The sequence below is a fragment of the Chenopodium album genome, chromosome 24 (genome assembly GCF_948465745.1).
Source record: "Chenopodium album chromosome 24, dcCheAlbu1.1, whole genome shotgun sequence".
Taxonomy (NCBI): Eukaryota; Viridiplantae; Streptophyta; class Magnoliopsida; order Caryophyllales; family Amaranthaceae; genus Chenopodium; species Chenopodium album.
The window spans coordinates 25,330,143-25,402,231 of record NC_137857.1 but is presented as its reverse complement, the minus strand read 5'-3'; the positions used below and the strand labels follow the sequence as shown (position 1 = coordinate 25,402,231).

At 33.1% G+C, this 72,089-nt stretch overlaps 2 protein-coding genes across 2 annotated transcripts; both read right to left on the bottom strand.

Annotated features, from left to right (window-relative positions):
* Positions 1–43,493: 43,493 nt before the first annotated feature.
* LOC145611937 (uncharacterized) lies at positions 43,494–53,241 on the bottom strand. Its single transcript, XM_081667320.1, has 5 exons — positions 52,013–53,241; positions 51,685–51,856; positions 50,197–51,262; positions 43,889–44,043; positions 43,494–43,801 (listed from the first exon to the last, which is right to left on the bottom strand). The coding sequence occupies exons 2-5, from the start codon at positions 51,843–51,845 to the stop codon at positions 43,708–43,710; spliced, it is 1,476 nt and encodes a 491-aa protein (XP_081523446.1). The 5' UTR covers positions 51,846–51,856; positions 52,013–53,241; the 3' UTR covers positions 43,494–43,707.
* A 7,413-nt stretch (positions 53,242–60,654) lies between these two features.
* Positions 60,655–61,482, bottom strand: LOC145610694 (uncharacterized). The gene has a single exon (XM_081665993.1). The coding sequence runs from the start codon at positions 61,480–61,482 to the stop codon at positions 60,655–60,657; it is 828 nt and encodes a 275-aa protein (XP_081522119.1).
* Positions 61,483–72,089: the final 10,607 nt, after the last annotated feature.

The window sequence follows — 72,089 nt, the reverse complement described above, 5'->3', positions numbered from 1 at the left end:
ACGATGGATGTAGGTCATGTTCACTAAATCACGATAGATATAGTGATATTATTACTTTTTGTTTCTCTTAGTATATATTGTTCATATCAATAATATATACTAAAAGACACACCGGCAATGACACGTGTCATCTCCTGGTGTGTCCTTAGATTTTTTTTTTTTTGAATAAAATGTTATTACTAAGGAAACAAATCTTATACAAAAATATTTTCGTAATCTTATACAATATAATTACTTAAAGTAACATATTTTGACATATCTTCAATACAAATATATATATCTAAAAAAAAAAGTTCATTCCACTACAAGAATATATCATATTTATTGTTTTTTCTAAAAATGGTTTATATAGTTATTTATTAGAATTCATAATTCTACTACAAGGTATTCATATAAAATCAATATTTATAGAAAATTAACAACGTATATTTTATTATCCCTTCGATAACTAATTGTCATAATAATAATAATAATAATAATAATAATAATAATAATAATATTCTGTCAATAATCTACTGTACATATACTAAAATAGAGGAACCTTAACTAAAATATCACACACATCACTATTCATTACAAATCTCCTACAACCAATAAAATTTATTTCTCATACATTTCAATCTTTATATATTATTTCATATATTTACAACATATTATTTTATATCTAATACACTTTTTCGTCTTGATCAAAATTTGTCAACTATATTTTCAGATATTTTTTGGTTTATAAAAAACCTAATTAAAATGATACGAAGTATTACAATTATAAGTTAATAATGGTTAGTGAAAATTACCGTGTATGGCACGGGAACTAACCTAGTTGTATTATATTACTATCTATCTGGCGAGCTTAGTTCAAATTAACATATTATTGCAACTATATTAATCATTGGTTTACAATTACATAAAAAATAAATAAATAAATAATAAAATAAAAAGCAAAATTCATCATATGATCCTACAATCCAATTCTAATAATCCTATCCTGTTTTTCTCATCGATCCAATGTAGCACCCCAATTTTAACAACCTTGACACACCTTTTAAGTCTGTCATCTCTTAAGACTAAGACCTTACTTAGGGCCTGTTCATATTTACTGAACTGAACTGAACTGAACTGATTGGAGCTGAACTGAACTGAACTGAACTGATTGAAACTGAACTGAACTGAACTGAATTGAGCTGAAATGAATATTTTATGTGAGAGGGAAATTAAGAGCTGAACTGAACTGGACTGAACTAAACTGAACTGATTGGAACTGAACTGAACTGAACTGAACTGATTGGAGCTGAACTGAAATTAAGTAAATGTGAACAGGCCCTTATTAGATTTACAAAAATTGTACACCATATTAGATAAACAAACAAACAAACTGTATGAAATCGTTAATATATAGATTTTTTTTGAGAGAAAAAATCGTTAATATATATAATTCAGAAATCAACACTAATATTAATTGTACTCGCAGAAGGTAATTAAGAGATGAGAGGCGTGTGAGCTGTGAAAGGGATGCGGTAGTGGAGCCAGTTTGAGGCCTCATACTGCCGCCATCTTCTCATTCATTTATGCTTTAAATAACTTTTATAACACATGTTCTTAATTACAAATTATACAAGGTGTCCCAATCATCTATTAGGAGTACAGTACTAATTAATTATGCCATTTGTCAGTTGTTTAAAAATTTCCATCAATTCTATTAATTATTACTAAAACAGAAGTTGATGACGTCATTATTACACATGTGTCACACTCTCAATAAAAATTTTCCTGCAATGATGATGTCATCTTTTTTTTTCCTAACATATTTTACATTTCTGAAATTTAAATATTGGAAGCTTCTACATTACAACTAAAACCTATCAGTTTATCGTTGGAAATTTAAACAATTTTGAATAGCACACTAATGTATGACCTCCTACACTGAACTATGAGTTAGACAACGTTGATCACTATAGCATAATTTTGATGAAATTAAAAAAAAAATTTAATTACAAAATGTATGTAATTCTTATTTATATTCATGTACAATAGTGATTTATTTTTAAAATGTACAAATTAAAAATAGGTTTTATATAAACCGTGCATTGCAGGGGTTCTAACCTAGTTTCCCAACTAATTTTCAAAAAATTATTAATAATTTATTTAATAACATAACGTTTTCATAAACAATTTTTTAAAAAAAAGTTTGCGGACAATAGGACTATTTTTTTTGTAAATATTCTATCAAAAAATCCTTTCAAATTAAATGAAAATCCAAAAAAATGGATTTTTTTTTTATTAGATAAGGTACACACAAGTAAGAAAATATTCTCTCAGAATTGATACCTTAGCTTAACACCAAAAAAAAATTGATACCTTAGCTTATAAATAGGTATAAAAAGAATTAATTTTACTGAAGTGAAATTATTTTTGTTGTACAAAATTTATTTTTATTGAATCTCTGTTATATTTTTTCCTTACATTACTAATTTTTACAAAACTAAACTTATTTTTGCTTAATTAACTGAACTTATTTTTACTGAACTGAATTTATTTTTACTAAACTGAAATTTCTTTTACTGAATATTATTTTATTTAGGGTGAAGTGAACATAACCTAAATTATTTAAACTTGCTTCCTAGTTTTTTGCTAGGGTTTTCCCTCCAGGTTTCTCATTGGGAAGGTGTTTTTCCTTCGATCTTCTCCCTTTTTCCTCTTTCATCCTTCTGTCCTTGATCTCCATTGTGATTATTGATAGGGCGGGGCTACCATTGGTTCCGTAAGCCCCAAAATCCGTCCCTTTTCAATTGAAATTTTTTTTGTGGAGGCGGATGCACCATGCTTGGTGCATCCGGTGTTCTTTAAAAAAAGGCGGAATAAACATTTAGCTATTCAGTAAAGAACATATAGTTGTTTTGTAAAGAACATACAGCTATTTTATAAAGAACATCCAGTTTTATATGTTTTTTGTAAATCTAAAGAGCATTTGTAAATATTAGTAAAGAACGTGATAATATTAAAGAACATTATTCATATAGTAAATGTACATTTGGTATAAATGATCATGTATGTATATGAAAATGTACATTTTACTGTATTATAATGTACATTGTATTATATTCTAATGAACATATATGTTATAATGTTGATTGCATGTTTTATGTACATTGTATTATTTGCATCATGTAAGTATATGAAAAAGAACATTTTACTGTATTTTTAAGTACATTGTATTATTTGGATCTACAACTTTTTCTAAATTTGTCTATTTGCTTGCTTTCTTCTTCCAAAATATATTAATCGGTTGATCTTCTTCAAGAATTTCATTTTATTTCTCATTGCAACAACAAAATTATTATATCCAAATTGCAATTAATTCCCAATAAAATCAAATATTACAATTTTCAATCAAATTTATAAAAAAACAAACGCTCAAACTCAAAATAAACAAGTATAAATGTCAAATAAATAAGTATAAATGTCGAACTCGGTCTTACCTTTCGTTTTTATTTGTCATCTTGAACAATTTTGGGCTCAAAATTTCGAGGTTTGAGGAATTTAAATGGGTTTGAAGTTTTGTTTGGAGAGAGAAAGTGAACTTTTGGTAAAAAAAAATTGAAATGATTTGTAATTAATGTATGGTAAACAAAAATAATTATAGTACTATTTATCTATTTCATTATACAAAATTTCTTTTAAAAAAATATATATACAAAATTGTTGCATAAAAAACTGATGTACATTATAAATGAACACTATGTTCTTTTATGTATATGTCCATGTACATTATAAATGACTATTATGTTCTTTTATATGACCATGTTCATTAGTATATACCTAAATGTTCATTCCGCCTTTTTGTATTTTGGAGCGGATGCACCATGCGGATCGTGCATCCGCCTCCACGAACCAAGCTTTACTTTTCAATCGCTTATAATAATAGATCCCATCCTTACGATGGTCTTGATCGGTGTAGATGATTTCGCTTTTGTCATCAGAAGTTCTAATTTTTTGATGGTGGTTCGTGCGGCGGTGAATCAGTTGTCAGATCAACGACTACAATTAATTGAATCAGGTTTTGTTCAATTTAAAACTATTGAAAATCACAAGGCCCCCTTGTAGAAAAAGGATGCCGAGGACAGCAGATTCAAGAGACAAGGGTATTTCAATGTCAAATCTCACTCGCGATTGTAGTTCTACAGAATTATAATTGTTATTTGATTCAATTTTCATTGTATTTATCATTTTTGATCTTTTTGTAGATGTCGTATGGCTTCTTATTATTGAATTTATCTTTCCAAAAAAGAAAAAAGTATAAGAAATTATTACCAACGAATTAATTAATGTCAGGGTGTATAAACATATATTGATTCAAAGTTCAAATTTCATGATTAAAGCAGATTTTATTAACTTATTATTCTAAAATTACTTAGCTTATCAATACTAATATATTAAAAGGCGTTTATGAAAACGTTATTGTGCCACGTAGACTCCTCCAAATTATGGCATGCTACTTCACAAACATTTCATGATGCTATGTCACTTCACAACACCTTCATGACGCCATGCCACCTACCCAACATCTCATCATGCCACATCACATAAAAAATTTGAAGATAAGAAGATGTAAACCGCGAACCACTTATAACAAAATTGAATTGATTTTTCAACCATCTAAGCCAATTATCAAGCATGTTAAAAATATGAAAAAGAAATACTTTAATTACAAAACACACATTCATTCAAGGAAAAAAAACACGTTCATTCAAGGGAAAAAAAAGACAGGTAGACATTGTCCGTATTAATTATTTAAGGCGGGTACTGAATTACCTTGACAGCTTGTTGACTCTTTATTCCCTATTACAAAGAAAAATAAAAAATGTTTGCCTACATAGACAATTGCAAAATACAAAATCCAAAAAAAAAAAAAAAATAAAATAAAATAAAATAAAATACTTCCATTGTACAATTACAAAAATAGCAATTAAGGGCAATGCCCAGGCTACTCACTAGTAGTTACCTTAAAAGTATTCAAAGTTACCCTTACATCTATAACTAATACTAAAGTAACAACCGTTGATGTCATCTTTTTTCAAAGTTGTATACATGGTGTTATCTCATGAAAAGATTTCCCGCTCAAATGCTTTTAGCTTTTTTTTTTTTTTTTGAAATAAAATACTAATTAATTTTAAATAGGTAATAATTATTTTTTAGGTAATTAATTAAAAATAGGTACCTAATATTTTGGTAATTTATGTTGATATTAAGTTGTTGGAGTCTTTTTAGGAGTTATTAGCATAATATAGTAGTTTTTTTATTTTTATTTTTTTCAACTGCAAAATTGACATTGATTAAAAAGCGTTATTAGCGTAATTGAGGTCAGTTGAAGTGAACTAATGAACATTATTAATTTTAAACTCAAAAAAATGTAAAAACAAAAATCCAAAGATAAATTACTGTGAAACCCGTGCATCGCACGGGTTCTAACCTAGTATACTATAAAAGTTTGCCTTTTTAAATATAAACTTTATCCTTATAAAACACTTGTAATGTATTAGATTAAATATTCAACTCGTCTTGTGTGCAACTGGCCATACCGTGTGGCCGCTTGTAAAGTAACAAAGTATCCTTTAACACTGATCGAGTAACCCACGAATTAGACCCTATAACACTAACAAAGTAACCCCTAAAATACTAACAAAGTAACCCCCATGATGGGTGATCATTCAAAAATACATACTGAAATACAAAGAAACTCATTACAATTTAAAAGTAACTTTAAATGGTTGAAAGTACCATAATATTTGTTAAACTTATCCTGGCCTCATATTGACTGACTTTCAATACAAAATTTTAACAAAAGTACGCCTTACACAAGACTTGTTGGTCAATGTTTAATTAAATATGCTCCACAAAGGAACTTTTTTTATTTTTATATATTTTTTTTACCATCACGAAGCTTAAAGTACTAATAAGGATATGTTTCAAAAAAAAAAAGTACTAATCTAATATATATAAATAAAGTAGGCATTTTTAGAGAGCATTCGGCGCGCCATATAAGACAACGTATTATTTCGACCAATGAAAAATTAGATAAATAATTTATTTAGAATTAAAAAATTCACTCGCCACCTAAGAAAAAGTGACAAATTGAATAACATTTAAGAATTTTGCCGCATACGTAAAAACAATGAATAGTGAATAATTAAAATTTAAACTATTTAAAAAACTAATAATTATCTTTTTCATATATATAGATGCAAATCTTTGATAGCAAATATTTTTAATCTCTCCCTAACAAAAATTATAAAAATTAGATATTCATAATGTACGTAATAATCGAGATGAATAAAACTAAATCTCATGACTATGTTTTTCCTTATATATATATATATATATATGTAGAAATTCATTTTTAATATCTTTGATATGTTTGTCCTAATTTTTAATAATTAAAAGATTTTAAATGAGACTAACATTTTAAAACAAAACGAGTATAAAAGGACTTATTTTAACCAATAAAAAAAGATTTGTCATTTATTTTTGAATGAAAAATTGAAATTGTCACCTAAACAAAATTAATGAATAAGGTTTGGGATTTTAAATTCAAGTGCCACATAAAATAAATAAAATAACGAATTATAACTTTAGTGTTAAAATTTTTTTTTAAAAATTATCTTATTGAACGATTTTAATAAATATAAAAAATCTTATATTAAGTAAAATAATTTACTAGAACTGTGCATCGCACGAGCTTACATCTAGTAATGATATAAGCAAAGGGTTGGTCTGCTCCATCTTATTATTTTAAATTATTACATTATCTCATTTCAAGATAAATAAAATTAGATAATTGTAGGAAAAATAAGATAAGCATAGCTAAAGTAATATAACATAAGTTTAAATAAGATAAAAATAAGCTAAGACAAAATAAGATCAGAAGTATAAAAATAAAAAAATTAAGACAAAATAAAATGAAATAACTTCAATTAAATTCAAATAATATTGAATAATTAAAATTCAGATAAGTTAAGAGAATATTAATAAAAAACTATTTTTAAAAAAATTAAATCAAATGAACCCGATAGAGCCTAAAAGAAGAACTATTACAAAGTATTTCCTATGTTTCTTTTAGTTTTTACTTGACATGTTACATTATTTATCACATTTGCCAATGCTTAATTTTAATCATCTATGCATTTATATCTTAACAAGTAAAAATTATAAAAATTAGATATGATTATACTATTTGTTGAGATGTAATATAATTTCACATCTGTGTCAATATAAATATATATATATATATATATATATATATATATATATATATATATATATATATATAATTTCACATGATTTTTTTTTTTACATATAAATCACAAAAAATGGCCAAAAGAGATGACACTAATAGTGTAAAGTAAAATTAGGTCAAGTTTTTTTAAAAAAAAAAATAAAAAAAACAAAAAAACAAAACAAAAAAAAAACATAGGAAGTATAGTTTTTTTTTTTTTTTTTTTTTTTTTTTTTTTTGAGGGCATAAGAATTAGAGTTTTAATTAAGCTTTTACGATGTAGTTCTTTTTTTTAAAAAAAAAAAAAATTTATGTATCCCTCCGTTCGTTTTCTTTTCTCCTTCCTATACTCCCATTAATTAAGATATTTCAATAAAAAAATTTTATTAATAATCTTTACGCTATTATCATATTTTTTGACAATAATAATAATGTATTTTTCTAATGTTTAATACTTTCTCCATGTTTTAATAAGTGTTATAATTACCAAATGCGGCCGTGTTTTAATAAATGTTACACTTCCTTTTTTTGGCAAAAACCTACTCTCTCCTCTTACGGTCTCCGCCCAAACCCATATTTTAATATTATATCTTTCTCCTCTCATGGTCTCCGCCCAAACCCACTACTACTTCTTTATTATTTATTTTTCTTTTCACATTCATAATTTTTCAATAAATTAATTATTAACCCCTCTATCTTTCTTTTACAATTTTTTAATACTCCAACTACCCCACTTAGTACTTATTTTATTAAGTCAATTAAATTGCCTAAAACTATGTGGCGGTCAAAGTGTAACACTTATTAAAGCACGAAAGGATTGTCATTAGGTGTTTTTAGAGGGAAAATTAATGTCAATTTAAAAATAGTGAGTACTCCGTATATATCAATCTTTATATTCCATAATTCCCTCCGTTTTTTTTAGTTGACACGTATTCCTGTTTATTAGTTGACACGTTCTCTTGTGGGATAAGTTTTTTACTTTGCATTTACTACCTACCCACTTACTTTATAATTCTCTCTCACTCTCTATCCTCTTCTTAATATGTATGCCTAAATTGAACGTATCAACTAAATAGAAACGGAGGAAGTATTACTAAAGGCGAAACTTAGAGGGACATTTGGCAACTTTATATTAAAATTTTTATCTCCAATAATAATTGCTTTTAAAAAAAAAAAAATTACTCTTACTATAAAAGATATTATATCTAAATTATGATATTTGCTTTACATAGAATCTAAGATTAATTTTCTAAATTATGATATTGCACAGGGTTTAAACTAGCATGGTAATAATAGTGGCTTTATTTATTTGTGTAGTTGAGCGTGATTTTTTTGTTACATGTATTACTTATGTCTTTAAATTTAAACACCAAAGTGAACTCACTTTCACTAAGGTCCTGTTCACTTGAACTTATTTTTGCTAAACTGAAATTAATATTACTGAAATTAAACTATTTTTATTGAATTTAAATTATTTTTTGCTGAACTTAAGTTTTTTTACTGAACTGAAATTATTTTTATTGAACTGAAATTAATTTTACTAAACTGAAATTATTTTTGCTGAAGTGAAAATATTTTTTTTTATTGATTTTCTATTATACTTATTCTGTAAAATCACTGATTTTTAATATTTTGATTTTTTTTTTTTGAATGGAATAGGGAGGGGTGATTTCATTAAATAATAATAGTCATTCGGCACTTACAATCATCCCTTAAAAGATCTAAATTCTCAATACAAGAATTAAATACCCCTAAACTAATGGCATCGCTTCTGAACTGCTCCTGGATAAATTTTAGATGTCTTTGCATCATTCTTGACGGAGCTCCGTTGATGTATAGTCGCAAAAGATATAACTTGATTGATCATCAAGATCTGCAAATTTGTCAGACGAATCTTCTAAATCTGCACCCCTATACCAACAGACGTGCAATTCCACAAATTTACAAGACGAATCTTCTAAATTTGTATCCCTGCACACACTAAAACCAAACAACCAAACAATACTAAACCCTACATGGAGGGACTGACTATAATCACCATACTGATGGTGATCTTTATTGGCCAAAATCATTAAATTAAAGAAGAATTTGGGGCTTACCATCGATAAAAATCGATGGCAGCCCCTAGGTTTTAATATAGTGGCTAGGTTTGAAGAGAGAGAACAGAGAAAATTTTAGGGTTTTTAAGAGATGCATATGATTATTAACAATTTATTGAAAATATTTTTATTGAACTGAACTTATTTTTACGAACTGAAATTATTTTGTCTGGACATAAATTATTTTTACTGACTATTATTTGTCTAAGGTGAAGTGAACAACACCTAACTTTCAATTATCCTGAATTTCAGTGTATTACATATATTTAGATTTAGATTCGGAAATATCTATACTAATTAACAAACTAATAACTTATTTTAATGAATAACTTTTTAAAAATTTACAATCATTATTCAGAATGTATTTTAAAAATTCTATGGTTAAAAATGACTACTAGTATGCTAATTTGATATCGTTTGTTTTTATTTATTTATTTATTTATTTTTTCGTCAAAACTAATTAGAAATGTTTGGTTATACTTAAAATTTATCTTTTTTTAATTATATTTTCACAATTAATTTATGATTTTTTAATTTTAGTAATAAAAAATTTAATTTTGTAAATTAATTAGAAAAATTATTTTAAAAAATCAAAAGTTATTCAAAATTAATAATTTTTTTTTATAAAACTAGATAAATAATTTTAAATTAATTTTAACATTGAAAAATAAACCAAAATTAGCCTATAAAAAATTAGTATAAAGGTAATCATTTTAAGGATGACTACCATAGAACATCCTAAAATTTAACTTTATTAATTTTTCCTTGACATTCAAAATAATTTTAATTATATATTCCATACCTAACACCGTACCACACCTACAACTTACAATAATATTATAATTATGTATATGAAATTTTAAACAAGCGAGAATATACTGAATATGAATTAGTAGGATGGTATATATTGCCTATATGTTCTTAAAATTTTAACTCATCACCTGCCATTTTAAGTTGTTTTAAAAAGTCCTCTTTTACCATCTTACCCCTCTTATGCCTTTTTACATACGTTATCTTACTTTGTCCACTTTTTTTCTTACTAGGGTATCCTATGCGCGCGAAGGGGCTAGCTCTTGCGGAGAATTTGTTTTGACATGTATTTATACCGTTGGTTTAGGTGGTAGACCTGGTAATTTTAATATGTACACTATCTAGTTTATGTGTCTATGTGGTATATTTGTAGAATAGTATAAGAAAGCCACAAAAAATATTTTAAGACATTAATTTTTAAAACCCTAAAAAGTTTGATAGTGTTATTTCAAAATTATTATTAAATAATATTTAATTAATTTGCATCCCTTCATATTTTAAGCGTTGAGTGTTAGTTTAGAACTCTTAGCTTAATTGATGTGCATGTTTCAATAATACTTAGGGTTTGTTCACATTTACTTAATTTCAGTTCAGTTCAGCTCAAATCAGTTTAGTTTAGTTCAGCTCCTAATTTCCTTCTCTCTTAAAAAATTCATTTCAGCTCAATTCAGTTCAGTTCAGTTCAACTCCAATCAGTTCAGTTCAGTTCAGCTCCAATCAGTTCAGTTCAGCTCAGTTTAGTAAATACGAACAGGCCCTTAGTGTAATATTTTTTGCGTGTTTTTCTTCAAATGGTTTTTTTGTGAGCTGTGGACCTGTGGTCATATGGACTATGGAGTAATAGTATGTAAAATGTTGCAGCTAAAAACTTAATAATATATAATTTTTCCTCTATCTTAAATTCTCTGAATAATTAATACCAGCTATTTTTTTTCCTGCCATCGATTGATTTTCCTTGATTTTAGAAATTTTAAGTTCTTTATACCTCTTGATAACATACGTCTGCTCTAATATCACTGTACTATTTAATATGAATCTCATTCAAATTCTATTATGTTTTTTATATGTAAAATTCAAAAGCTAATAAACCTTAACGATAGTTGTAATTAAAGGACAACAAGATAGTAAATAAGAAGAGCAATTACAAATGAGTAAAAATAAACAGTATCTTGGTTATAAACCGTCTCTTTGTATATATAATTTTTTTTCTTTTTAAATAATAATAATATCATATGAAGTGTAAAACATTAGAATTTTTTTATTTAAAAAAAAACATTACATGTTTTTTGTTTAAAAAAACTGAATTAATTGATGATATATGAATAAAGAAAAAAGGCATTAAATATATTAATGATAGTAAACATATTAATGAGGGTAAAAAAGTAAATACACATTTTGCACACAATTTGGTACACATTTTTGAGGGTATAATTGGTAGCACACTATTCCTAAGAGTTATTTTCTACTTTTTATAAGGTAGGGATATAAGGTAGGGATACTTACTAATCTTTTTTCTTCACTTTTTTTCCATCTTGCTTATTTTATTGCTTTTTTTTTTTTTTTTTTTTAAACTCATGTACACTTTTTTCATGCATTTCTAGAAACATGAACCTACAATATATAGATGAGTCAAAATTTTGGACCAATGGAAGTATAGGGTTCCATATGACTACTAGGAATGCTTGATCAAAACATGCTTAAACAACTTTTTTTTTTTTTTTTGGAAATTGCTCGGAATAATCCCTCCTTTGGGTCATCCGCTAAAAATAATATCACCTTTGGGTTATTTTTAAATACTTCCACCTTTACCCCCCGATCTTTTTTAATGGTCTCAACCGAACAGTTAACTTGTTATAGCAAGTAACTTGACACGTGTCGGCACCTGATTAGTCAGTAAATAAAATTTAAAAAAAAAATTAAAAAGAACAATTAATTAATTTTAGAAACCACCCACCAGCCAAACCACCTCCCCTGCCACCGATCCCGGCACACCGACCTCCCCTGCCATCCGATCGTGGCGCGCTAACCTCCCTTATCACCCCTCCCTTGAACCACCCTCGAACCCCCTCTCTCATGAAACCTCCCCTAAACCACCCTCGAACCCCCTCCCTCCCTCACGACACTAGAATCCCCTTGAACCACCTCCCTCCCTCACAAACTAGGCGCGCCTGAAGCCCCTCTCTCCTGAACCACCCTCGAAGCTTCTCTCTCCATCACGAAACCAAGCGAGGCTAAACCTCCTCCCTCCGTCACGAAATCAGGCGTGGCGAACCTCTTCCCCCCGTCACGAAACCACGATTTCAGCCTCTCGTCACTCTCCCTCTTGCCTCAAATTCGATCGATCGGACCACCTCTCTCCTTCCCCCATCAAGCGAGCTCCGATCCGATCTAATGGTGTGGTGGAGTATTGCGGTTGTTGGGGCTGGTAGGTGCTCTGTGGAGGGGGTGGCTGGCTAAGTGGTTGCTCCCTTTTTTTTAATTTAAAATATTAGACATGTTGTAGGGTGACACGTGTACTTTAAAAAAAAAACCTTTGTAACAGGTAACCGGTCACTTAGGGCCTATTCTCATTGACTGAACTCAACTGAACTGAACTGAACTGAACTCAGCTGAATTAAACAGAACTGAACTGAACTCAGCTGAACTGAACTGAACTGAACTGAAATGAATATTTTATAAGAGAAGGTAATAAGGAGCTGAATTGAACTGAATTGAACTGAACTGAACTGAACTGAACTCAGCTGAACTGAACTGAACTCAGCTAAACTGAACTGAATTGAACTGAATTTCAACGTAAGAGAACAGACCCTTAGGACCATTGGGAGCAGATTGGGGGTAAAGGTGAGATTATTTAAAAATAACCCAAGGGTGAAATTATTTTTAGCGAACGACCCAAAGGTGGGATTATTTCGGACATTTTTTTTTTTTAAATAGCTACTCCCTTTGTCCCCAAAAGTGCAATTCTTTATTTACAACAATATTTGTGCAAAATTAGTTTCCCTATATAAAATTTTGTTTTTTCATGTACTTTTAATACTCTCTCTCTCTACTTTATTACAAACTCCATGTAAATTTATCTTTCTAATATACTTTTACTTTTTTTTTTTTTTATAACTTTCTTAATACCCGCGAAATCAATCCAAAAAGGTCGTTCTTTTGAAGACGGAGGGAGTATTTTTTTTTTCTTTCACTCCAAAAGTTTGCATTATACAGTACGAAGTATATAATTCACCAAAATGACTTTATAACATTTATGCTAATCTTAACCAATACAATTTCCGAAACAATAATTACTCATGCATAGAAAGGCGTGCACAACGAAACGTGGATTACGTTGATGGTAAAAATAAACATTGGAGGCGTAGAATACAAATTTACTCGATGCTCATAATTTAATCTCTTTATTAAACAGTTATAGTACCAATATTATTCAACTAATTAATCTGATTATGCTCAGAATGTTTTCGATATAAGGGTTACAACATCTGCCGTACATCTTTTATATTTTATTTTTTATTTTGTTTTTTATTTATTATTAATATTATTTATCATATTTTCCTTTTTTGGTTTAGCATACAGTTTCAAATTCTACTTTATTCAAATCATGCAATTTGTATAGTACTTGGTATATATTATATTATCTTGTGAGTAGGCTAAAGCTAGAAGATGCTCCTCGTTGTTACTTGTTAGGTTGTTATCCAAGTACAAATAAATAGTAATCGTGTTCTATCTCTTTTATCAAACATAAAAAAGGACATTTCTCTCCCATATTTCTTTTAAAGCCTACTACTTTCCATTATTTAGTGCATGCTTTTGCTTTTTCTACTAGTTTTACGTTTCCTATGTGCTATAAAAAGTAACGTATGATTGTTTTTCCAGTAGAAATGTTGGTATAACATATGCCTAAACTTAATTGGGCAAATACATAGTACTTTAAAATTACTCTGTAATAAATAATTTTTCTTCTTAAATAATAATTAATTAAAACTGTTGGTTGCTAAAGTTTAGAAGAAGATATATTTGAGGTCGTCAAAAATTACACATCATTAGCTCATAACTTATATATAAGTGACGTTGTTAGGATTAAACTTGATGTAATTAAGTAGGATACTAACAAAATATCGAAGTTGTGGCAATGTATATTTGAAAGAATTACAAACGATCGTGGTGAGCATAGTAGTATAAATGTTTGATACATTTATATTATCATATGCAGGCAATACAACGAACTATATAACATTACACATTACTCAAGCATTATTATTGTTTATATAATCATCGCTAGATTGATCACATACTCAACTTGGACGTATAATAGAAACAAAAAGCACTTGAGAACTAAACTTACAATAAAGAACATATAAAAGTACGTAGCTTATAAATATATAATATAGTATTAATACTTTTAAATGTTGCAAGATTAATGTAGGCTTTGTCTATTTCACAAAAAAGTTTACATATACCTTTATTTGATGACTTCGGTAGAAATTTACTTACTAAGGTCTAAGGAAAGTGATAGATGAGTAATATAGTGGCTTGATTGTTTTGTAAGGATCAATATAGAGCAATAAGCATCACAAATTAAGTGTTTTGAGTTTGCTAGGGATAATTATTCAAAACGTATTTTACATAACTAAAATATAGCTTAGTGTGAGAAGAATAAGAAATTCATAAAAGGAATGGAGTATCCCATAGTATTACAATTTTCATACAAAGATGGAAAAAGGAAAATTTTTATAAAGTAAAAGGTGAGGTGAGTCAATCAAACCTTTATTTTATCCTTTTATATAAGATTCTCAATTTAACTAAGTGGTTTATAAGTTGTTTTATTTTTTCACCCCGAGTTCGTGCATTTTATTAATTTAATCTAATACACAATTTTTCTTGTTCTTATGCAAAAGTCTTATTTCATTTATTTTTTTTGTCCCCAGATTAAAGTCTCATTTTATCTATATCTATTAGTTCATTCACTTTCATCTAAACATATTCCATTATATTTTTATCATGCATAATCAGATCAATTTCAAAAGAACAACATTTTATTATCTTTTTTTTTTTTTTTTTGGTATTTGTGAATTTATATAACATATCAATCACGAGCATCTTATTTTTCATCCACCTTCTTAAAACCGTATGCAATAAGATCGACATAATGAGACTTTTATTTGCGAGTAAAAGAAAAGGCCCTGTTCTTTTCAGCTTAAAAAAAGAGCAAGTGTCAGCAAAGCATAGCAAATATCAGTTGATTAATAATACTCAGCAAAGTACGGCTCAACAAAAACATAGCATACCAAGGCTCAACTGATTTTAACAGAAACGAGTAGAGCAGACCACAACAGCTTAAAAGAACAGGCCTAACTACTCCGTAGATGAATTGGTAAAAGTGATCATTGTCCTTATAGAGGATGATGTGAATATCACGCTCTCGAACGACGCGTGGGAATAGAGGCCGCTATGAAAAGAGAAAGGCGGCACATGGAAATAGAAGACAATAATGAAATGAGTCATCTCAAATCAGGAAAGCATCGGATGCGATCCACATGCATTGACGTTAGTTGTAGTAATCTCTCGTATTATACGCCTTCACCTTCTCTGACTCTCACAGTTTTACTTGTCTTTTTCTTCTTTTTCCCTTCTTTTCTTATTTGTGTTCTTTTCTTCTCTTCTTTTTCCTTTTTTATTTTCCCATTATTTGGGGTTTTGGGAAATTATACGGCTACTCTATTTTAGGAAGTACGAGTGTATTATAAAGATTTGGACAGTTATTATTACTTGGTATTATTGAACTTGTCACATGTTTGTTCTGATTTTAACTCTTTTTAGAGGTATGTTTAGTTCGGCTTATTTAAATAAATATTTACTTCTTTTTCCTATATTAAATTAGATTTAATTAAATTCTTAAAATTAAAGAGTTATAGATTTGACATCTAAAAAATACTTATAGCAAAACCTGAATTTGAGACCAGCAAGTATTATGATTTGCTAACTTCAATTTGTGGTATTAATCAAATTAATATAAGCGATTTTTCAAACTTACTTTTAAGAGTTTTTTCTTCAAACATCAACCAATTACTTATCAAGTTATGATGTAAAATTCTTATCATTCGACAAAAAATTACAAAAAAACTACTATCTGCGATGTTGCCCAAGAAACATAATGGAGTATTAAAATTAGTTTCCCCTACTAATCTATTTAAGTGTAAAAATAATGTGCCTAGTAACTATATTTCTCTCACGTCACATTGCTTTGAATTTAATATTCCTTGTCAGACTAATTAGGTTTTCTCGAATCAAGTACTTGTCGAATTTGAATCTTAATTTTAGGGTTAGATATGATGTCGAACCAAATACATGTAGCTCTCGGGTGGTTTTCAATTGACTTGTATGTAGCTAGCTTGAGTTGAATCAATTTATGTTGATTTTCCACCCTATTTTAAAGATATATAACTAAAACAGACACTGGAAGTGACACGTCTCACATCCTAGTGCCGTTTTTTCCCTCCAAAACCCCCTTTCCCTTTTTGTTTTGTTTTTTTTTTTTGTTAATATTTAATTTGATTCTATAATAATATCATTCCAAATATTTTATATTATCTTTATGACAAATATATATTTATTCTTATTTGGTGTCCATAATTATTCTATATACATTTACCTAGATAATTATTTCAACTTCTTAAAAACAAAATAATTATTTCAACTCTTTTTTAACTATCTTTTAAATGGAATATTATTAAATTTTGCCAAAAAAAGTTATAATAAATTGATTCATATAATAGATGTTAAAGAAAGTACTTTAAAATATCACTTAATTTTATTTTTTCAAATACCTCTAGTGAATATTTTATTTCGATTTCAATTCAATATAACTATATATTCAAGTTAATTACAATTTTGTTTACGACATTTTACTACTATACATACATATTATCACAAATTGATTTATATAGTATAGTATAACTATAAAATAAATGTTGTATTTAACAAATGATTTTTTAGATATAAAGGTGACATATTATTTCTAATTTTGTATATGTTTGCACTTTTGCTAATAATTTTTTTTTTTTGGAGATTTTAGTTTGTTGTTCGATTGATTTTTGATGTTTATTAAAAATGCATTTATAAATAAGTATTCACTAATATGGCCACTAGACCTGACAAGCCTCGCCTAAAAAATTCTCGAGTTCGGGCAAACTAAAAAAATTCAATTTTAGATAATTTGTTGCTTTGCCTATAAAGATTATGACATTATAATTTCTATATATTTGATTTGTATGCTTTATCAAATTTTATTTGTTGGATATAACTAATTTTCTTAAAAAAAAAAAGACTTACCGGGCATGGCACGGGCCTTAAGCTAATGAAATGCTAAACTTGTGCAAGGTTAAATTTAAAATATTATGAACCGGTGTAGTATACAAGTAAATATTAAAATTAGATTAAAGGAAATTTTGTCAATAACTACCAATTAAAGCACGTGTTTTGAAAAGAACTACCTATTAAATTTTTTTTTTAAAAGAACTACCACAAAGTAGTAAAAAGTTTAATTAGCACTACCACTTTAACAATTTTGGCTAAAATCTCCGGTATTTAGGTCTCACTTTTTATCACTTTTTACCTTTATGAAGGGTAATTTAGTCAATTTAGATGATGATTTTATGAGGTAAAGGTAAAAAGTAGAACCTACATGCCAAATATTCTAGTTGGAATTATTAAAGTGGTAGTGCTACTTAAACTTTTTACAACTTTGTGGTAATTCTTTTAAAAAAAAGTTTTAATAGGTAGTTGTTTTCAAAACATGCACTTTAATTGATAGTTTTTGACAAAATTTCCTAGATTAAAAACTGAAAGTTAGTTAAAAATACATGCACATCCTTCTAATTAACAGATTTCTCACACACACGAGTTCAACTGTCCAACACAATTTAATCTCAAAAACAATGGATACTCCTAAACTCAATTGGTAATTTTTCTCCTTACAATTTGGAACATCAAAGGTAACTCATCTTAACCTTTCCTACTCATTTCACAATTAATATTGAATTATTGATAGATAGTTGGTCCCCCTTTAGATAGGTCCCTTGCAAATTAAATTGGTCCCCTTCGAATTGAATTTTTTTTGTAATATTGTCTCGATTATTTTTCCCAAAAACGATGAGATTGGACTTCTAATAAAATCAGGAAAGTAGTGGGTTCTATCGCGGCTAGAACATCATTTTTAATGAGGTTTAACAGAGAGGGGTCGAGGAATTCCCAATTTCCCATGCTCTGTTTGTTCTCTGACTTTGTTTTGTTTACAATTTATTTCTAGCTAAGATAACAATATATGTGACTTTTATTCAATTAGGTTTGGTACCTCTTTGTAGCATGACATTGGAGTATGATAGAGAATACGTGGCACATATACATTTTTAAGAACGCCTTTTAATATATAGTATAAATTCTTATTAAACTAAAATGAACATAACTAAACTTGGAACATTACAATTCTTATTAATACTCGATAATAAAACAATAAAAACAAGTACGCTTGTAGAGTCTAATAAACTAAGATGAATATAACTAAATTTGGAACATTACATATGCTTTAGATATTAGCATTTATCTAAAATGATCAAACTTGTTCAAGACTCGACTAAATAAAGAACCAAATCGATATAACCTGTTTAAAATCGGTTCAACCTGATTGTGTCTACTAGAACTGAATATGACTTGGTTCGATTACAAACTTGACCAAAAATTAACCAAATCGAACCAACCGATATCATTACACAGCAGTAGCATAACCAACCAGAGACAGCAGTAGCCTAACGAACCATCAGTATGAGCAAATTATCAGTCTGATACCCTATAAAGACCCACCTTCCCTTTGCCTTAGAACGATATGAACATGCCCTTAAACTTTTCCTTCCTTCCTTCGAGGGTTAGCAACAAAATGATCCATTTCAATTAAACCGATTATGAGAAACTCGATTCATCTAAGACTCGGCCTGATTGTGAATGACCCGATCTAAGCTTGAATTTGTTATAACTCAGCTAAGCCTCTTCTAACCCAATTGTTCAATTATAATTTGACCTAATTAAGATCCAATCTGATTATGACTTGACCTATATATAAACCGAACAAAATACCGAATGAAACATAACCGACCCACCATCCATATAAACTTGTTTCTACCCGAATTTGTTTATGTTCAACACGTAATCGAATTAACTAAAAATGACAATGCTAATATAGTATGTACTTTTCTTTATTTTTTTAATACTTGCAACACACCTTTTTGGCACGATGTTTGTGTAAGTGATTAAAATAGGTAAACGAACGAATTAAGCGATAAAATTTAAACCATAGCAACTTGCTTATCACTTTCTCCTTATTATTGGTGTTGAAATTTATCAATTAATTAGTCAGTTTATCTAGTATAATATCTACATTCAAGTGCGCGTCAAAGTAGTTTGTTACAAGTAAATTAAAATAAAGGAGGTATTCATTATTTTTAACGTATAATCTCAACCAAAAAGTACTACCTCCTTTTCAATGTAGTTTTTAGCATAAATAAGTTTATGTGCATTTTTTTTTGGAAAAATTGATTCTAATAATATCATCTTTGGACGATTTGCTGTTAATAATCCCACCTTTAGATTATTATTTAATAATCCCACTTTTGTAAGGAATCTTCTTCTATTGGTCCTTAGTGACCAGTAACCTGTACATTAGGTAAACTATTTTGTTTTTTTTTTTTAATTTGAATGACACATGTCACCAAATAATTGGTCAAAAAGAAAAACCAAAAACCTTTAAAAAAATTCTGAAAAAAAAAACCGAACCAACCCCCAACAACCACCCTAACCCCCAACCTCCGGCAGCTCTCCTCCCCATCCCCACTGCCGGAACGCGCGCCCTTCCCTACCTCCGGAACCCGCATCCCTACCGTCAAAACGCCGGTACTCTCATTCCAAACCCCACGCAGCAATACCAGCCATTATTTCAATGAATTAAGAAAAAAAAGTAAAAAAAAAAAAACCTTCAATAGCAGAAGGGGATGGCTTGGGTAGGAGTTTCGGTGGCTAGAGGGTCTTTTCGGCGGTTTTTGGCGGTGAGAGGAGGCTTTCGGCGGTTTATGGCGTTTTTCAAGGTGGTGGTTAAGGGGGTTTCGGGGTTGGGATTTGTTTATCAAGGTGGTGGTTATGGTGGTTTCGGGGTTGGGATTCGTTTTAGAGGGTGATTTCGTGGGTGCCTTTTGATCGGCTGGGTGGGTTATGGACTTATGGTGTTGGGGGGTTCCGGCCGGCCGTTTACGAGGGGTTTAGGGTGGCGGTCGGCCGGTAGTTGGTGGGACTAGGGTGAGGGTTTGGGTTCGGATCCACTGCACGATGGGTGAGGGTGGCTAGCTGGTGGGTTTTTTTATTTTATTTTAGTTTTTAACTTTTTCTTTTAATTTTTTTTCAACCAATTACAAAATGACACATGGCATATTAACTTGTTAAAACCGGTTACCAACAGGTTAGGGACCAATAAAAGAAAATCACCTATAAAGGTGGAATTATTAAATAATCCAAAGATGGGATTATTAATAGCGAACCATGCAAAGGTGGGATTATTAGAATCAATTTTTCCCTTTTTTTTTGAACTTGGTATTTTGAAACTGTGCTGTTAAGATTATATATTTTTTATATACTTTCTTTATCCCTAAATGATATTTTCATTCGCCAATTTCACGGGAATTAAGAAATTAGAGGAAAAGGTACATAAAGTACATTAAGAAGTCGTTTGCCAAATTTCACGGGTATTTGGAAATGAGAGGAAAACGTACATAATTAAAATACATTAAAAAGAGAGAAGAATACAAGTATTGTGAGTGGGCCACAAATAGTAATACATTTAAAAAGAATAAAGTTTAGCACAAGGGTATGGCACAAATATTTAGAGGAAATGTGAGGGTATATTAGGTAGTTATTTGAATAAAAACAAAAAAAAAGGATAATTAGTTCTTTTCATAGTGTTTAAAAATGGGACAATATTAAAAGAGAACAACATTTTGGAATGCTTAAAAAGGAAAATAGGAAGATTATGTTAGATTTTGGAAAACCGTCTCAAATTGGAGTGTGTACAATTGATCAATACATATAGGGTTACAATCCTAGTCTTAATCACGTTAGAAAACCTCGAATGGTAATGATACAAAATACATATTAATTAAAAACATATCCTAAACTTGCGATAAATATTATCAATTTATAATACCTATAACACAACCACAGTCATAGTTGGATGGAGGAGATCGTACGCTAAGGCTGGATCTGAAATCGAAAAATAAGTCTCGTGAAAGGCCTTTTGTCAAGAATATCTGCAAACTAATATCTAGTAGGAACATGCATGCAGAACTTGGACGTGACCCAACAAAAAGAAAAGCTATTGGTTATCTATAACTTAAGTTCTGGTACTATGTTAAAGAGCCAAGTCAACCAAAAGTTTTAGCTATTGGTTGAAGTCCAGGATAAGTTCATATACTCTATCATATCATTTTAGAGATAATGGGAGTAATAAATTTGATTCATTAATCAAAAGTTATGGATGATATCTACGAAGAGAATTAATTCTATCAAATATATTATAATTTAATCAAATGAAACAAATTTTTACTTTTACAAAAATTATGATCATTGACTCATTGTTTCATATTGAACATTCTTCATTCCATTATCTTTCATATCATTGAGTTTTATAACTATAAATTTCCAATGGTAAACTAATTGTTAAATTAGCTTGTCTTGCTACATTATATTATATATAAGTTACTTATACTTCTATGATTAGTTACTAACTTGCTACATAATATATATATATATATATATATATATATATATATATATATATATATATATATATATATATATATATATATATATATATATATATATATATATATATATATATATAAAATATATTTGAATAGCAGAAATATTTCATTAATTAAAAGTCATACGACATCTACAATAAAGATTCAATGTTACCAAATACATAAGATATTGAATCAAATAAAGTTTTCTTCAATAAAAACTATGATCGTCGAGTAAATCTTGCACTGTGGAACATCTCCCGCTTATATCGCTGGAAAATACAGCCTTGCTGGAGAAACAATCTAACGATCCTTTGTAGCCATGAGGATATTTTTCCTTCTGATTCATCTGTCTGTATTCGAAAATTTGATAACTTTTTCACCAATGAAATACTTTTACGACAATCTATTAGATCTAATATCATGGATTCAAAAATAAGAAATTTCTCCCCCAAAAAGAGGAGATAAACCTTGTCTTTCGAAGGAGGTCGAAAAACCCCCGTCTTTCGAAGGAGATCGAAAACCCTTGTCTTTCGAAGAAGACCGGAAACCTTGTCTTTTGAAGAAGATCGAAAACCCTTTCTTTCGAGGGAGAAAAGTTCCTCCCAAAAGGAGGAAGCATTATTATAAACCTAAAAAAAAACTTTAAAGAAACAAGGATTGGGACTTTCCACCGGTTAAAAATCGATGAAAGCCCCTTTCAAAATTCAACAAAGGAAGCTAGGGTTTTGGAGAGAGGAAAGAGGAGAGAGGGGAGAATAAAAAAGTTATTCAAGTGCCTTGCTACATAATATTTAAGTGTTTTCTACATGTCAATAAATAATTGACTAACATTTTCCATCCCTTTTTCAAATAGCTTAACTAATTTTCATTTTAACTACAATAGTCAAGCTAAGCTTGTACATTGAGACTTTTTATAATTTGTTAGCAAGTTTCTGACTATAATCATTGAATTTATAAATCATTATATTGACAAAAGAATAAGATTTTTATAAAATCCCCAAATTGTATACAAACTCATCGAAGTTACAAATAATAAGATCACTGTGTCAAAATAATGATACTTCATATTAATAAGATCATTAACAGTGTGTTTGGATAACATTAAGGAAAAGAAGGGGAGGAGGAGGAGAAGAGGAGGGGAGGGAAAGGGAGGGGAGAGAAGAATGGTGAGTTTTCCGTCCAAATCTCTCCATTGTTGGAGGGATCATTTTCCTACAATTTAATCCCTCCATTTCTCTCCCCTCCAATTCCCTCCCTTCCTCATTTGTTATCCAAATGAAATATATCACATCTCTCCATTTCCCTCCCCTTCTTTTCCTTTCATTTCCTTCTATCCAAACACATCGTAAGTCCTAGATTGTCATGACTTTCATCTTTTTATATGGCCATTAACAAGCATGGTGGCAGGAGTTTCAAGAGCATGTGAAATTCCATCCAAGTAATGGTCCAAGATAGTTAGTTATAAAGATTTGAATGATAGATTGAAATATGTCCAAAATTAATCAATTTGGATTTTTATGAAGGTAAGGTGGGTCCTTATAAAAATGCTTATTTCGATCTACATCAAATTAATGAGAACGGAGTAAATATATCTCTCTTTTTTTTTGGAGATTAGTGATCTATGAAGGTATTCTTTCAAAGAAAAAAAAAAAGAAAAAAAAGGAAAAAAAAAAAAAAAAAAGAGATCTATAGAGGTAGGTGATGAAAATTAATCCCCTAATTTCTTGAAATCGGAAAAAAAGCTCTAATCAACGAAGCTATTCTCTCCCACACATAAATTTGCCTTTATTTTCTTTTTGAATGTGTTCATAATATAAATGATTATAAATTTCATTTAATAAACTATCTCATTCACTACAATTAATATAATCATATTATAATATAAGCTATAGTTTTTTACTTGTAATTGACATTTTAAATTAGAATAATGTTATACATAGCCCTTAAACCAGGATTGCACATAGCGCATTATTCATAAAACTATTATAGGTAGCAAAACATGTTGGAGAAAACTCTACCAAAACGATTTGACAACTTGTACCATTAGACCAAAAACCCAGGCCAAACGTGTGATTCATGAATGAGAAAACTAATCCCAAAGCTTAGCTTATATTGACCTACTTTCTTTTGTTGACAACGATGAGTTTAGAGAGACAGCTGGCTTTTAAATTTCTCATTAGATAATTAAGCAGTTAGTCAATCAAGCCTATTACGCAACTAACCAGTTCTACACTACTAATTGAAAAATTAATTGTTAATTAAAACAGAATCAACCAATTGTTGTACTACTAAAGCAATGTCCAAACATTAGATTAGCGTTAAAGGAAATGCCTCACTCAAGCTAACTCTTCTTTCACCAAAAAGGGCGACACAATGAAGTCCCATAATTACGCCCCCACATTATACTTTCATATTATGGACTTACCTATGCTTTTGCTAGCTACCCTAATGCTACAATTTTTTGCATAAACTCAAAAATGTACCCCCTTAAATAAGTACATACGATTACGACTCCACGCGTGATTTGCTTTGTTTGCTCGTTTTCTTCCAAAATGAAGTAATTTCTTATCAAAGTGAGTAATATTGAAGATTAGGTGAGGATGATGCGTGGATGTAAAGCTTTATTTAATTTGTATTCAGTTTATTTTATCTGAATTTATATTAACATTGTTTGAAACGAGCCACTATTATGCTAAGCTAGCTAGCTACCCTAATGCTACAAATTTATTTTTACATAAGCTCAAAAATGTACCCCCTTAAAATAAATACACATGATTACGACCCAACACATAAGTGACATAATTGGTTTTTTGTTTGCTCTTTTATTTTTTTTAATTTTTTTTTATTGAAGTAATTTCTTATTAAAATGAGTGATCGATGTTGAAGAGTAGATACAAGATGATGCTTGGATGTAAAGCTTTATTCAACTTAATATAATTTTATTTGACCTTATATTAATTTAATAACCAAATTTACCTAAAACGAGTCATGATAATAAGTTTAAAAGACGAGACGGCCAAAATACACATACTAGTACATAAATGTGTATTGGAAGTATTGATGACCCACAACACAAAACACTAGCACTTGCTAGTGTTGCCACAATCTTATACAATTATAGTAATTTGATAGTATAACTTGTGAAAATGGTGGTATAATGATTGTCTCGATTAATAGAATACATAGATCAAATCAAGTACTAAAGATATAAAAGAATAACTTAAACTAGTAGGTGCACATCACAATCCCACTATCACGATAAGAATTTAAATTTTTGTGGACTATATAGTATAAACTATATAATATAAATAAATTGATTATTTTTTTTAAGTGCTTATCATGATTTAAAATTGAGTGGCCGGTATGCTCTATTTATCATCATCTTGACACTGAAAGCATGAAACTTGTATCGACAGCAATGTCTTTTTGACACCACCTTTAATAAAATCATTACAATTTTAGAAAAAGGTTTTTGATGTACTACTATTTAAATTAGTGGTTAGTGGTTAGTGATTAGTTGAAATTCATTAAAAATTACTAATGAAATTAACACTTTGTGTGTGGAAGATAATGCTTTAATTAATTTTTGAAATTTTAACCATATTATAAATATATATATATATAAAAAAAAAAAAAAAATTACTTTTCCACAATCTTAGTTTTTTTTTTGTTGGTATATTATGCGTTATCCAATTATGCAACATGCTAAAGGTTTAAGGTATCATAATAATCGACATACTTACATAAGACGGTCTAATATACTTTTTTTTTTTCATGTTATATGATGTTAAAAGTTTAGCTTTAAGTAATTTATAAGTCGCCTATAAATAAAGTTACCCTAGGCTAATGTCACTACAAATACAATATACTTTTTGAAAGACTATACTATACAAGAATTTGTCTGAATGAGAGAAGATGGGAACTTTACATTCCTTTTCAAAAGGATTGAATTATGGCTCGTTTAACATTATTGGGAGTCTTTTGTAGGATATCCTATTCCTGTAGCTCTATGATGGAGAGGGTATATCCTGTAGCTATGATAGAGATTGGAGAATCCAACGAAGACTTGGAATTTTTAACAAGTGAAAACTTTGTTCAATTATTATTAGTCTATAGTTATCTTATTGTGTATATTGACTTATAGAACAACAATATATGTGTATTATGTTACGTATGCGCTACTCAATACACAAAATCTTGTATGAAATGAAGTAGAGTGAGGGATAGCTCAAGTAGTTAGAGCTTTTTTCCCGGTTGAGATCCTGGGATCGATTCTCTCACCCCGTCCTTGTGGCTCTCTAAACACCAAAAAAAAAGAAAAAAAAAAAAAAAAACAAATTACAATAAATTACTATTTTGAGGCCTTACAATTTTTTTTTTTTTTTGAATTTCCAATTGATGTAGCTAGTAGAATATTCAAATTTCCCTTTATTATTGGATTAGCTAAGAAAATAAAAATCTCAAGTAAACTTTAACATATAAAAGCAAAAATTTCTCCTTAACTTTTATTTGTTGAACTTTAATGAATTTACTTTTCAATCAATTTCAAATAGTTAGTGGGACATAATTTGCTATCTCTTATTGTACAATTTACTTATGTTTTTGTTATACGTTTTTTGTTATTTTTAATTTGTTCTTATTTATTATTTGTATATGACCCAACTTATTATACCAAACGAAATTACTTCATATATTTTTTTTTTTGTCAAAAACATATAAAATCCTCATTTCTATTGTTTTGTACCTAATGTGATCAATTCTTTTATTTGTTAGATCATGCTGATGTGTCCCACTAAATGTGTATATATATTCTCTAATAAAAATGGACAAACAAACATAACACTTAATTAATTGTAAAATTATATGAATCACCTTGATCAATCCAACATTAACAAAAATACAAGAAACTTTTGCAAGTGTAAAAGTTGATGACTAGGTAATAAAGATCAAAATTATACATTTTTGTAAATAAACCAAAAAAATTAAAGCTAACCATTAAATTTTCAAGGACAAAAATTATAGCTAAGCACCTACATTCACAAAATTGGTCATAAGTCACAATCACTAATTCGAAAGTTTTTTAAGAAAAGATAAAAGGCAAAAAAAAAAAAAGTAATTGGGAGGTCCCACTCTCACTTTTAATATTTTTTTTAATTTTTAATTTTCTTAGAATTTAGAATAATCAAATCACTTTTTTAATTTTTTTTTTATAAAAATAATCACCTTATTACATCTACCTTCATTCATGTGATCCATCCACATATTATCATCCATATATATATATAAACATCCATTAACCTCACCATCCATCTTCTTCATTTCTTCTTTCTTTACTTTCTCTCTCTAACTTTACTTTCTCTCTCTAAAATTACCTTCTTTTATACGCCTCATTATCTCTCTCCTTTACCGACTACCATATAAACCTACATACACCTCTTCCACACTCAATCCAACTAGCTAGTTCTGCTTAAATTACTTACAAAACAAATATAATAATCAGATAGTTTCTTCATACAAACCATGTCCACAGATCTAGATGTACACCCTACACTACTTATGCCGTCGATCATCGATCGAACGGTGATCAACAGCCGTGGTGGTGGTGTTGTTGGGAGTCTTTCATCATCAGAACAACGACCACAACAACAACAAAAAGGAATAACTTCCGAGGCGGCCGTGGTGGCGGTAGTAAAAAAAAAGAAGGATGTTGAGGTGGTGACAGTGGCGGAGACGGAGGCGGATGAGGAAAACCCGATAACGCCGACGTCGGATGAGAATAAGATCCCGGCACCAAAGAGCCCGCCGCCTGCGCCTCGAAAGAGGCGGTGCGGCGTGGCCGTGGCGTGTAGGAAGAAGCTAGACTTTCTCGAACAACAACCACAACTTATTATTCCTAAAGATGAAGAAATTCAAGAATTCTTTGCTTCTAGCTTTGATCAAATTCACTCAAGAAGGCTTCTCAAGAGGAGATGCCCTTGTGTTTAATTTGGATTAAAAGTCATTTTAATTCAATTTTTCTCTTCTACTATATTTGTATTTAGATATAACAAAATTAATTAAAAGTTTATTAATTTTAATTTACACGAATGTAGATCATCATCATTATCATCATCTTGAACGATAAATGAAAAAATTGTAACGATCTCAGTTACTAATTATATATTTTCAGATCATCATATATATGGTTAAACTCAAATATTTATATTCTTGAATATAGTATTTTTATTTATATATATGTGAAATTTCTTAAATTTTGTCAAAATCATGTTCAGAAAACAAGTACTACAAATTTCAGAGTTTGGCAAATTGGTTTCGATTTGGCGTTGGATCACATACATCATTTAAGGTTGTAAGTGTGTCAATCATATAAATTTTCAGGTCATGGTAAGTCCATTTTATCTCAAAATCAAACCATACAATTTTAGGTTTATTTTAGATCAAATCAACACCGTACCATAAAATTCGTGTTTGATCAATCAACTATTATTGAAGACAGGTGATGAGTCATTCGGTTTAGTTTTATGTATCACTTTTTTTCTAATCATCTTGGGAGTCACCTTATTCATCATTTTCACGGCCTGAATTCAGGTCTCACATCATATCACATCGACTTAAGAGTACAGTTTTGGTTTAAGACGGGTTAATCAGAGTGAGGAGACCCAGAAGAGGGAGCAAGTAGTAGTTGATTAGTAGCTAGCGTGTACAATTAGTGTGGCTTTTAGGGAGGAATCCGAGATAAGGTAGATGTGGGGTTGTTGGTTGTTTAGGCTGCTTAGGAGATGATGATACGGCTGAATTTTTGGATTATTCCATTAATAATAAAATAAAGGGAATGTAAAAAGATGTTGGAGGAAGTAACACCATATTTTAATTTTATTTGAATTAATATTTTTACCTCGTTGTTAGGAAAATAAAAAGGGAGGGAGGGGACCAAGGTTGATCTAGATTGACATGAAAATAAACAGAGCAGAATGTTGAGTAATTGACACGGCTTTGGGATCCGAGTCACTTTACACACACAGAAAACAGTACAATTTTTGGTAAGAGAGAGAGAGTTAGAAAGTGAAAGATGGATCTGCATTTGCATTTAACAAAACTCATTTAACCACTTATGTGAATTATGTGTAATGCGACAATGTCGTACTCTTGCCTACCCTTCCGTCCCGTTCTTTTCTTTAAGTTTGTCCCATTCTTTTTTCTACATTATGTTTAAAAGATTGTTTTAAATTCTCTCTGTCATCTAATATATGCAATGTATTATCCTAAAGGGATTTTTATGATGCAATAAATATTAAAATGTACTTTTTTTTTTATTTTTTTATTTTAATGATTATTGCTTACACAAATTTTTATATGCGGCTGGCTACATGGTGTGGCAGGGGTTACTTGTATGGTGTTACTGGTTTTGTCAAGGGTTACTTGTAAGTGTTACTTATATTATGAGGTTACTTGTATGGTGTTACTGGTTTTGTCAGGGGTTACTTGTAGCTGTTACCTGTATTCAAGGGTTACTTGTATGAGTATCATTGGTTTTGGTCAGGGGTTACATGTAGGTGTTACTTGTATTTTGGGATTACTTGTATGAGTGTTACTGGTTTTGGTCAGGGGTTACTTGTAGGATGTTATTGGTTTGATACGAGGTTTTGGTCTGGGGTTACTTGTATGTGTTACTCAACCGCTACAAGTAATCCATACAAGTAACCCCAGCATACAAGTAACATCCTACAAGTAACACCTACAAGGTTACAAGTAACTCCAGAATCAACTAACCCTTGCCGCACTGAAAAAGCTCTGTATTGCTTAATAAATTGCATCATACAGTCAAAATATATTCTAGGGTATACCTTGTACTCCGTTTCAAGGATAATTTGAGAAAAATAAGTCAATAAGATAGACTACATAATCATTAAAATATTGTGTAATATACTTTATACCAGAGTGTAGATAACAACTTTCAGTCAGGTACCTTGACATGCTTTTCAAGAACGTAATTAGAAGAGGTAAGCTAAAGAATTAGCTAAGAGTAAATTTAAACACTTATAAGAAAAACATGTTTGAATATAAAATAACAGAGGAAGTATTATATGAGAGAGTCTACAATACATGACGTGCAATGCTATGCATTGTAATGACTATGTACCGCTAATCCACTAAGTATTAGTAAAAAAAAAAAAAAAAAAAAAAACTTATCCTTTAATGATTTTTTAAAATTATATTCCGTTGTTTTTAGTTGGATATTGTTGATACAGGATAAAAGAAATTTTAATAATTTCACTTTTTCCCTCTTAAATGTGAGCATCAACCTCTTTTTTTTATCCGTAAAAATATTTTCTTTTTAGGGGGGAGGGGGTAATGTTTACAATTTACATTGTAAATGGAGTTTGCAAACAAATATTTTTTCCGTATATGGCATTTTTATAGTAGTATATAAGATATGAAATTATAATTTTTTTTTTCTTCCAAATTTATGCTAAAAAATATGTTGTAGATCGAAAAGATATTGGATGGAAATTTATACAAGAATCGGGTAAGGATGGGACGAGGGGTAATGTATAATGCGACAACATCGTGCTCTTGCCTACTATTTACGTAGCGCAAAACGTTAGTTTTAGCTGTCAATTTTTATGTGTTGTACTACAATAACTACATATATAAGTTACTACATTATTATATAGTAATAAAAACTTACAAAGAGATTCCCAATGGGCATGTGTTATTGATTGACGTTATAAATACGGGGGTACATACACCTCCTATAATATCTTCTTTGTTATGGGGATTTAATGTTTGATATGACATGTATTTATAATGGCTGTATTTGCAATTTTTTGTATTTTTGCTATTTTGTTCGGTTTGTCAAGATATACCCCTTAAATTCGTAGATTTATTTGTTTTATTTTTTATTTTTGGGTTTTGGATTTTATTGTTATAAAGTTTTTTTATGAGGGAAAATGTATGTCATTTTGCTATTTTGTCATTTTTTTAATTAAAAAAATAGTATTGTAAAAAAAGAATAAAAAAAAATAAAGTACTACTCCTACATTTACTTTATTGTCTTATTTCATTTTTTATATATACGTAATTTCTGATATCTTCAAAACATAATGTACAAAATTACTATAAGCTATATAATATTGTAAAAATATAGAAAAAACTAGCCGGTCATCAAGATACATTAAACAAGATCGTAATCGAATGCATTTTTTTTATACATATATTTATCGATATAGTATTAGATTCCAAATAATACTGAATCTGTGAAGATTCCAATTACTATGCAAGACAATGAAAAACAAATGGAATTAAGGGGGAGTATTAGCAGTAGCCAGCAGGCAGAACAAGAAAAAACAGGACAATGATTATTCAAATATTATGCGACTAAAAATTATAATGTTAAATAACACATTTTATGAAGTAGAATCTAATTATTTTTTAGGGAGTAAAGTCAACTGTATACATAGTCATGCACTATCTATCAATCTTACTTTAAAAATAATGTTAATGTTAAAAAAAAAAAAGGCTTTCATTTAGACAATTGAATTGCAGTGATAGCATGCCATGGGTGGCTAGCAGTTGTTTTTGCGCACGCTTAATAATTAACATGTTTTTGAAGCAACATACCATGAAAAACTTAGTAATGAGTTAGTTTTATATATATAGGTCAATCGAAAAAATATACGAGTATTTTTTTTTATTGACATAAAGGTACATTATACGTGAAAGTTAGGTCGGTTTTCTTTCAAGGTTGAAACCTTTCGTAATTTTATAAATTACTTATACTTGTCAACAGAGAGGTCAGTTAATATATAGAATCTTCTGCTAGGGTGTATAGTTGTTGTTTTTTGGGTGAGACAGGGTGTATAGTTGATACAATGACATACACAATTTCGAGTGGTCCTTTCGCATATATGCTCAATGCAACTTAGATGATCTAAATGGACAAAATGTGAAAATTCTTTTAGATAACTTTGGAAATTGCCTTATACAAAAAATAGAATAAAGGTATAGGTTTATATATATATATATATATATATATAAAAGGGATAAAGGTATATTTTATGATATGCCCATTCTCCCGTCTAATACGTTAATTTGTATGACCATATTTTGTAGCTGAAAATTCCACATCAAAGCATTGGAATGCGCATTTTTTCAAATGTTGGTATTCTTCATTTTTTAGTTCACATACAATTTTTTTTGTTTTTTTTTTAAATTACAAATAAGTTTACATACATGATAGTAAAATACTAAAATTTACTAAGGAGATTTTCGCCCTTAAGACAATTTAATTCGGCAAGATTCAAATTTCAAACCGTAAATTATGTGATAAGAATAACCCTATCTAGTGAATAAAGTTTTAATTGTTATCTAGTTACTACCTACGGAGTACTCGTATGTAATTGGTAATCAACCAAAGTACCAGTAATTTTTTTAAAAACTAATTCTATTTGTAGCCGACCTAAACCTAATCAAAAGATTTATATTTGCCCTTTTCTCGCATTAGTTGTTGCTTGAGTGTGCGCTTTACTTATTTACCACTTTCTTATTTGGCTTAGTAGATCAGGCAATATTCATCTATACACAAAAACGCATATTTTAGTCAACAAGGGCCATTTTAACAATTAATTTTTTTATAAAAATGTCAACAATATAGTGAATCTACATATAATATTAGTAATAGCTAAATAGCATCTTATACCTTGTTGATGGGAATCTCATAATAGTTGATTTTTACAATATCATATTCATATCCAACAAACATGCATTGTAGTGACCTTATTTTCTTCCATCTTACCTCATCACATACGATTTAAAATATCCAATGAAACGATATTTTCTTCCATCGCATAGAAAAGCACGAAAGAATTTGGAAAAATGATGATACAGTGTTAGAGATAATATCGAAAAATATATGTGTGATATATTTTCCGTATTGATCTTATTAGGAGAATAATATATTTAGGTTTATTATATGTTAAGATATTATTTAAGTATATCTTTTAGGAAAATTGTTTCCTATCTTATGTTCTTAGGTTTTGTATAAATACTCAACCTATTGATGAATAATAAACAAGCAATACAAAAGCCATTCTATTCACTCGTCTCTATTAATTTGTCATGGTATCAAGAGCAGGTTAGATCTTGGGATACTTCACAAAAATTCTGAAGGAGTTATGTCTTCGTCGTGTGCAATTACTAGATATATAATTGGATCAAATTATGGAGATAATTAAGTCCGGACATTTGGGTCGTCGTTTTGCCATAGCTAGAGGTACTTACGATCTTTGGACTAGTAAAATAGGCCAAAGCCCAATTGGACGGATCCTATAAGGTCACACAAAGGGGCTAGATCGAGCATTAGAGGACGAGGCCCATCATGGGCCTCATCTCTCTAGGTGGCCGGCCATGTAGGGGCTTTGAGAGGCTATTGGGCTTCGTGCCCTAGTCTAATTATAATGAGATTATAAATAGACTAGGTGCCTAGGTTTGCATGTAAGGAATTAACTGATCATTTAGATCAAACCCTAATTAGCAAACACGAAACCAACCCCCTCTCATACTCCCTCTTTCACGGCTTTCTCCTCCTCCCGGCGCACGGTGGTGTCTCGTGGTGGTGGTGGTTCGTGCGGTGGTCGGTTGTCCGAAAAGGTGGTGATCGCGGTTTTCCTCAATCACTCGACCAATCTAGTATTGGTGGACGGCTCGTTCGAATCTCGTGGACTAAGTAGAGGAGCAACACTTGGGGCTCTATTCTCTCCCTGATTTGCCTGTCGAATAGCTTCGTGGAATTCACGCTTCAAAGGTATGATTATGTGTCTTGTGTGTTATGCATGTGATTCTTGGATTAGGTACTCTATTGAATATGATTCATATATATTATTTCCGCTGCGTAGTACCTATAAACTCCTACAGTGGTATCAGTTAGCCTCTTGCATTAACGCGCTAGATCATAATAATACGATTATTTGATGTCCACGTTAATTTTATAATCAATTAAGAGGGAGAAATTAATTTAATTATGGTTCGATTATTATTTTAATGTGATTAAACTTTTGGAATCGATTAAATATGATTTAATCATGCTCAAATAGCCATAAAGAGGACCGAATTATGCCCTAATATTTTCGAAAATTTCGAAAACCCTAACCCCAATTTCGAAAATTCCAAGCCCTAAAATATGATTTTTGTGCTTGATTTTGTTTTAATTCGATTTGTTTTATGTTTCATAATTTTAATTGGTTTGAATTATGCATAAAAATGTTTTATGTATGATCATAGATTTAATTTTAAATGTTAAAATTAAATTGGGATTAATTTTATGATGAACCCTATTTTAAAATTGAATATGATTTAATTTTAATCTTATGGACTAATTTAATTTAATTAGGATAAATGTTATTTTAATTAAATTAAAACACAAAAAAAAAAAAATTAATTTATTTTGGCCGGCAACCGCGGCTGGGTGGCGCAGCCACGGCGGCTGCCGACCAGGTGGCGTCCAAGAGGGAGGGAAGGGAGGGCGGCGGTCTAGGGTGGCTGTGGGCAGCAGCGTGCAACCGTTGCACGGCTGCAGCTCGGTGCTGCTGCTGCCTTGCGCGGCAGTGGCTGCTGCAAGGCAGCCAGCCACCGTGGCTAGCCTCGGCTGGCCACGCACGGTGGCCTGCAGCCCCAGCAGAAGCAGCTCCACGCTGCTGCCCTTTGCGGCAGTGGCTGCTGTCACGGCAGCCAGCCACCGTGGCTAGCTTCGGCTAGCCATCCACGGTGGCCGGCGTTGGTGGTTGCGGTTTTTCAAAAAAAAAAAAAAAAAAAAAAAAAAAATTCTGTTTTAAAAATTTATTCCAAGATAATTACGAATTATTTTAGGATAAAATCGGTTTTATTTTGGATAAGTTAAAATATTTTCAAAATATGATCTTTTATTTTAAAAGATAAAGTTGGTTTTATTTGGATAAAATCTTTTTGTTTTAGGATAAAATCAAATATTCAAAAGTTGTTATATTTGATATTATCCATATTTAGTTTGTTATTTTGATAATTATCCTAAATTAAAGTGGTTAATTAAGGATAAGATTGATGAGGATATTCTGAGCATATTCCAAAAGGATAATAATTGATTTAAATAATGTGATTATCCCATAATTAGATTAGGATGTAATTGATTTTAAAATTATTTGATTGGCTAGTAATTAGGATAGAATCTCCTAAATTAGGATAATCATGGAAGATTAAATATGATTTTATCTTTCTAGATTAAAATATGATTTGATTCTATCTCATGACTAAATTAAATATATGATATTTTATAAACAGTCATGAATAATATATGATATTATCTAATTATGATTAAAATATAAGATATTTTAGGAAATGCGTTGACTTTATTATAAACATTCGATGTTGTAATTTAGACAAGCATGTTGAGTGATTTATTATATGGCACTTTTCTAATATATGATATTATGTTGCTATATATAGACTAGTATGGCCCATAGATTCTTAAATACGATCTGCGTATCGTGATGTATTTTTGTAATCTAAATACGGTCTGCGTACCGTTGAGTATTTTCATAACTTTTATTTAATGTAAATAGAATAGTTATTTAAATGGTGTTAGCCCAAAAGAAGCCCATGAAGTGAAGGCCCAAAGGAGCAAGGTGGATGAAGATCCATGATGGTTCAAGTGGGAGCATTTTTCATTTCTAGTTTTTCTTAGGACTAAGGGGCCATACTATGTCATGTTTTATTGCATTAGTAGATTATGCATGTTTTAGGTTTATTTATGTTGTTTGATGATGCGCTAGAGTTCACTAAATAATCACAACATAATGAATCTAGATCCCAGTAATATTGATGCAGCTTTTCCAATTAAAAACCCGACGAAAACCTTGATCGTTTATGATGGGTCAGCCCTCAGCAGAGCATCATAATATATCTTGGGGAAGTGGGGGTAGGACCGCATATCTACACTTTTAATTGGTTATATTCAACAAGGTTACCTAAAGCGTTTAGAACCTTGAAGCTAAGAGTAATAATTAAACATGCGATGGTTAATTATTCAACCAAGAGTTACAAGAGTTGTAATCAGTAAAGAGTTTACTCACCTTGAAAATGTAATGGTTGATTGCAGGGCCTCACTCTGGTTAATTATTGCACAAATAAAGGATCTTGGAATCACTTAAAATTCAATTGGGATCATTTAATTATTGAATAAAGTGTTTTAAAGTTACCAAATAAATGCCTTTTATGGTACTTTAATTTTAATTAAACATAATTTTAAACTTTGCCTTATTTTGACATAGATGGGTAGCCGTAATAAAAATGACAACAACGTTTACAATTTGCGACCATTCCTTGAAAAGGATAGGTTGACAGGGGAAAACTTTTCCAACTGGGAAAGAATGCTAAGGCTTGTTCTGAAATCTGAAGGTAAGGAGGATGTCATTGATACCCCATTACCAGGACCTCTGCCAGAAAATCCAATTGCGGCAGATGTCAAGAGGCACAAGGAAGCTCATGATAGAGCTATGCCTATCATTTGCTTAATGATTTCTACCATGGAACCTAGTCTTCAAAAGCGTTTTGAGGACCAGGATGCCTACTCAATCATGGAAGAGCTCAAAGCTTTGTTTAAGAAACAAGCTAGAGTTGAAAGGTATGAGCTTCATCGTGAGATTCTGGATTGTAGGATGGAGAAGGGTGCCACAGTTCATGATCATGTTTTCAAAATGATCGGCCTAATTCAAAGTATGGAGAAACTGGGGTACCCAATAAGTGATGATTTGGCAACAGACATCATTCTCCACTCACTTCCAGAAAGTTTCAACCAGTTTATCATGAACTTTAACATGACTGCGAATGCAAAGACTATGAATCAATTGCATGCAATGCTGGTTAGTGCTGAGAAACAAATCCCTAAGGAACCTAAGAAGGAAGTTCTTATGATTCAAAAGGGAAAGGGGAAGGGGCAAAAGGCTAGTGCCAAGAGCAAAGGCAAGCAAGTTGCCAACGCTCCTGAAAAGCCTAAGGCGAATCCAAAACCCAAAGTTGCAAGTGAAAGTGAATGCTTTTACAGCAAGAAGAAGGGGCATTGGAAACGAAATTGCCAGAAATACCTTGATTTCCTCAAGAAGAAGAATGGAGCATCAACCTCAGGTATTATGTTATAAACATTTTAACCTTCACTAAGGTATGTGATACCAAGTTGCAGTGCTTAACATTATGATGTTGCACAGGAACTGCAAGCAAGTGAAGCTAGCATGGAGATGGAGCTTGAAGGTGCACTAGAAGTATTTGAGTGGCCAGAGATAGCTTCATAGTTTTAATTTCTGATTAGTTTATCATGACATTTAGAACTATTTCCAGTTTTTGATGAGACAATATTTCGGTTTTCTTGTTTTGAATACTGATTTGTTTTACTTGGCTTGGACAAATGTTGATCCATGACCAAGGTAATAAATTGTTTTCATTTTGCTAGATATGAGTTAATTTTATTTATGACATTGATATACGTAGATCACGAAAGTAAATTTAGATGATTCAAAGCAAACATACTTATAACAAAGTAAAGTTAGGTCACATAAACCATTTGCACATCCAAAGTTATGGATGGACTCTTACTCTTATATGATTATGAATCACTTAAGAATTAGAAGTCATGCTTGATAAGTTATAATGACCAAGCTACCTTTTAGTTGAAAGGGTAAAAGAGCTAAAATGACGTTTTGGAACACAAACATATGATGTGTGTGTACCATAAGTTCAAGATATAGCAAAAGGATTTAACTATTTCATTGCTCTTATTAACGATTTAAGTAAATATGTCGATAATTACTTAATGAAATAAAAGTTGGAATCATTGAAATGTTCAAAATTCCAAAAATGAAATGTAAAATCAAGTTTGAGATAAGCAATTTAGCACCACAATATGATTGTTGTAATAAATATTTGACTCAAAACAAATGATCATCTAAAGGAATTGTTGAATTCGTTCACAATCCAGGAACATTACAATTAAATTGTATGTATAAAATAGGAATCAAACTTTGCTTGCCATGGTTCGATCCAAGATTTAATGATTTACAAATATCGTTTTGAGGATATGCATTAGAACAACAACAATTGCGAATATACTAAACAGAAACTTCACCAAAGCAGTAGAAAGACTGGAAATGTTCCAAAGTAATCTTTTCTAAACAGGATTGAGGGAATATGAAATTTATGTAAAATGTTTACAAAGATGACATAATAAACCCTAAATCAGAGGTATTATTCCTACAATCGCGTAAAAACAAAATGTTTGTTGCTCGCGATAGTGTCTTTATAGAAAGAAATGTCTTCCTACAAAGACAAGTGGGAGTAAAGTTAGATCTCGATGAGATTCGAGACGAGCAACAAAGGGATGTAGATAACACTACATCAGAGACGAATGCGCATGAAATCAGCTAATTTGAACAAACATGTGTCGAAGCAAGCTAATTCAACTAGCGAGACTTCTATCGTCCTACTAGAATGAAATGCTTCAATGAGTTGAAGAGAATAATTCTATTGTCGCTCACACCTATCGTAGGTTACTTAGGATTAAAACAAACAGTTTGTTGGAATTCTAGTAAAAGGTGGATTCTAAAATTTTCCTATTGGAATGGTTGGAATCCATACCTACAAGCAAGCTTTGGACAAGTGCCAACTCAGGAAATGGCTTAAGGCCAAGAAATCCAGAATGGACTCCATGTCTGTAAAGATGTGCTAGTCCATGATAGTCTTACAAATAGGGTTAAACCTATTAGTCATGTAAGCTTATTCGGATTATTTCTAGTTATGGAAATTAAAATCACCTTCATGAAATGTTCTTGATGGATGGCATGTATATGATACAACCTAAGAGTTTTGAATTCCAGAAATTCCTAGAAAGTTTTGCAAACTTCAGAAATTCATTTATGGATTGAAGTAAGCATTAAGGAGTTGAAATATTCATTAGGAAATCAAACAGTTTGATTACCTTGGAAGAATGAAAAGAAATCTTGTAGAAACAAGAAGTTTAGTGGGAGCAATTGGTCTTCTTAGTCTAGTATGTAGTTGACATACATTTCATATGAAATGATATATCAATGCTTGAATAAATCAAGCAATGGTTAGAAAGATTGTTTCTATATGGGAGACTTAGGAGATGTTGAGTACATATTGGGAATCAAAATCCACAAAGTGAATCTTGAAGGATGACTGGGCCTAATCAAGAGACTTGTGTTGATAAGGTTCTTGACGAGTTCAAGATGCAAGATTCTAAGAGAGGATCTCTTCCCATGTCTCATGGTTTTACACTCAGTAAAACTCAGTGCCTTAAAAGCTAGTTGAGTTGAGTTGTAAAGGCAGTGGACCTAATGCTTTTGCAAAAGGGACCATTACATGTACCATGAAATGTACAAAACAAGTTGTTACATATGACTTGTGCATGTGTAGCAAGTTTCAAGCAAATACAGAATAAGCATACAGAAAGTTACCAAGAACAAATCCTTGAGTACTTGAGAAGCGCTAAAGGAATTTTTCTAGTTTATGGTGTTAAAGATAAACAAGTTGTCAAAAGTTTTACGAATGCGAGTTCTTTCCAAACAGGCAAGATGACTCTAGATTTTGATCTAGACGCACAATTTTGTCAATATGGAGAAATACAGTGAGCTTGAAAAGTTCAAAGCAGAGCACTATTGCATGCTCAATGTCAGAATATGTGTATTAAGCTATAGTCGGATAGTTTTAGAGGAAGTTCGGATTAAAATGTGATATGACTAAAGGATCACCTTTGCCCAAGAACAAAGGAGCCAGGGTCACATTACAAATCCAAACAAATGGATATAAAATATCGCCTCAGTTATGAGATCATTGACCGGCGGAAGGTCACGTTCTGCGAAGTTTTATTATGAGTGAGAAATCACTAAACCCCTTCCATAGACAAAGGTATGAAAGTCATATTAAAGTCTTGGATTGAAGCAAATTATGTAATTTTAAGTTGTGTATGTTTGTGGAAACATATTACATGAGAAAATACATCAATTTGCAGAATTATGTTTAAAACAGAAATTATTATTTCTCTTATTTAATTATGGTTTTGAAATTAAATAAAATGTCCAAAATAATTATGGATTGATGGGCTCATCAGGTTATCTATCAGATAGAGACCTGGTGTATGAAACCCCACAGGTGAACAAAATCCACATATTATTTAAGTTCCTAGTTCGAAATCATTAAAGTGGACATAAATGATTTCAATGAATGGACTAGCATGTAAGATTGATTGGATAGCTCGGTTTCATGGGCTATAGGGGCATAGTGATGCTCGATCAATCACTTGGATATGCATGAATGATGCATGATTGAACTATTGACCTACTTTGAAGTTCAAGTATAGAGCTTCCGTATATATTAGTGGATTCCTTTGACATGAGTGGAACATTGATTTCATTCAATGGATGTTATAACTGTGGTACATTCAAACGTCTACCCGTAACTGGAGATTATAAAGGATGTTTCCCGGTTATTTCAGAAGTTGAGTGGGAGGCTTGTTGCCACAAGATTGGATAGAGTCTACCTATTAAATTAGGAAATATGTCATGGCCGCTTGGAGAGGGAGAATTCAGAAAATACGTGGCCGCGTTCAAATGCATTACTCAGTAATCATTTGGTTTTGTAATTCTAACTCAGATTTCAAGAAATGATTTGTAGATTAATATGATCTCGACATGTGATGCAATCATATTATCAAATCGACATATACATTGACTTAAGGAATTTGAACATTGCACCCTTGTCTCAGACAAGTGGGAGATTGAAGGAGTTATGTCTTCGTCGTGTGCAATTACTAGATATATAATTGGATCAAATTATGGAGATAATTAAGTCCGGACATTTGGGTCGTCGTTTTGCCATAGCTAGAGGTACTTACGATCTTTGGACTAGTAAAATAGGCCAAAGCCCAATTGGACGGATCCTATAAGGTCACACAAAGGGGCTAGATCGAGCATTAGAGGACGAGGCCCATCATGGGCCTCATCTCTCTAGGTGGCCGGCCATGTAGGGGCTTTGAGAGGCTATTGGGCTTCGTGCCCTAGTCTAATTATAATGAGATTATAAATAGACTAGGTGCCTAGGTTTGCATGTAAGGAATTAACTGATCATTTAGATCAAACCCTAATTAGCAAACACGAAACCAACCCCCTCTCATACTCCCTCTCTCACGGCTCTCTCCTCCTCCCGGCGCACGGTGGTGTCTCGTGGTGGTGGTGGTTCGTGCGGTGGTCGGTTGTCCGAAAAGGTGGTGATCGCGGTTTTCCTCAATCACTCGACCAATCTAGTATTGGTGGACGGCTCGTTCGAATCTCGTGGACTAAGTAGAGGAGCAACACTTGGGGCTCTATTCTCTCCCTGATTTGCCTGTCGAATAGCTTCGTGGAATTCACGCTTCAAAGGTATGATTATGTGTCTTGTGTGTTATGCATGTGATTCTTGGATTAGGTACTCTATTGAATATGATTCATATATATTATTTCCGCTGCGTAGTACCTATAAACTCCTACAAATTCCCCCTGCCGGTGGGTTAGAAAATTAAACTCACCGGCGGGATTCATAAATTTTACCCAAAAATTCCGCTGTGCAATTTTTTTCTTTTTAGTGAGTTTATTCGAGCATGATTTTGCTCCTTTGGATATTTTGCTCCTTTGGGTACGAGTTTGGTTTTACTCTAAAAAACCAATAAGAGATTTGAGTGTGGTTTACTCTGAAAGACCAATAAGAGATTTGAGTGTGGTTTACTCTGAAAGACCAATAAGAGATTTGAGTGTGGTTTACTCTAAAAGACCAATAAGAAATTTGAGTGTGGTTTACTCTGAAAAACCAATATTTGATTGGAGCTCGGTTTTGCTCTGGAAAAACCAAAAATTGTTATATTTGCAGGTTCGAAAAGAATGACGTTCCTGTTTGATTGATGACAGATGAGTTCGAAAAGATGAACGTTCTCATCATTGAAGAAGAAAAAAAATTGAAGGCGACATCACAAGAGTGTGCATCTCGGCTTCAACAATTTGAAGAATTTCCAATCGCAACGTTCGTGTTACTGCCGTTACGATTGCGGGAGGGTGTTAGAGATAATATCGGAAAATATATGTGTGATATATTTTCCGTATTGATCTTATTAGGAGAATAATATATTTAGGTTTATTATATGTTAAGATATTATTTAAGTATATCTTTTAGGAAAATTGTTTCCTATCTTATGTTCTTAGGTTTTGTATAAATACTCAACCTATTGATGAATAATAAACAAGCAATACAAAAGCCATTCTATTCACTCGTCTCTATTAACTTGTCATACAGTATCGGTTTTTTTTTTTTTTAATCTGAAATGTTTTTTTTGGTAAATTTTGATGGTAAATTCTCACTAATGTATAAGAAATAATATAATTCTGTGTGATCTTTATGAATTTGTCTTAATGTGTATATTCTATATTAATTTTTGAAAATTTAGTTAAGGTTTTTTTTTTTCATATGAAATTTGCATGAGAATTGAACAAGGAACAAAAACGAATTGAAAGAGTAAAATTATACCAAGTATAAAGTTGAAATGTAGTTCATAGCATTATAGATTCATAGGGCTACAATTTTCTGCCATTTTCTTAGTACTTTGCTTGATTGTTTAATGACTGACCACTTAGTCTAATGACTGACCACTTAAATCTCTCTTCGCAATATAATGAACCAGTGGTTAAATTTGAAAACTTTGGGTATATAACAAAAATATTTGATAATTTATGACAAAATATTATTGGATGTCTTATGTAAATACACAATATTACGGAGTTATTTTTATATAAATAAACTTATAAACAATTAGATTCATTAATGTTTTCTAGTTGTCCATCAACAAAAATAAAATTTATTATGAAGAGATGAAGAAAAGGTGTGGGCGAATGGCCCAAAGTGCAGCCCAGCCTTAACCGTAGAACGAGCTATGGCCCAAGGGACAATTTTTTCAGGCCAGCCCTATCATATGCTTGTACCATACTACCATGCAACTTTTTTTTTTTTTTTTTTTTTTTTGAAGTAAAGCCTTTTTTCTCATTTATTAAAAAAAAAAGAGTAAAAATATTGGTGGTGTGAATAGGCAAAGTGTAACAAAGTTTTAGGTTGGGTGAAAGACATCTAAAAGACTAAAAGTTAAGATCCCTAATCAAAGTAAGGAGGCATAGGCACGCGTTCAAAAGAAGAAGAAAAAACATGATTCGACTTGAGGATAAAGTATTGTGACTTTGTAAGTCCATCTCATACAAGATTTTCACATCCATCAAAGGCAAACTAGAAAACATAGTTTCGTTGTCTTAAAAAAAAAAAAAAAATAGTTTCATTTCAATTATCACCATATTTACATATAAGTAAAAAAGTAAAACATAAAAGAATATCAGTTTAAGATAATACACACATAGACGTAGGTGAAAACCAGGAGAAATCGGAGCAGACACTTTAGATTGTTCAAGTATATGATCAATGATTTACTAGTCACATAAAACCATCACCATCACCACCACCACCACCGCCCTCATTCTTCAACATTAAATACTCCAAAATGAAAACCTAATCGGAATAATACAGAGTTACTACAAAACTTGCAACTTCTATTTGGGAAACAGCAGAACATACCAACTAATCATTTAGACCAGAATCGAACAAATGCATCCCCAAAAGCTTTAAAGATAGTCAGTAGAAGATTGTCTTCTTTCTTTGAGGCTTTCCATGATTCACTGAAATAAGGGAGCAGACATTTTAGGAAGCAAGATTCATAAAATCGACTATACTTCTACAAGTGTAGCTTCACTAAGAATACTTACAGATCAATTCTATCTAAAGGTGGAGAACTTCCAACAGTAGGTTTTCCATCTCTCTTTGAATCATTTCCAGTTACAACTGTTGGCTCCTTGAAATTTTTGCAGCTTGTTTCGTTTACAGTTTCCAAGCGACTTGTTCCCTGTGAAGCAGTTTTTGGCTGCAATGCATTAAAGAAGGATTACTCACCAAATTATGCCAATGCTTTGCACAGTTTTGATAAAAGACTCAACGTAGACTTCATATGGAAAAAGAAGACAAAACCTTATTCAGCATCAGAACAAAAAGTTCGAATCTAAATCTCACACTAGGCAGAACATTCACGATTGCATAAAGCTAAAATGTGTCATCTGTGGACGTAGACACTAGACATGCAGATAAACCAAAGTGCCTGAATATGAAATTGCAAGTTCCAATGCCTCAGAACAAAATTCTAGTGTCATACTATATTTCTCAGTTTAAAGAAGTATCAAATGTGTATACTTTGTCCAGAAAAATATCTTCCAAATCCAAAGAGGATTTATGATCTTTTAGTTCAATCATGTCACTGTGCTTGCATCTCCCTTCCCCTTAATACTGTCTATTTCAAATACGAAAATTCACCGATTTATGGCTTTCGACAATCGAGATTATACAACACCAAAAGCCTTGATTTCAAAAGAATTATAATAATATAATTAAAATGACTTCATATATTGCCTATATTTTTAATTTGTTGCAAAGTAGCAAACATTTGTTCCAGGTGAAGATAAATACAGAGTAGTAAAATGCAGATAGCTTGTCTGCTATTCTAAGGGCAAGGCTTGGTACATGGTACACCTACTCCTCCCTTTTTCCAACCCCGAAGAGGAAGAGATTGATGATTTTGATTAAGTTTTTCCACATCTCAGATCATTGAATTAGGGCAGGGATGGATTTTTTGCCTACAGATACAGGATACAGGAGCTAAGGCCATGTCGCCCGAGCACAAACCTAAAAGATGAGTCGCTACAAGAAACTTACAACTCAGGACAAAGTTTAAGATTTATAAAGAATATTGAAGCCAAAACTAAGGATTATAAGGTACATACAGATGACATTTATCTAAAACACCAAAAAATTTCACAAATACTGTGCCAGACTGCCACTAATACACAAAGATGATGAGAAGGTACAAAGTAAATATCTGGAAGCTTGCATATGTAATACCCTGTATTTTTGGTAATTAATTTCCAAGTTTTAGTAATTTTGTTACTAAATAAATATTTTTGAGTAAGGGTATTTTAGTAAAATCATCTTTATAATTTAAATTTAGGCACCAAAAAATATTCAAAATTCGGTGCCAATTTGTATGTATGTCAAAAAATTTCATAAATTAATATGTCAAATAAATAATTTTCGGTTTCCTAAATAAGTAAGATTAAATTTTGATTTTTGTTTATTTAATTTTCGGATTTTTATATTATAAATATTATTTATTTAGTAGCCGATTATTTAGCCTTAATTATATAAACTATTTTATTTTATTATCTTATTATGAATGGTCAAATGAAATCCTATTTTACTAAGTTTTTATTCAACCGATTTTCATGATCAGCCTATTAAACTATCTTTAGAATTAGAATTTCTAAAAGACGTAGTTTCCAAACCTTTTTATCTATGGAACCTTAATCTAGTCATTAATCAAATCATGGTTTCATACTTTTTTTTTTTTTTAAATCTCATAATTAAATAAATCTTTTATAATTATCATTTGAAAGATCTTATTTTATCCTAGATCTAGACCTCCCTTGAAGAACTATATATACTCATCACCATACCTCACAATTCCTCACCTCCTCATTTTCCTTCTCTTCTCCCACACCACTTTCTTTCATGTATGGGCTTTAAACAATTGGCAAAAACTAAAGGCTTGGATTGTGGCATATAGAATTTAGAGTGCAAGGTTCACCCTCTTGGCTTGAAGTTTTCTTTAGTATAGTAGACATGGTACGTAGGCAAATTTGTATTACGGGTTTATATTTTAAATTATTAGGCAAATAGGCTAAGGCTAGGACTATCCCAAGGTCTTCGGTCATTTGTTCAACATCATAGTTATCTTGGAGGTTAATCGCATAATACATCATATTAACCACAAAGTCTTTCACAGAAATATGCCTTTTAAAATGATCTTTCACAAGTTGCAACATCTGTTAAACATGCAAGTTCCCTTAATAACATACATATGCATAATTTCAAGAATCTCACACAACATTTCTGTAATTTTCAAATATGTCCTATATGCCTATCTTACGTCTACCTGTCAATGTAGAACAGAGGTTTGCATTGTGTCTTCTGTAAAAATATACATAAAGTATTTTAAGTATAAAAATATTTTCGTATTTAGATGAAAGACAAATAGTGTGGATGTGTTGGATTGACAGTGAGCTTTTATTTGATGTGGACTTGTCTACTCTAACCTCTCATACCTGGATCTCACTAGTCCAACTAATCCACACTATGAATAATGGATTCAACTTAATTTTTTAAAATTTTCGAAATAAAAAAGAGAATGCAAGGCATATCAAAATATATACTTTCTCTGTTTTTTTTTTTTTACTTGATATGTTTCTTTTATCACGATTGCCAATCCAAAATTAACTATCAATAACTTTAATTTTCCATAAGTAAAAATTATAAGAGTTATATATTATGATAGCACTTATTGAAACAAATTCAAAAAGATCTAACATGAATATGTTTTTCCTTACACATTTTCACAAAAGATGGTCAAAAGAGATATTATGAATAGTATAAAAGTCAAAGCGAGTCAAGTAAAAAAGAACGTAGGAAGTATGAATTACGTGCATATGAATAAAGGTCCAATTTTGGTCGGATTAGAACTTTTTATGGAAATTTAGTTCCAAGGCATATTGGTGAATTTTGATTTATTCGATTATCATCCCAAATGAAAACGATTACTCCCTCCGTCCCCTTTTGATAGTCCCTTATGGGATTTTTTCACGGGAATTAATAAACACAAATAAGAATAGTAAAAATACATTGAAAAAGTAAATTGGCATTGGGTATACAAAAAAGTAGAGAGAGAAAGTAATAAAAGTATATAGGAAAACAAAATTTACATGGAAAAGTTAAATTTGCACAAATATTGTTGCAAATTGGAGGGAATTTTGGTAAAAAATTAATATTAATGGTTGTTGAAAAAAACAAATGGGGTGAACATTTTGGGACTAAATTTTGTCCATAAGGGACTATCATTTGGGGACATAGGGAGTAAAAAATATGGAATTGTTATAAGAAATGCATCATATTTATGAAATTTTGCATATGTATATTATTAAGTTAACTTCATGTCTAACAGATATTGCAACTTGTGAAAGATCATTTTTTTTTAACCTACTTGTATAAAAGGGTATCAATTTATGAAAGACATTGTGGTTAATGTGATGTAATATGTGGTTGACCTCCATGGAAAGTATGATGTTGATATGACAAGACGCCTTAGAAATACAAGGATGTTGTGAACAAGGATGGGAGTTGAAATGATGAAAAACACCAACAAGAGGAAAAGTGAATGGGAAAGTTAACCAAATTTAAGGTTGACCTACATTACTAGAGAATCGGTGGGGTCAAGGAAGATAAAAGTAATTTAAGTCCGCACAGTTTACCCGAAAATGGAGGAATACCTTAATCAACTACAAGCTGAAACACTACCCAATCTTTGAAAGTAGGTGTAATGTGTCCCCTTTTTCCGCTGAAGATTTTGAACTCCCTAAATTTGTCTACATTTATAAATGGAGTCCATAAAATACCCCATTCACTATATCAGAGAAAACTACAAGCCAAAAACATGAAGTCTCTACTCCAATTTTTAGATACCATAGTCTGATTTTTGCCTCTCAAAAAGGCTATGACAACCTAAAGGCCTAAAGAACCAAACCCTGCATATACTCCCATTGCCCCAAAGCATAGAAAGCCTAGCCAAGAGTACTCCAGCTAGCCCAAGTCCAATCCTCTGAAAAGCTAGCCCAGATTATACCACAAGCTCCTCATTTAAATGCTTAGACTATACTCCCACAAACCCATCATGCCAAGGTTATCGAGAGGATAGTGAGTCCAAGGGTTCAGAGAAAGATAGCGAGTGATTATTTTACTTGATTGTTTCTTATAAAGTTTTCAATGAACGCCCTAGATGGCAAGTTGTAAATTCTTTTCTAGTTACACTATTATGCCAATTAGTGGCAAGCATGGGTGAGTCTAATCAAATTAATAATTTTATAGACATCAACACCCATATCAGGCGGACCCAGCGTGAAAGGGTCACGTGACCTAGCAAATCTAAGGTTTAAAAATTATTGAAAGCAAGAATATTACTAAAGAAATTTCACGGTTCAGCGGTAAAATTTTGAGTGTGATTTTTTCCATATATTGGCAGGGATCAAATCCCACCACAAACCCTTTATGTTTTTTTTCCCTCCATTTTACATGCTAGCCTTCCGTTACATATTATTGTATATGTTTTGTTTTTCTTTTCTTTCATTTGATTTGTATTATTATTTGGGCCTAATTGTTTCTATTTTTCATGAAAATATAATATATATATATATATATATGTATATATTTTTAAAAAAACTTTTATATACTTTTTGTTTGACTATATTTTCCACTTGAAAATTTCAATAATAGCCTTTTTAATTTCTATAATTTTATTTCTTCATTTCTTTATTGTATAAATAATTTTATTCTTTACTTTAAAATCAAATCATATATATATATACTATTATTACACAATCATAATTTTTTTTTTTGTACATTTATTTTATTATATACGTCAATTAACTAATTTAAATTAATTCTAAACCCATTATGGATATTTTTAAATCCAACACTGCTTTTATTTAATCCTAGCTATGTAGTCCATAATAATAACTTATATTATATGAGTAATATCAACTAATTTTATTGACAGTGTAACTTAATTTTTAGAATGAAAAGGAAAAATAAATGTGATATAATAAGTTTCTTTAGTGCTAAAATTCATCATCCTCCTCCACAAAATCATCCTTCATAAAATCAATCCTTTGAATCAATTGATGACGGTGACCCAACAACCATAAAATCCTAGATTCGCCACTGCCAGGATCGGTCGTTCTAAGTGCTGAAGTTGATTTCCATCTTTCCCAATTAACATTCCTTTGTTCCTTATGCTTCTTCACTTTTTAATTACTTTATTACTAGGGAAAGATCAGATGTAGCAATTAGCAAGATGAACATTAATGTACAATCCTGCCTAGATATTTGAAACATGAGGAAAAGAAACAATTTTGGCTTAGTGACAACACTACTTCACAACACTAAAGCTATTCTGACATAATTGCTTTCATAATCGATTGAGTAATCACAACAATTATTAGGCTATTTATTGTTTAGAAAACTTCCTTAATCATAGTTCACTTAAACTCTAAAACCTCCATGAAAAGCAGGTTTTCACTTAAGAGGTTTATTGTCCCATGTTCCCTCCTAACTTATATGTGCTCACAGGATACTAGGCTTCAAGAACACCTACTCTTTTGATTGTGAAAGAAGCATAGCTACATCTCATGATTTCTTCTAATCCTGAGGAATGTGAATCCAACAAATTGGCTTAGACTTGTAGCTTTTATCAAGGCAAAATTGGCTAAGACTTGTAGCTTTTATCAGGGGAAATTTGGCTAAGACATGTAGCTTTAATCAGGACAAAGACTTGTAGCTTTTATCAATCACATATTTCTGCCCCTACTTCTCTCTCCTCTTCCTGTTTAGATTGCCAGGAAATGGTGTCTTTTACAGACAAAGTTGGATCTTCAGAATTGATTATTTCATTGTATGGAATTGAATTCCAAATATTACCAAACAATGAAATTAAATTTGACTTCTTTCAAATATTGGATTTGAAATATGATATTCAATTCCAAGTTCCAAACACAATCTTACAGGATTCTGAACCCATACTCCGTTTTATGAAATAAATTTACTTGGAATATGCATGAAAAAGATATTATTTGTAAAGTTTGGATAGAGTACAGAGATAAAATTTATCACTATGGTTGCACTATGTCACTTTGGTTCCATCAAGCCAAACAAAACCTAATAGGATAAGTTGATAAGAGGAATAAGAGTGTAAGCTCTTGGCATGATGCTTGTAAACTGCAAAAATATCAATCAATTGAATTTCAAGTTTGGTACCCTTTAGGATCAGCCCAAGAAACCTAAGTATTCTACTCAAGCATTCTAAGTGATTATCAAAACAAATAGACCTTTACTAAATAAAAAATAAAACAAAATAAAATCTGACCTGAAGGTTATTTGGTTCAGCAGTCTTCAATGTTGAGTCATCATGCGGTGATATTCGGTTCATGCGATCATGATGGATTACAGTATCATCTTTGATTGGGAACGAATCGGTCATATCTATCGAGTCAATTTTGATGTTGTCCTCTCTCTGTTGAACCACCATATGATTGACCTCTGCATGTTGAGCTATCACATCATGGTTTCCACCTGACGCTGAAACTTCGAAGTTGTCTGCTCCCTTAATTGTCATCAAATCAGAAGAACTGTCAGAGGAGATATGTTTATCCAAGACTTGAGTGCTATTGCCTAATTTAATCTTTTCAGCTACCAAATCACTAAAATCACAATCAAAATTTCCTGATTCAGATGATGTGCTTCTTAAGTCATTAGCTTCCTCAGTTGTGGGCCTCAATGGGAAAGTCTCTACCTGCACATCCTCAGTTGGAAGTGTTGAATTAGTTTTGAGTGCACCTGTACGTTCTGATTCTTCACCTGCTTTTAAAGTCTCACATTCTGGTGTTTCTTCTGCTAACAGCTTATCAAACTCCTCAGATATTTCATTAATCTGCACATGGTTAAAACCCTGCCCATTGCTATTCAAAGACACCTCCTCCAAATTTGCCTGTTCTTGATGATCCGAAATAACAAGGTTATCAGTCTCCTCGCTTGTTGATATACATGTCACCTTAACAGCATCTTCCCCCATGTTTTCAGTCTGATGTTCAGTAGAGTACGGAACAACATCCATATCAAAATGTCTGGTAGATTGCCCATTGTTGTCTACATTGAGCACTATAGTTTCCTTTTTTTCTTGACTCGAAAAACCATTCAGTCCACTTGCTGTCTGAAACAAAACGCCTTGAGGTTCAGAAGAAATTGTCCCCAATGGATAATCAACTGCAACGGTATCATCTTTTTGCTCTTCATAAGTAAATTGTCCAGGACCCAGAACCCTATTCTGTTGAATTATTTCCCTAACAATCTCCCGAACAATATAAAACGAACCCCCAACCTCTTTATGAGTTAAACTCACAGATGGAAAATTCCCATTATTAGAACTCTGGTATCTGCAAACCAGTCAGCAATGATATTGAATTGAAATAACTAAAATCTAATTCCTCAGCTCATAAACTGTAACATATAAATTTAAGAAGTGTAACCTACTTGCTACTTCAACCAACAATCTCCGGTCCTTTTATACTTACAATTGGGTTAAATGTTGTTAGATTCGTCTCAATGTATTTTCTTTATATATCCCAAAATTGCATATTTTTACGGTCAATATTGTAGTCAAGCTGAAAAGAAACAAAATATCAAACAAAGCATACATTGCACCTAAACTAAATTGTTGCAAGATACAAATAGTCAAAATTGTGCATTGGAGACCGTAGAAAAAAAATTGCAACTAATATGAAACGGAGGAAGTATACCATAACTATTAACGATTATGCATTACAGTTTAATCATTCAAATTAAACCCGAAGGGTACCTTTTAATGAAAGACTCAATCATAGTCTTTCTTTCCTCTTTGGAACGCCGAATTCGGGACCTTTTACCTCCTGAATCATTTGATGAAGCTAAAGCAAATGTTCGCCTAACCCAATTTCCCTTCAAACTATGCATGCTTAAATTTTTTCCAATTCTACTCATATATGATGTATCTGCAAAAATTCCCAGAAAAAAATCAATACAGAAAAATACCCATTACAAAATTCAATGTTACAAACAACAAAAATTAATATAATTACAAAAAATGAAGACTAAATTAACCCCAAAAATACAGAAATGAAGATTAAAATTGGGGTGAGAAATCTTACCATAAATGTAACAAGTGTAATTGAAAGTTTGGGGAAATGGAAGAACGATGTAGAAACTGAGAGTGAGAGTGAGAGTGAGAGTGAATGAGTGATGACAGTGTGGAAACGCAAAAACCCTACAAAAGAATGGAAAAGTTCAACATTTGAAAAACCCTTTTTTTTTTTTTTTTTTTAAAGCTTATGGGTTCGTCAAAAATTAGGTTCGGACATTTATGTTGCTTTTATTGGTCTGGCTAAAGGCGCATTAGGGCGGGAGACTTTGGCACTTTCTAATTTATTTAAGTACTTTTTTTTTTTTGAAAAACTATGTAAGTACTTCTTAGTTGAGGTTATTAATTATTATTAACAAACTAAGAAGATAAGAAATTAGAAGGAAAAATAACAGATAAAAAATTTGGTGGAGTTTTTCTGCACCAAAAAAGGCTTCTGGGTTTTAAAGAAAATTTTGGATTGCAGGGAGATCATTGGTTTTATTGGAAGCTAGGATGCTGTTCAGCATAATGGGAGTTTTAAAATCAAGAAAGCTTATGGTTTATGTAACTAAGGTTGATTAGAGAAGAGTTATTTGTAATAACTTGGCTTCTCCTAAAAACCTTTTTATCTTGTGGCTTGCCATCAGAAATAGGCTAATCACTAAGGACAGATTGCAAACTTGGGGTGTAGCTTGTGACCCCACTTGTTTTCTTTGTGCTCAGAGTTTGGAAATAAATCAGCATATTTTCTTTGACTATCAGTTTTCTAATGGTATTTGGAGCATAATTTTGTCTCTTTTGGGCTATAACAGGACTATTCTCCAATTTGCTGATGAGATTAAATGGGTTAATAGCATTTGCAGAAAATCAAGGCCTAGAAATAGGCTTCTTGGCATGTGTTTTTGCAGAAGTTGTCTATCAGATCTGGCTTCAAAGGAATTCTCTGATTTTTAGAGGAAGCTGCAAGTCTACAGAGATGATTTTTAGAGATGTAATTTTTTTGTGTAGCTTGTAGATGTCCTGCTAGTGATAGGCATATTCTCATTTTGTAAGTTGTGTTCTTTGTTGTTTTTTGGGTTTTCTGGTTCCTGGTTTTGTTATGAACCTGAGTCTAGTTTCTTTGCTACTTTGTTCCCCTCTCTTGGCTCGTGACTTCTTGTGGGCCCTTCCAAGAAGATCACTAGTTGGTTTTGGGGTCCTTGAGGTGGGGCAGGGCTCTCCTTGGTTTAGTACCCTTCCTAGAAGGTGGCTTTCCCTTGGTTTGTCCTAGTTGTTGTTTGCCTTTGTTAGGCTTGTGGTGTTTGTAGGTTGTTTGGTTGGCCCTTTGGGTCTTGTGGTGTTTGTGTTGGTCTCAACTTAGCTTTTGTAAGTTGTTTCCTTTCCTTTTTGGTAATAAAATTACTAATTTACTAAAAAAAAAATCTACTAAAAACATGAGAAATTAAAGAAAGAAGAACAAAAAAAACCATAAATGAGCAAATTTAGAAGGAGTTTATGTGAAAGAAATGGAGCCGTTATTAAAGGGTAGTTATGATAGGTAGTTTTTTTTTTTTAAAAAAAATAATTCTTAATTTTTAATTTTAGATAAGAGAGGTAATTTTGCAAATTGAGAAGGACATTTTGGAAAAAAAAAAACAAATTTATCACCCAAAAAGTCCTTTCTTTTTATATAGTACTATAGATAAGAGGGAGCCATATTTCAAAAAAATTCAACTTTCTCACAGTGAAAAATGTTTGTGTGTTTCTTTCAAAAAAAAAATGTTTGTGTGTTAATCTGATACAAGCACAATGTTATTTTAGGGTCAGAGTTACAACAGTCAGAGCAAAAAGCTGGCAAAAAGAGCTAAGTCATCAGCTGACAAGTCAGAAAGAGAGGGAGATATATAAGATCAAAATGGATGCTGATTGGGATCAAGAAATTACAAAGGAAGGTGCAGCAGTTATAAGAGGGAATAATCAAGAGAATATTAGTACAAGTCAAGTAGCTGTTAATTTGTCATGTCCTTAGTATATCTTTGTATGAGTCAACAGTAGTGGTTGTAATCAGGGTTATACTTAAGCCATTGTGATGTAAGACTTGAGTATAATTAATCTCCTTTCCTCTCAAACTCTCTCTATTCTCCATTTTTCTTTGCAATAGCTTATGCTTTCTACCATTCAATTATTAACAACGATCTGCCTTTCTTTCTATTTGGTTGGTGTCCTGAGATAACTATTCAAGTCTCCCGTATGATATTTTAGGATCAGACCTGATTATTGGATAAACAATATCACTGGTATTAGAGTCATACTTTGCTCGGCCTATCTTCCACCATGCCTATCGATCACTCGATATGCTTTAAATTCCTCCCAGCTAGGAGTTTCTGATATTTATAAGAAACTTGAAATCATCCTGAAAACCATGCTGCAAGAGTAAGGTAAGAAACTAGACACTGCTTGCAAAAATAACAGCATGAATATTGATAAGAATTGCAAAGTGATTTATGAGTTAAATGACTTGTTACCTAGTCTTTCTATGCATATCACTAAGCTTATGTTTGATAACTCTACTAAATCTAGTCCTGAAATTGTGTCTGTAAACGATAAGGATGTTGATCCTCCCCCTAAACACTCTCATTATTCTGCTAGGTTAACTAAAGTTGAGTTTCTTAGGTTTAATGGTACTGATTTGAAATCTTGGTTTTATAAGTGCACTCAGTTCTTTGATCTTGACAGTGTTAAAGACCTTAATAAGGTAAAAGTTGCTGCTATCCACTTAGAGGATAAGGCCTTGCTATGGCACCAAACTTACATGCAAAGAAAGAATCATGTTTTGCCTAAGTGGGAAGATTATGTGAAAGATCTCACTGCTAGGTTTGGTGAGTTGTATGATGACCCTATGACAGACTTGAAAGCTTTAAAGCACTCAGGTAGTGTTCAAGAGTATCATGACTCTTTTGATGCTTTGGCTAGTATAATAGAACTTTCATAACCCCACCTATTAAGCTGCTATCTAGCTGGTTTGGAGGAAGAGATTCAGTTAGCAGTGAGGCAATCCATGTAGGAGTTTATAGGTACTACGCAGTGGAAAACATGAATCATATTCATAAAGCACCTAATCCTAAGAATCGCATGCATAACACAAAAGACAGATAATCATACCTTTGATGCGTGAATTCCACGTAGCTATTCGACAGAAAAATCAGGGAGAGAATAGAGCCCCAAGTATTGCTTCTCTACTTAGTCCACGACATTCGAACAAGCCGTCCACCAATACTAGATTGGTCGAGTGATTGAGGAAAACCGCGATCACCACCTTTATGGACAACCGACCACCGCACGAACCACCAGCACCACGAGACACCACCAGCACCAAGGAGGAGGAGAGAGCCGTGAGAGAGAGAGGAGTTTGAGAGGGTTAGGCTTCGTGTTTGCTAATTAGCATGCAAACCCTAGGCACCTAGTCTATTTATAATCCTATTATAATTAGACTAGGGCACGAAGCCCAAAACCCTCCTTATTCCTCCCTATGGCTGGGCACCTAGAGTGATGAGGCCCATGACCGACCTCGTCCTCTAATGCTCGATCTAGCCTCTTTGTGTGACCTTATAGGATCCGTCTAATTAGGCTTTGGGCTATTTCACTAGTCCAAAGATCGTTAGTATCTCTAGCTATGATAAAACGACGACCCAAATGTCTGGACTTAATTATCTCCATAATTTGATCCATTTATATATCTATTAATTGCACATGATGAAGAAATAAATCCTTCAATCTCCCACTTGTCTAAGACAAGTGTGCAATATTCAAATTCCTTAAGTCAATATGTGTCGATTTGATAATATGATTGCATCACATGTCGAGATCTTATTAATCTACAAATTGTTTCTTAAAATATGAGTTAGAATTACAAAACCAAATGATTACTAAGTAATGCATTTCAACGCGGCCACGTATTTTCTGAATTCTCCCTCTTCAAGGGGCCATGACACATTTCCTAATTTAATATATAGGTAGACTCAATCCAATCTTGTGGCAACAAGGCTCCCACTCAACTTTTGAAATAATCAAGAAGCACCCTTTAGAATCTCCAGTTACGGATAGACGTTTGACAGGCTAAAGTTGTATCACCTAATCAAAAGTAATTACTGTTTAGGCAAATCTCAGTTAGGGCATCTAAGAATTTGCTAGGTTTTGAGGGGTAATAACAATCAATCCACAAATAATGAATAAAGCAACCAAGAACAATAACAAGGCAATAAATAACCAATAAGTAAGCAATAAGTATGTAATAAGATCAAAGAGATAAGTTTAGAAATACAATACTGAATAAGGACAGGCTTCCTTGTTTAGCAGGGACACAGATCCGTAGCCAAAGCAAAATAATAAGTTTATATTGAAATGTGAGTGAGCGTACATGAGTGTTACAATGTCTGATTTTGCTATATATACCTAGGAGCCACTAGGGTTACAAAGATATCAAATATATTCAAAGCGTAGAAGATCCTCTTAATTTATTCTATTTCCTTGTTCTGTAGGTGTATTCTTGGCAAGTATCTTCATGATTGATACTTCAATCTTTGCTTGCTATACTTGATCCAATCAGGCCGCCTTGCTTGATTTGGTGTATCTTCTGATTATTGAACGATGCCCTAGGCATATTGGGTTGCCTAGTGATACGGGCCCAACAATTGCCCCTAATTTTTATGTTCAAGCTTTGAAGATGAAAATTACCTAAAGGAGTCGTTGGGGGATTTTTGAATTCTACAAGTTATTTCAACGGTTAACAAAAATAAGGGACATGGTGGCAGTTTTAAGGCAAGTTCCTCGATAATCGTGAAGGGCGGTTTATTTCCCTTGCCAATATTTATTGGGTATGCAGGCTTACGTCCAATCACTTTACTCTTTGCCCTAAATTCAAATTTTCTCAGTTATTTTCTCTCTATTCTCTGTTCTTCTCTGTTTCTTTACTTCTTTACTTCTCTTGTGTTTTTGTGATGGGTGATGCTGTGAGAGTAGTGTTTGTTGGGGTTGACGAGGGTGTGAAGAAGCCAATTTTGGTTGCGCAGAATGTCTTCCCTGCTAAGGACGTTTATCCTTCTACTGTAACGAAGGAGGAAATTCTGAACATCGCTACTGTTGCGCGGTTTCCTGACGCAGTGGTGGTGAAAATCCCATCTTCTAGGGAGAGGGCTGACTGGACTGCCCCTGGTTGGGTGTGCTTCTTCGAGTATCCCTTTGTGATTGGGCATACTTTCCCTTTCTCTCCCCTTGTTCGTCAATTTCTGTCTAGGGTTAGGGTTTCACCTTGTTAGTTATTGCCCCAAACTTGGAGGGTTTTGAGAATTCTTGATTTATTGAGTGCGAAATTGGGTATAAAACTTGATGTAAGGGATTTATGTTATCCTTACACCATTAGGACCAGTGGTAAGGGTCAAGTTGGCCTTCGTTTGAAGGATGGTGTTGGCCCTTTGGTGACTGACTTGGAGAAGGCGTTTGACAAGAAGTGGTATCACAAGTTTTTCTTTGTGAGGATTGCTCGTTGGGTGATGATTGTGATTTTTTTATTGACACTGTTGAGGTTGAAGGTATTCTATTTTCTTGTTTTTCTGTGTCTTGCTTTCCTTCTTTGTTGATTTGGGCTTATTTGCTTGATGGTTGCAGTGAGTAAGTTGAAGCAACGCTCTCAGTCTCCATCTTTGGTTGATAAGCTGTACGAGTTGAGTGCGGACGAGAGATCTTTCATCAATTGACGCAGCCCGAAGCAGTTATCTAGATCAAGTCTTTGGACGATGCTGATTCTGAACGAAAAGTTGCCCCTGCTATGTCTCAAGGTTTTGTTTTCCTGTTGTTGTGTTATGGTTTTGTTGTTGCGCCATTCCTGTTGTAGGTGTGCTTGTGGTAATGTCGTTGTGTTCGTTGTTGTTTCTGTGTTGTTGTTATAAATTCGGTTGACTTCCTGTTTGTTTTTCCCTTTTGGATTAGCTATGTACCCTGTTGAGTTTGTTGTCCCTTTTGTTGTGCTACTTATACTTCTTATAGGTTTTGCTACGTTCCTTAGTGATCCTGTTATTTCCTTGCCGTGTTCCCTTTTGAGGTTGTCGTGTTCCTTGTAGATACTTCAAGATCCCTAAGGTCTCATGACCTTCTCAGCTCGTCCTCTATCTTAGGCCGCCTTAAGTCTCGCTTTTCCCCTCAGAATTCTGAGAATAACCCATTGAAGATGGTTGTTCCAAAGAATGCCCCTCCTCCACCTCCACCTCATATTAACCTCAAGAGGAAGTTGGAGATGCCTATTGACGTGGATGACTTCTATTTTGAATCCTTGGCTCCTCATATGGACACCTTGTTTTTCCCTTCTTTCAAGGATCGTCAGTCTTCGCAGACTTTTGCTGACCTTTCTCAGGAAGCTCCTGTGCAGTCTTTCCAGGTATGGTATACTCCCAAAAAATTTTGATAAAATAATATTATCAGATTAGATTGTTCTTACCTAATGGTATGTTTTTGTAGAGTCTTCAATCTTGCCTAGGTGTATTTCGCAAGGTATCGGAGTTCACTCGGGTGTGTGATGCTATGAAGAAGGAGTGTGATGCCCTTTCTGACAAATACAAGGCTGCTACTGATGCTCTGAAGGTTGAACGAGCTAAGCATAAGGAATGCATTGCTGAACGAGATAGGCTGAAAGGTACCTTGAAGGAAGTTGGAAATGAGGTTGTTGATGCGGCTACTTATTACTTTAAGAAGGCACGCTTGGAAATGATGGAGGAGTTTCAACAGGGAAAGCACGAAGCCTGGGATTATGACGCTGAGAAGGCTGCTTTCGAGAAGGCCTTGCCTGAAGAGACTGCTGCTCCTGGCTCATTGCTGCTGAGCTATGCTAATGAAGAGGTTAATTCTCCCATGAATGAGGACATTAAGGACGGCTCTGGAGATATGAAGTCTACTGCTGAGGAGGGGATCCCTGCTGAAAATGTCCCTGTTGACAATTCAGGGGAGAATTAGTTTTTAATGGTGCTACGTCACCTTGTTCTAGATAATTTAAATTTCCTTGAAGTACGTTTGTTTTTACTGCCTTAGTGCACTTGGATATTGTCTTTTTGTTTTTGTGCTGCCTTGTTGCAACTGGATGATTTGCTTGTTTTGTTGCTCTTTGCAACTAACTACTTTATTATGCATGCCTTCTTCTCAACCTTACGTTTCTTATTGTTTTGCAGTTGTATTACAGTTGTAGTATGGATGTCGCATTGCTTACGTGTATTTGTTAATGTTTGCTTGTTCTGCAGGGATGGACATTTGCTACAATGTTCTTCCTTCCTGTGCTTTATATGGCACCGTAGTTGTTGTCCTTGCAAAACAGAATTGGGTGAGGGGTGGCCGTGGGTTTCCCCAACAGCCCTCCGATGCCAAAGTTAGTACTAGTAGTAAAATTAAGGTGAATTGACAAAGTTTAAGTGAAGAAGCGTACCTTTCGTGCTGCTCTGGCTGTTGGAGATTTTTGTTTTTTCTGTTTTTCTTTTTTTTTTGGGGTTTTTGTTGTTTTCTGTTGTTTTTGTGTTTTTTTTTTGTAAAAACGAAATTGAAATGATAACTACGTACCTGTGCTCTTCAGAAAGGTTAGAGCTTTAAGTGTGCTGCGTTCCAGCTTCTTTGTACTTCTTTCCCTTCTGCGCTCTTTAGTCTGTAGGCTCCATTGCCTACTACCTTAATGATTTTGTAGGGTCCTTCCCAGTTGGGTGCTAGCTTTCCTGCGTTTACTTCTCTGGTATTTTCGTACACCTTTCTGAGGACCCAATCTCCTAATTTGATAACCTTTGCTCTGACATTCTTGTTGAAAGACCTTGCTACTTCTTGCTGGTAGGCTGCCATTCTCATTTTTGCGTCCTCTCTTAGTTCTTCTACAGTATCTAGGTTGTGCATTAGTTCGGCTTGGTTCCTCTCTTCTGTCATCAACCCGTATCTTGCAGTGGGGACTTCTACTTCTGTTGGGATTACTGCTTCGCATCCGTACATCAATGAGAAAGGGGTATGACCTGTAGCGCCTTTTGGAGTTGTTCTGTCTGCCCATAATATGTTGGGTAGTTCATCTGCCCATTTCCCTTTTGCTCCTTCTAGTCTTTTCTTCATGTTGCCTATTAGGACCTTATTGCTTGACTTTGCTTGTCTGTTTGCTTGTGGGTATCTTGGTGTGGACGTGATGAGGGAGATATTCCATTCTTTGCAGAACTTTGTTGTTTTGTTGCTGATGAACTGGGACTCGTTGTCTGTGATGATCTCTGCTGGTACCCTAAATCTGCTTAGGATGTTCCTCTTGATAAATGAGATGACATGTTTATCCTTGATATCCTTTTATGCTTCAGCTTCTATCCATTTTGAGAAGTAATCCGTCATTGCTAAGAATTATACTCTTTGTCCCAATGATGGAGGTAGTTTTACTATGTCCATTCCCCACTTCATGAATGGCCAAGGTGTCAATGTTGTGTGCAACTCTTCAGACGGCTTGTGCGTTAAAGGTGCGTGTTTTTGGCATGCTAAGAATTTCTTGGCAAACTCTGTAGCGTCCTTTCTCAAGCTGGGCCAATAGTACCCCATTCGGAGTGCTCTGTTGGCTAGATTTCTCCCTCTTGAATGGTTTCCACATTCACCACTGTGTAGGGACTGTAGGACCTGTTGTGCTTCCTCTTTTTCTAAGCATCATAAGAAGGGACCCGCTACGGACTTTTTGAAGAGTACGTTGCTGATTAGGCAATACTTTGAGGCTTTAAAGGCAAGTGCTTGGGCTGCCACCTTCCCTGCTGGTGTTGCCTTGTCTAGGAGGTAGTCTTTGAGCGGTTCCGTCCAGCTACTTTCTTCCTTCCCTGTAGGGTTTATTTGAACTTCGTAGACGTTCATAGTTGACTCTTTCTCTATAGCTGGAGAAAGTACGTGCACTAGGGGGATGGCTCCAAATTCTTTAGGGTTAATATTTGACCCCAAGTTTGCCAGGGCGTCTGCTTCAGTGTTTAGGTTTCTGGGTACCTGGTCTATCTTGAATTCCTTGAATTCCTTGATGAGCCTCTTTGTGACTTTTAGGTAGGCTATCATCCTGGCGTCCTTTGCTGCGTATTCCCCATTGATTTGATTCACCATGAGTAAGGAATCTGAGATTACCTCTAGATGTTGTATCTTCATATCTCTTGCGACAGTTAGTCTTGTGATTAATGCTTCGTATTCGGCCTCATTGTTAGTTGCCTTGAAGTTACACCTTACTGCTTGTGCTATTTTGTCTCCTTGTGGTGATGTCAATACCACTCCTAGGCCTACCCCACGTTTGTTTGCTGCACCATCTGTATGGAGCTTCCATTTCTGTGTAGCTTTTGGCTCCTGTAGGGCCAATACCTCTTTCTGTGCTTCTTCCTTGAGGGTTGGGCTGAAGTCTGCTACGAAGTCTGCCAAAGGTTGTGACTTAATTGCGATTATGGGCTCGTATTGTATATCGTACCTGCTTAGATGTAGGGCCCATTTCTCCATCCTTCCTGACATTTCTAGCTTTCTCATGATGGTCTTGATGGGGTAGTTGGTTCGTACTCGTATAGAATGGCTTTCAACGTATGGGCGTAGCTTTATTGAGGCAGTGACTAAAGCTAAAATGGTTTTCTCTAAGGATGCGTACCTTGTTTCCGCACCGATGTAAGGTTTTTGCTTTCGTAGTAGATAAGGATCTTGGACCTAATCAAGAGACTTATGTTGATAAGGTTCTTGGCAAGTTCAAGTTGCAAGAGTCTAAGAGAGGATATCTTCCCATGTATCATGGTATTACACTCAGTAAAACTCAGTGCCTCAAAAGCTAATAGAGTTGAGTTGTATGGATAGTGTACCTTATGTTATAGGGTCCATTATATATGTCATAAAATGTACAAAGCAAGTTGTCACATATAACTCGTATATATGTGACAAGTTTCAAGCAAATACAAAATAAGCATACGGAGAGTTACCAAGAACAGATCCTTGAGTACTTGAGAAGCACTAAAAGGAATTCTTCTAGCTATTGTGTTAAAAGGTAATTTAAGCAAATTGTCAAAAGGTTACACGAATGCAAGTTTTCCAAACAGGAAAGATGATTCTAGATGTTGACCTAAGTGCATACTTGTGTCTGGATGGAGAAGGACACTGAGCTTGAAGAGTTCAAAGCAGAGCACAGTTGCATACCCAATATCTGAATATGTGTATTAAACAATAGTAAGATAGTTAGAGAGGAAGTTCGAATTAGAATGTCATGTGACTAACAAGTCACCTTTGCCCAAGAATAAAAGAGCTAGGGTCACATCACAAATCCAAACAAAAGGATATGAGATATCACCTCAATTATGAGATCATTGACTAGCGGAAGGTCATGTTCTGCAAAGTTTTATTATGAGTGAGAAATCACTAAACCCCTTCCATGGACTAAAGTGTGAGAGTCATATCAAAGTCTTGGATTGAAGCAAGTTATGTAATTTAAGTTGTGTATGTTTTGAGAAAACATATTACATGAGAAATGCATCAATTTGCAGAATTATGTTTAAATAGAAATTGTTATTTCTCTTATTTAATTATGGTTTTGGAAATTAAATAAAATGTCCAAAATAATTCTGAATTGATGGGCTCATCAGGTTGATGACCTGGTGAATTCAAACCCCATAGGTGAACAAAATTCATATATTATTTAAGTTCCTAGTTCGAGATCATTAAAGTGGACATAAATGATTTCACTAAATGGACTAGCATGTAAGATTGATTGGATAGCGCAGTTTCATGGGCTTTAGGGGCATAGTGATGCTCGGATAATCACTTGGATATGCATGAATGATGCATGATCGAACTAATGACCTACTTTAAAGTTCAAGTATAGAGCTTCTGTATATATTAGTGGATTCCTTTGACATGAGTGGAACATTGATTTCATTCAATGGATGTCATGACTATGGTACACTCAAACGTCTAGCCGTAACTGGAGATTATAAAGGGTGTTTCCTGGTTATTTTAAAAGTTGAGTGGGAGGCTTGTTGCCACAAGATTGGATAGAGTCTACCTATTAAATTAGGAAATGTGTCATGGCCGCTTGAAGAGGGATAATTCTAAACATACGTGGCCGCGTTCAAATGCATTACTGAGTAATCATTTGGTTTTGTAATTCTAACTCAGATTTCAAGAAACAATTTGTAGATTAATATGATCTCGACATGTGATGCAATCATATTATCAAATCGACACATAAGAATTGCTCTTTGTCTTCTTCTCTAGTGAGGACTGCGCTGATCGTCCCTTCAGATACTACAAGGTATAATTGGAGTGGCTCCCCTTCTCTAGGTTTAGAGAGTATCAACGGGTTGGTTAAGTATTCCTTTAACTTCTGAAATGCTTCGTCATGCTCTTGTTCCCATTTGAATTCCTTGTTCTTCTTCAAGACTTCGTAGAAGGCTCTGTTCTTGTCTGAAGACTTTGAGATGAACCTGTTCAGTGCTGCAATTTTTTCCGTTTAGCTTTGTACGTCCTTTTTTTTACTTCGGCCGTTCTAGATCCAGGATGGCTTTGACTTGGTCTGGGCTAGCTTCTATTCCTTTTTGTGTTACCATGTATCCTAGGAATTTTCCTGAGTGAACTCCGAATGTGCACTTTGTAGGATTTAGCTTCATGCCGTACTACTTCAAGATGAAGAAGGCTTCTCTAAGGTCTTTGACGTGATCAACTGCCTTTTTGGATTTGACTACCATGTCGTCTATGTAGACTTCCATTGTGTTCCCGATTTTCTCTTCAAACATCTTGTTCACCAACCTTTGGTACGTCGCTCCTGCGTTCTTCAATCCAAAAGGCATTACCTTGTAGCAGTAGATTCCTTGACTAGTGATGAAAGCGGTCTTTTCCTGGTCATCTTTGTGTTTGAGGATTTGATTGTACCCACTGTATGCATCCATGAAGGATAACAATTCATACCATGATGTTGCGTCTACCATGGCATCAATGTGAGGTAACGGGAAGGGATCTTTTGGACAAGCCTTGTTGATATCTGTGAAGTCAATACAGATTCGCCATTTTTGGTTCCTCTTTTTGACCACCACTACGTTAGCAAGCCATTCTGGGTACTTCACTTCACTAATCTTTCCTGTCTTCAACAAGTTTTGGATTTCTTCATTAATGATCTTGTTCCTTTTTGGCGCAAATTTTCTTCTTTTCTGCTTTATTGGCGTATGCATTGGGTCCACGTTCAGTTTGTGAGTGATCACATCTGGGGAGATTCCTTTCATGTCTTCGTGAGTCCAAGCGAACACATCTTTTTCTTCTTCCAAGAATTCATAAATTTGCTGACGAAGATCTGAACTCAATTCTGACCTTCTGATCTGGGTGGTTAGGGTTCAGAGGGACTTCTGTGGCCTCTTATTCTTCTGCTATACACAGTTTCTCTTGGCCCAGCTGACCCTCTGATTGCTATGCTGAACTCTTCTCTATAGATGTTGCCTTTAGTGCGATCTTGTAGCATTCCTTGGCTTCTTTAATTTAGGATCCCCTTTAATTTCCTGAATACCCCACCTGGTAGGGAATTTAATGATTTGATGATATGTGGAATGGATGGCCTTCATCTCATGTATCCATGGTCTGCCTAGAATCATATTATACGATGACAAAGTGTCGATCACTAGGAACTTGATTTGTAAGTTGACCCCTTTTGCATAAGTGGCTAATGTGATCCCTCCACTTGTCTTCTTGGTTTCCCCACTGAATCCTACTAGAAAAAGGCCCTTTTCCGACGGAAATTTTCCGTCGGTACAGGGGTGAATTCCGTCGCAAATCACTTTTCCGATGGAAATTCGTCGTAAACGTTCGTCGGAAAAAGGGTCGTAGGAAATCAGCCAGTTTTCGAGGAAAATTCTGTCGGAAATTCGTTTCCGACGGATTTAGTGTCGTAGGAAAAAATGTGACTTTGGCTCATTGTCCATCGTAAATTTCCGACGGAATTATTCTATCGTTGATTGCGTTTTGCGACGAATAATTCCGTCGAAAAACACACAATTTACGACGGAATTTTCCGTCGCAAAAGGGAACCACTTGCGAGGAATATTTCCGTCGCAAATTGGCTTTTCCGACGAATTTTTAATTCAATTTTCTGTCGGAAATTAGTGTTAACAAAACATCGAATCTAGTTTGTTTTCTGCCATAAACTAATATTTAAAACCTATTCCTGCACCTATTTCCTGTCAACACAATTAATCGAATATCGAAAACATTTTTATATATATTTCCACAAAAGCTATGCTCCTAGTTGAACATAATAATATATAGTTATTTCCAAAAGAGCGGAAACATAATCAAAAGCTATACAAATTAGATTAACTACATGTCCGTACTACATGAGACTACATGTCCATATTACATAAACCTAAGCTAGGCTACACAATTGCTGGGGTACCCTGACTTGCTCCTCCACTACCCGGGTCATCCCTAGGGTCTCGATGCTGAGGCTGAAAGGTAGAACATGAGTCGTTGCTAGCGAATCGACTCATAAACTCATCACACCGCTCCTTGTTTTTCCTCTCTATTTCAGCCACTTCACTTTGAATTCGGAGTTGCATCTCAGTTTCCATTTCACTTCTGATTTCATCGCGAAGAGCCTGAACCCTATGCTCCATCTGATCCTGCATTTGAGACGGACGGTGTGTACTGCTGTGACGACCTAGAAACTCGACCCATCCGGTTGCTGTAGTACAACTCCGCACTTTGACCAAGACCCCTTACTCGACCCTTCTTGTTGCGGCCACCCACACTCTCCCAATACAACTCATTGGGACTCTTCTTAATCCCTTGAGTACTTGCTTCTTCAGCCTTCTTCTGGTAGGTTTCCTACAAGATATTCATTATACAAACATATATTAAATAAAAAATATATGAAACAGCATAAGTTAATAGTTTTTAAAGGTGTCCATGACTTGAAATGAAATAAAACAACCAAATACTTGAAATTAGGAACCATTTTCACCCAGACACATTCAATAATGGCTTAATTGCCTTCCAGTTTGCCTATTCTCTACATTTCTTGAATTATGAACTCATTATTTGTCAAATTACTTCACTTTTACATAGTTATAGGTGGTCATGGCTTGAAATGAGATTAGAGAAGCTATTTACTAAGTATAGGAGCCATTTTACTCAAAATAGAGCCAAATAAGGGCAAAAGGCCTTCTAGTTTGCCTATTCTCTACATTTCTTGGATTATGAACTCATTCTTTCTCAAATTAGTTCACATTTACATACTTATAGGTGGTTATGGCTTGAAATGAGATTAGAGAAGCTATTTACCAAGTATAGGAGCCATTTCACTCGACATAGAGCCAAATAAGGCCTAAAGGCCTTCTAGTTTGCCTATTCTCTTCATTTCTTGGATTATGAACTCATTCTTTCTCAAATTACTTCACTTTTACATAGTTATACGTGTTTATGGCTTGTAATGACATTAAATGAGCTATTTACTAAGTATAGGAGCAATTTTACTCAAAATAGAGCCAAATAAGGCCAAAAGGCCTTCTAGTTTGCCTATTCTCTACATTTCTTGGATTATGAACTCATTTTTTAAAATTACTTCACTTTTACTTAGTTATAGGTGTTTATGGCTTGAAATGAGATTAGAGAAGCTATTTACTAAGTATAGAAGCCATTTCACTCAACATAGAGCCAAATAAGGCTTAAAGGCCTTCTAGTTTGCCTATTCTCTTCATTTCTTGGATTATGAACTCATTCTTTCTCAAATTACTTCACTTTTACATAGTTATACGTGTTTATGGCTTGTAATGACATTAAATGAGCTATTTAATAAGTATAGGAGCCATTTTACTCAAAATAGAGCCAAATAAGGCCAAAAGACCTTCTAGTTTGCCTATTCTCTACATTTCTTGGATTATGAACTCATTCTTTCTCAAACTAGTTCACTTTTACATAGTTATAGGTGGTTATGGCTTGAAATAAGATTAGAGAAGTTATTTACTAAGTATAGAAGCCATTTCACTAAACATAGAGCCAAATAAGGCCTAAAGGCCTTCTAGTTTGCCTATTCTCTTCATTTATTTGATTATGAACTCATTCTTTCTCAAATTACTTCACTTTTACATAGTTGTACGTGTTTATGGCTTGTAATGACATTAAATGAGCTATTTACTAAGTATAGGAGTCATTTTACTCAAAATAGAGCTAAATATGGCCAAAAGGCCTTCTAGTTTGCCTATTCTCTACATTTCTCGGATTATGAACTCATTCTTTCTCAAATTAGTTCACTTTTACATAGTTATAGATGGTTATGGCTTGAAATGAGATTAGAGAAGCTATTTACTAAGTAAAGGAGCCCTTTCATCAACATAGAGCCAAATAAGGCCAAAAGGCCTTCTAGTTTGCCTATTCTCTACATTTCTTAAATAATGAACTCATTCTTTCTCAATTTAGTTCACTTTTACATAGTTATAGGTGGTTATGGCTTGAAATGAGATTAGAGAAGCTATTTACTAAGTATAGAAGCCATTTCACTCAACAAAGAGCCAAATAAGGCCAAAAGTCCTTCTGGTTTGCCTATTCTCCACATTTCTTGAATTATGAACTCAATCTTTCTCAAATTACTTCACTTTTACATATTTATAGGTGGTCATGGCTTGAAATGAGATTAGAGAAGGTATTTACTAAGTATAGGAGCCATTTTACTCAAAATAGAGCCAAATAAGGGCAAAAGGCCTTCTAGTTTGCCTATTCTCTACATTTCTTGGATTATGAACTCATTCTTTCTCAAATTACTTCACTTTTAAATAGTTATACGTGTTTATGGCTTGTAATGACATTAAATGAGCTATTTACTAAGTATAGGAGCCATTTTACTCAAAATAGAGCCAAATAAGGCCAAAAGGCCTTCTAGTTTGCCTATTCTCTACATTTCTTGGATTATGAACTCATTCTTTCTCAAATTAGTTCACTTTTACATAGTTATAGGTGGTTATGGCTTGAAATGACATTAAATGAGCTATTTGCTAAGTGTAGGAGCCATTTTACTCAAAATAGAGCCAAATAAGGCCAAAAGGCCTTCTAGTTTGCCTATTCTCTTCATTTCTTGGATTATGAACTCATTTTTTAAAATTACTTCACTTTTACTTAGTTATAGGTGGTCATGCCTTGTAATGACATTAAACAAGCTATTTACTTAGTCTACGAGCCATTTTACTCAAAATAGAGCCAACTAAGGCCAAAAGGACTTCTAGTTTGCCTATTCTCTTCATTTCTTGGATTATGAACTCATTTTTTAGAAAATTACTTCACTTTTACTTAGTTATAGGTGGTCATGCCTTGTAATGACATTAAACAAGCTATTTACTTAGTCTACGAGCCATTTTACTCAAAATAAGAGCCATTTGTAAGTTACATATAAATGATAAGTTTAGAGACTAAATTGTGTTCAAGTTGTTACCGCAATCTTCTTGGCTTGGTCATTGGCAGGCACTAGTCCTTTCCCAGGGACATCCTTGAAGTGTGTCTTCAAGAAAAGCTGATGCGGAGTTGGTAACTGGCCTTTATTCTTCTTAGCCTTTGAGTGTACATGCAAAAAAACAAAGGAGAGGTGTTAGACATGATTTCACTATAGAACACAATTAACTTCTATTTCACTTGCTTAATAAACAACATTACTATCCTTTTTGCATGCTGCAAAGCTGAAATTGAACCCTGAAAGTGTGTTGGTTGAACCACATTGTCCATAGATCCACCTCTTCTGTTCTTCTTGTTCTGTTCAGACCGCTTCAAAAATTTCTCATCTGTGGTAACAATGTCCATCATCTTCTTGTGGACCTCCTCGTTAAGCCAGCCTGGCTTGACGCCATTCATCCTTTTGGTGATTGTGTGGAACATGTCTTTTAGCCGCTCAGCCAACTTCACTTCAAAGGCTCTTTTCACATGGTCATTCAACTCAGGTGGCCATGTGTATTGTTTCTGCAATGACAAACTTTTAAAGTTAGTAACCACAAGTCCATTAACACATTTAGTAATACATGTCTAAAGTAGAAAATGATATATGTTGAACAAGCTCCACCAATGTGTCTTCGTTGGTTCATCAACCTCTCCATAGTTTCTCCAAGGGTCTCGATAGTAGCCTGTCAGGACACCGGAGACGCACTTAGTCACGTCCCCATCATTAAACCTACATTTAATGTGGAACAACGTCACATGATCATCAACAACATAGGTCCTAGATATGAAAATTGGAATATAAGTTCAAGTAATGCAAACAAATCTACAGACATACCATTGCGAAGCAGGATCTAATACCATCAACTCAGCAGACTGTGATCCCTGTCCTTGCTGCCTCTGCCCCTGTTGCCCCTGAAGCTGTTTCCCATTGCCTTATACTTGAATTTGAGATTGGGTGAAGGCGGGATCCTCAGGGTCCCTCAAATCATGGGCCTCCACTTCCTCCATTTCCTCGTCATCATCAAACACCAAAGCACGTGCTTTCTCCTTTCCCTTTTTTTCTTCGACGCTTCTCCTTTTTTGCCTACCGCCATAACCACCTAAGATAATAATTGTTAGTAACGAAGACATGATATTATGCAAATAACAATAATTAGAAGTATATTGCGTTATAATACATATAATGCAATGTCGTATTATGTAATAGACATAATACAAAATAGAGCAATGTTACATGATACAAAATACAATAAGTTTAATAATCTCATATTGATTTTACAATAACAAACAAATTGTCCTAATCAGTACTTTCAACACTATTACCACTAGTGGATTCATCACTATTATCATCTAAAAACACATCGATGTCATCATCATCGTCACTGTCACTAGAGTCAACACTAGATTCGTCATCCTCATCGCTAGAGATAATTAGGCCGACATCATCATCTTCATCATCATCATCATCTTCAAGGTCACAGTCAGGAATGTCATTTGGTGGACAAAGCGTAGCATGTACTTGTGGGGACGGTGCCTGCAAAAACTCAAGGTCCACCGGAGCATCAACGACTGACCTTGCTTGTGTTTTAAACACAGCCCACCATTGAACTCGATCCCGTTTTAGGCTAGGGTAGGATGCATAGTACACTTGGGTCACTTGATAAGATAACACAAAGGGATCATACTTGGGGTATCTTTTAGTACGATTTACTTCGACAAGCTTGTTTTGTTCATGTATGTTCATAGCCCTACCACAATCCATCCAACTACACTTAAATAGAATAGTCTTGTACTGTTTTTCCGGGCCAGTGTAGACTAGTTCAATTATGTCGTCTAGAATCCCAAAGTACACTCCACCGTCCTCACTAGACACACACACATCATAATTCATGGTAGACTTGTGTTTTCCATGGGAATGTGTATGGAAATTAAATCCACCCACAAAAATCTGATTCCATGTTCGAACACGCTTGAAAGGGCGCATGGACAGTGCTTGCAAGACATCCGAATTTGGTTTTTCTTCAACCACCTACACATGTCACAATACATCAAATCGATAAAATTACAACATCTATAATTCAGATTTACATAAAAGCTAGAAAGTTTCTATCATCTTGTGATGAAACCAATCAGAGAATTGAGATTCACATTTCTCCATGACTTCTTCTCTACTCAGGTAAGGTCGAGTACTAAGAATGTAGTCCTCAAACTTCCTATTTGATAAATGAACCAAGATGAATTAGTAGTTCAACCATTTTAATTGTTTAGAACTTTGAATTCAATTCATTCCTTAAAACGTATACCTTTCGTATTCGCCAAGAATACTGTTGTTTCTTAACACGAACAAATGAGCACACTCGAGTTCCTTGTCATCTAAATACCGAGTTTTACCCTCAGTTGAGACACGACCACTGTCCACCGAGAACAACTCTGGTAAGTCTGCGTTGTCCATATTGGAATCAACATCTACATTCACATCATGACCAAGATCTCGTGTTTTTGTGTCGACCGACGCTTGAAAGTAATTTGAACAGAAGTTTGCTATCTCTTCAGAGAGATAAGCATTGCATATGGAACCTTTAACCCGAGCCTTGTTCCCAATTTTTCGTTTCAAGTGATTCAAGAACCTGTAATTACATTGAACAAGTCATGACAATGAATGGTTTGTAAGAAAGAGGATGTGAAAGGGTCTTGAAATTACCTTTCGAAGGGATACATCCATCTATATTGAACAGGACCACATAACTTGCCTTCATATGGCAAATGAATAGGTAAATGCTCCATGGAGTTAAAGAAAGCAGGGGGGAAACCTTCTCAAGCTTACAAAGGATTTCAGCGATGTTTTTCTCCAACCGCTCCATGTCACTAACTGTGATTGTGTAGCAACACAAATCGCGGAAGAATAGACTGATCTCTGTAATCGCATTCCAAATATGGACAGGGAGCAAATCCCTCAAGGCGGTGGGCAACAACCTCTCCATGAACACATGACAGTCGTGGCTCTTCATTCCATGAAGCTTACATGCTTGCAAATCTACGCATCTGCTCAAATTGGAGGCGTATCCATTAGGAAACCGCAACTGTTTAACCCACTCACACAACACTTTTCTCTAAGCCTTGTCAAGAGCGAATGGGGCTTTTGGCATGAACTCTTTTCCCCTGTCATCCTCCTGAAGATGGAGTTGTGGCCGTTTACAGTATTTGACAATGTCATTTCGGGCAGATGGGGTGTCACATGTATGTTTTTTCACATCCATGATAGTGTGAATTAACTGATCAAAGAAGTTCTTTTCAATGTGCATGACATCTAAATTGTGACGGACGAGCAAATGCTTCCAATAAGGAAGGTCCCAGAGCGAGCTTTGCTTGAACCACCCTTTTTTGGCTTTTTTGAGAAGTTTCAGTGCTTCCGGCCCATCTATTGCCCTTGGAAGGTCTTTGACACATTCCCACAGTTCCTCTCCAGACATGATATGTGGTGGTGAACCTTTCTCGACTTTGTTTTTACAAAATGCAGTTTTACTATTTCAAAAAGGGTGATCTATTGGAAGGAATTGGCGATGACAATCAAACCAGGAAACTTTTCCTCCATGGTCAAGACAAAATGCTTTGCTTTTCTCCATGCAATAAGGACAAGCCTTCTTACCAGCTGTAGTCCAACCAGACAACATGCCATAAGCCGG

Coding starts and splice junctions, on each gene's coding strand:
- LOC145611937 (XM_081667320.1), bottom strand. CDS start 51,845: ATGAGTAGAATTGGAAAAAATTTAAGCATGCATAGTTTGAAGGGAAAT. Junction 51,263..51,684: donor ATTGAGTCTTTCATTAAAAG/GTACCCTTCGGG, acceptor ACTGGTTTGCAG/ATACCAGAGTTCTAATAATG. Junction 44,044..50,196: donor CTGAACCAAATAACCTTCAG/GTCAGATTTTAT, acceptor AATGCATTGCAG/CCAAAAACTGCTTCACAGGG.
- LOC145610694 (XM_081665993.1), bottom strand. CDS start 61,482: ATGTCAGGAAGGATGGAGAAATGGGCCCTACATCTAAGCAGGTACGAT.